The sequence below is a fragment of the Gavia stellata genome, chromosome 5 (genome assembly GCF_030936135.1).
Source record: "Gavia stellata isolate bGavSte3 chromosome 5, bGavSte3.hap2, whole genome shotgun sequence".
Taxonomy (NCBI): domain Eukaryota; kingdom Metazoa; phylum Chordata; class Aves; order Gaviiformes; family Gaviidae; genus Gavia; species Gavia stellata.
In genome coordinates this window covers 11,650,733-11,722,419 of record NC_082598.1, presented here as the reverse complement: position 1 = coordinate 11,722,419, position 71,687 = coordinate 11,650,733, and the positions used below count along the sequence as shown (strand labels likewise).

At 45.3% G+C, this 71,687-nt stretch overlaps 2 protein-coding genes across 2 annotated transcripts; both read right to left on the bottom strand.

Annotated features, from left to right (window-relative positions):
• Positions 1–39,648: 39,648 nt before the first annotated feature.
• LOC132317134 (homeobox protein HMX2-like) lies at positions 39,649–41,046 on the bottom strand. The gene is made up of 2 exons (XM_059818173.1): positions 40,845–41,046; positions 39,649–40,244 (listed from the first exon to the last, which is right to left on the bottom strand). Exons 1-2 carry the CDS (start codon positions 41,044–41,046, stop codon positions 39,649–39,651), a joined length of 798 nt encoding a protein of 265 aa, XP_059674156.1.
• Positions 41,047–49,481: 8,435 nt separating this feature from the next.
• LOC132317113 (homeobox protein HMX1) lies at positions 49,482–52,143 on the bottom strand. The gene is made up of 2 exons (XM_059818116.1): positions 51,816–52,143; positions 49,482–50,056 (listed from the first exon to the last, which is right to left on the bottom strand). Exons 1-2 carry the CDS (start codon positions 52,075–52,077, stop codon positions 49,482–49,484), a joined length of 837 nt encoding a protein of 278 aa, XP_059674099.1. The 5' UTR covers positions 52,078–52,143.
• Positions 52,144–71,687: the final 19,544 nt, after the last annotated feature.

The window sequence follows — 71,687 nt, the reverse complement described above, 5'->3', positions numbered from 1 at the left end:
TACTTTACCTTGCTCATGTACCAGGCAAAACTTCTTCCCTAATCCTAGTCCTGCCACAAGAGCCCCCCTCCTCAAGAGCCACAGACTGGCCACTGCTGGCCTGGCAGGATGAGACCCTGCTCTCAGCTCAAGCCTCTCTGCAGCTGAAAGAATAATATGTAACACAAAGAGGGTAAATATAGTACAAAGTTGTTGCTGTTGGTTTTGTTGCTTTTGTTGCTGTTGTTGTTGTTGTTATTATCATCATCATCATTATTTAAAGATGGATAAAGAATAAAATAAATTTATGAATTTCTTTTTCTATATTGAGCAAGAGTTTACGACAAACATTTTGCTTATGGCACGGCATCAAAATGGGCTGCACATATCACTTCAAAAGCTGATGATTTTTGTGTGACTATTAATGAGACCACTTAACAATCTGGGTATGTGTGTCTGTGAGAGGCTGTGGGCAAAAACCTGTTCTCAATCTACAAGCCAAAAAACAAACACTGAAGTTAAAACATGCCTAACACTTTTCTCTTTAAAATATGTATAAAACAATGCCATATTATCTGTGGAAGCAACTTTTTGAGATGAAACACTGTATACTAGATCCTCCAGTGGGGTAGATAAGCACAGCACCAGGGAAACAATCAGTTCACACAAATGAGTATCCATGGCCAAACAGAGGGTAGAGTAGTGTTGTTGGGATTTCTGAAGTCAAACTGGTTTTTAACAACAGAGCTGATCAAATAGTTCAGCATGGATCATGCTCATTACAAGCATTGGAGCACTATCCAAAATAACTTCTAAGATATTTACTAAAGAATTTCAGTGCAAAATCTGAACCCTAAAAATGTTATAGTTAGAAGTAAAGGTCTGATCCAGTTGCCCTACTTTTTCATCCTTTGGATCACTAAACTGCCCCATATATTCCAGTATTTATAGGCAGGATTTTCCAGGAGGGACATATTACTGTTTTACTGTTACATATTACTGTATTACTGTTACTGCTTCATGAATACATTGTAGAATAGGAAGATAATAAACAATAGAGCATTAAGCACTGCATCGCCTCAAATTAAGATTGCATTATTTGTACACTTTAGAGAAAGAATGTTTTCTATATTTCATTTTTCCCAGTCCACTCTCCCAGTTTAGTTTCTGGAAAATTGATAGCAAGTTTTCTCACATGTTCTCTCCTTGTTTATGAGGTCTCACATGATCTCTAAAGTTCATAAAACACCATGATTTGCCAACATTTTCATAAATTCCTGGCCACAGTCCAAACATAACCAATGAATAAATTGATCTGGAAGAAAAAAATAAAACAACTGAGCGAGGAAAAATGCTTGTCTTGTTTTTTTTTTAACTGTTCTTTTAAAAGTAAATCCTAGTTATGTTTTATTATTTGACTATAGCTATTTCTAAAGAAAAAACTAATTATCTATCATTCAGTGAACTCTCAGTCCTTTGTAAAGTCTTCTCAGGAGCTTTAGTGTATAAAATGACAAGAAAACTTTCCATTTCTGAATGATACTGCACACATTCCTGTAGTCAGTGTATTTCTCTTTATGTGAACACTGTGCAAGGATTCTTCGTTTTTTTATATAAAATATGTATCTCTAAAAATATTCTATAAATACTTATATCCATAGATGTAGATAAGTGTGTTGAAGGAAGGAGCTGGGAATACCACTTATTATTAATGTCACCTATTCCAAGACCTTGTTTTTATTTCCTTACAGCTAGAACATATTTCAATACCCAAAGCCAAGATTTTCCATGTCAGTTGTCATAAGAAGCCTGAAAATTTTAAGAAAAAAATTGAACCAAACCAGTTCAGATATCTCTGAAAAGGAAGCTAAGGGAAAATACCTATCAGTAAAATGAGCATTTGCCCTTCTTCAATAGATTTGAGTGACCTTTTCTTTGAAGAGGTCTAACACCTGGTTTGGAGCACGATAATGAGATTTGGAGGACGGCTGTATATGTGCTGAAGTTCTTTTTTTCCAAATATCAAAATTTGATCATGTTATCTTCCCTGGGAAGATTTAAAACCATTAAAATTAAAATAAATATTACACTAAAATAATACTCTAATGAGAGTGGTTCATGTACTCTTAGTGTAAAAAGAATACTAACCAAAAACATCCTGTATTATGGAGTTTCATCCCTGCTGCTAAAGGAAATTGCATAATACAGATAATAGATGCAAGAAGTTCCACACTGAAATGAATCAGACTCTTGGCTGCGGCTCTTCTACTGGAGGGTGCCCCTAGGACACACCCCTCCAGGCCTTAGAAAATGTCTCCTATTTCCAGTTTGAACTTACTAACAGTCATTTTATACCCATTTCTTCTTGTGCCAAGACTGTTCTTGAGTTGTTCCTCTGCCCCTCTTTGGCTGTGTTTGCTCAGAACAAGCACGTCCTCTCTCAACCTTTGTTTCATGATGAGAAATAAGCCAAACATCTCTCCCATGATCACCTTGGTAGCCCCTCTGTGAACATGATCCAGAGGAACAGAGGTAACTGCGCGCAATAAGCCAGATGAAGCATTCAAACAACTTTGTAGAAATGTAAAATTTCCTTGTTTCTGCTAGAAACACCTTTCCTGAGGCCACATTTGTCCTTTTCTTAGCCCATCATGTTGCTTGTTCATAGATGACTCTCTAACCAGCTAAAGTAGAAAAATTTTCCTCCACGTCTGCCATTTTCAGCTTGTAGGTGCCTGTCTGATAGAAAAATCGACTTCATAAACCCTTAAGACTACATAGTTTGTACTCTTATATTTCATCTCATTTTTATTCCTACAGTTCTTATTGTTATTCCATTCATCCTGTTCTCCTTCAGTTTTGATAAGAACTCCCAACTTTAGGTTAGATACAACTTTCATTTAGTATCTGCCAAGTTACTTAAACTGGTTTAATCAATTAAAAATCAAGAAGACCATTTTAAGATAATTCTTTGAGGAAGACTGTGGCCCAAACAGGGCTGTCTGTAATCAGCTTAGCACGTTTTTCCCAACTTACTTTTTTTTTCTCTAGTGCCATTTGCCTCCAATTTGCATAGTTTTGTGCATAAGCATTGTAACTAAATAAGGTCTACTGCATTAATCTTGTCTAAAAATGAAGTTGCCTGGTAATCTAGGCAACTAATCTTGTAAACTCCTGTTGTATTTAAATCACCTTCCATTTGGCTTCCCATTTCTGAAGTTCTTTAAAATGCCTTCCAAAATCTGTACGCTATTGAGATCACACAAAAATTGGCTTTTTTTACTTTATGTTTGTGCATTTCCAGTTATCCCATTTAATAGATTCACTTACTGTCCTTCTTACTGGACCTGTAATTTAATATTCCAGTCCCTTCTATATTCTGAAATGGAGACTGTTTCCTTCTATATGGGTATATTTACTGAGGTTTTTTTCATATATCAAATAAAATAATTTCCACATCTATTCCTCCATTCTAGTTATCCACTAACCTCTCCCTCATGCTCAGCATTATCTTTATTAAAATCTGAGAAAGACTATTAATCTAATTCTCAGAATGACTTTGGCAAAAATGTTACTGATGTCCATAAGAAAATCTGGACAAGAATAAGTTCAATTCTGAAAGAAGTCAATCATCTGACTTATTATTTTACATTGAAGCCATATAAAAATATTTAGTTTTTCAGAGCTTTCCAAGTGAAACTAGAGACTTTCATCTGAGGAACATATTTGAGAGATTTATTTGAGTCCAAAAGTCCAAAACAGAGCTTGAGAAACAACAGAGTAAGTTGAAAAGGAAGAGAACTAGCATCAGGTTGGTCTGGATGTCATCAGTTTTGATTTTGGCATTAAGTTTACTACCCGCATCCAAAACCATCAACATTTGAAAGTATTATTCAACCCAGATTGGTGAAGCGTCTGTTCCCTAGTAGGTGTAATTTCCATCACCTTCAGCCAAGATCCTCTTCATCTTTGATTGCCTAATCACCACTTCTGGTCTTGGACCAAAAGGCTTAAGCCACAGTCCTGTTGGTTCTCCAGATAACGGTGAATTGAGCATTCCCTTCACTTTGCGAATGGTACAGGTGCAGTTTCTTGCACCACCTTCAACACTACACTATAAGCTAACTGCTGGTATCACCAATGACTCTTAAATTACCCTTCATTTTGAGGTATCCAGTCTTTCTGTAACACTATACCAATTTAAGCAGAGCTAATACGAGCAGGTCTCTTCAGGAAGAAAACAATCCCTATCCACTACTCTGAATCACAGCTGAAGGACCTGGAGCTGGATCTGCGGGAAGACCCAGCAGTCCCAAGTGGATATAGGAAATGCTGACAAGAGACTTGAGCGTCTCTCCTACACTTAGGTGTCTATCTGTAGTCAGGGTTGAAAGCCATAGGAATCAGATCATAAACTCATCCTGATTAAAAATAATATTTATTTATGCACAAATATGCTGGCACTGAGAGCATGTACCCAAGGAATGGAATGGACCATTTTAAAAACTTACTAACCTAAATTTGCATTCCAGTGGCCATATGCCCATCCCGGGGCATGCTTAAATTTATCGGCATTTGCTAAATACAGCAAAGGCACAAGACCACTAGCTTTTAATTAATAAATTTACGGACGTTAAGATCTACAGAATACTTCACAAGCATGATCTACTGTTGCAGGTTATCTGAGTGAAGATTTTCCCCTTATTTAGCTTGTTATAACAGAGACTTTAACTCCTCAGTTTCTAAATCCCCTAGGAAAAAAACAATCAAATTCCTTGACTATCCGTATATGTCTGAGGGCCATGAAACACATGCCCTGTACCTCAGAGACCCAGGAGGAGACAGCCACTGCTACTGCAGGATGCAGCTGCACTGAGGCACTGCTGTGTCCCATGGCAGCCTCATCAGGGATACCAGTTATCCAAGAAAGTCATGCTAGCACTACCCACTGGTCATGCTGGGGCTGTGTGTGCACCAGCGGGGATGAAACTTCTACCTCCCCAGCCCTCATGGAGAGAAGTTTCCACAAAGATGTGAATACCTGGAGAGCGGAAGAAAACCCAGTGGCCTCCCAAGCTGATTTTGTCTGGGTCACATTATATATTCTGGCACAGAAGTTGTTGCAAACTGTTTGCACACCACATGCAGTTCGAGCCACATCCTGGTTGCCCTGATGTCATTTATCAGCAAAATTGTCAGTTATTACTTTTGTCAGCAATAACAACGTAAGACAGACAAGTCTTCAATAATACATAGCAATCATCCATAATTTAAATGAGGCCATCTACAAAATAATACTGCTAAGTCCTGTATACAGCTGAACTGACAAAGGAAGAGACCATAGTAATTCATTACAAATCTGCCAGGAATCCCTGGGTAAGTAACCGGCATGAACATCCACTAACATATCCAAAAAGCATGGCTGGCTGTAACCCATCCTTTTGTTTGGGAGGAGGAGAGTGGCTCGTGCTCTAGAACAGCCTTCACACCTTTGGAAAGCTATAAAGTTTCTCAGATTCTCAGCAATATATATGAAAGCAGAATTTGGCTTGCTAATATTGCCTTCAAGTCTAAGCCTGTAAGAACAGACACATTTAAATCATTGGAGAACTAAGTTGCAAGCTAAGAACACACTGGTTTTATATTTGTGACTGAAGCACACAAATATCTTCAGCGTACAAATCAAGACACAACTGAATAAAGAGACCACTGAGACCATTATGAAAGATCATGGGAAGAAATGGTCCCAGCATATCAGCCACCTAATCAATGGCAATGTTTTACCTTTACGCACCACTGAAAATAAATGTTTTAAGGAAGGTTGATATGGAGGACAGTAGCTGGGCACGTATGCTACAGAAGGACCCTGGAATCTAAAAGAGGTTCAATTTCACTGGTCTTTGCCGTCACGTCCTTTGCCATCAGAGTTGCAAAACTCTTTCAGGAAATTTGGAATATATGCCACAGAAGAAAGGAAACTGGGACTGGGGAAAGAGTTTGGAGATGAGAACATGTATTACAAATAGCCAGCTCGGACTAAAGGGCTTGAAGACCTTAACAGTGGGGATCCTGAAAGAATTATGTTTCCATAAAAATAATATACAACAGATTTAAGCTCTAACAACATATTTAGAAATATGGCGTACCTGTTCTGAGGAAGGGTATAAGCAGGTTATTCCTAGGTAACTTCCCACTTACTCAGTACCCTGCAGAGGATTCATTTGGTAAACACATCCTTCTAAGTATTACTTTCTGATTACAGTCTCACACACATGGAAGAAAAGAAGCAATTTCTAATTCTGAAAGTATTTGAAGTATCTGAAGTTTTTTTGTGAAGGTACAATAATAACAGTCCATAAGTAGCACATCGTCATTTGTGGCTAATCAGCAAATTCAACTGGCACATAAATTGACAAGAAATGTCATCAATGTAAATTAATGTTTTCAACCCATTAGAAAAGAGCACCAGCTTCATGTTACAACTGAAAGAATGGCTCAGTTTTGGAAAGTCATTCACTATCATGCTATAGACAATGACCCCTGTCAAAAGATTTAACAAAGTTCACAGGTCAATGCAGTGGGAGGATCTCTGCTGTCTTGACTCTTAGTAAGAGTCTAATCATGCAGAAAAAGTTTTAAGTGTTGATAATTTAGTGAATGAAATTCATGCCTTTTGACCCTGAATGAAGAGACAAGGGAGATTCATCTTGTCTTCAATTAAGTTTAAAGCTATTTTTAAACACCTTATCTGAGCCAAGCATCACAGGATCCCAGTATTTTTAATGCAGTTTTTAAGCTGTATCATAAATTACATCTGCAGATACTGGGTGTTGGGAAAACTTTTTCACGCAAGAGCCGTGGAATCCTGATCCTGCTGAAGTCAATGGGAGTTCTGCCATTTCTTCAACAAGGTCTGGATTTCAGCCATGTTGTTTAAAGTCTCTGAGCGCTGTCTTGGCTCCGCTACCCACATGCTGTTCCCAATGGGTTCACTGGCAGAAAAAAAATACTACGTAAATGCTGACTATTGCAGTTGAAGAAGGAACAAAATCACAATCTGAAGAATATGTCTGACTTCAGTTATGAAATTTCTAAGGTGCAGATATCATTTCATTAGGTTAAATTTATCAATAAATGGCACACAACACATCAGCACTGAAACCATTGTCAGCTTGTGGTAAGATGCTATGTGAGGGTTTGATAGCACCCTACATGTAAGGAGCCACATGGGTTAGAAGTGTGTCTGCATAGCAGAAAATTATAAAGCTAATTCACTCTGTAAACTGCATAGATCAGAATCAGACCCAAAAATTTCCACCTTAAAAATCTGGGATAAAGATACCCTAAACCCAGAGAGGGTCTATCTGAAATTTCAGTAGACTATATAGTTAATGTTGTCCATACACCTTCTTTTCTTTGCCTAGTGAGATGAAGGGGCTATGCTATGTGTATGCAAAGCCATAACCAAGACTTTTGCAGACTTCAGACCACTTTGCTCTATGGGTCAGTGCTGCGAGGAGCAGTGCTGTGTCCCTGAAGCACAGTAGCTCGGGCCATAGCAAGGGGGCAAGAGTAGAAGTGAATGATGTCCCCATCTTGCTGCCTTTGAACCTGCAAGCAAAAGGAGACAGCTAGTAGGCAACGGGGACCAGAATATCTCTCTAAGATTTTCCCTCTATCTTAGATAAACTTGGGCCAGCAAAAATTGCCTTTGTGACTGAGCTTGTTTGGCTCTTTGGGATGTTTTTATTCTACCAGCATTTCTGTGCTAACTGGTTTACTCCGCCACAGCTGCATCTGCAGAAAAGGCGCTCTGCCTGACCGGTGATTTTGTGTTCCTGCACAGCAAAGCATTCTTAGTGTAGTCAAAATCTTACTCACGTGCTCATTTTAAACACCTCTCCAAATTCAGTGGAACAATATATCTATGCAAAATTAAATACTTACGTCAAGTGTTTGCAGAAGCCTAAAGGTAGAAGAAAAGCTTATACTGGAAATAGCTGTGACATAAATTGTTTATGTTTTGCCTTTAGCTAGAGTGGGACATCTCTATTATCATTATTTTTTCATCTTAACATTATACCCCTGAAGACTTAGGGTAGCATACCTATTAATTATATTATTACACTACTCCATGGTTCTGAGCATGGCCCAGGTTTGCCCTGCTAGAAGTCACAGCCCTCCACCTACCATCAACTTTCCAGCCATCACATATAGCACGCCGGTGATCTGCCTGTCCTGCCCATTGTCACCCGCTGTGTCACCAGGCGCAGCGAGCCTCCTGCCTCCAGGCGTTGGAGAACAGCGAGGTCTAGCTCGTACTATTCTTTCCCCAAGACCAGCAAGCATCCCTGGGCCAAAGCCCGGCCACATGTTAGCTGTTAGCTGAAGCTGCTTATAAATAACATGTTAATAGCTGTAAAGTGTTTCCTGGGCTAAGTGTTCTGCTTTCTGCTTTGATAGGAGCATGTTTTTGTTTGGGGAGGGTTCCTCAAGTACATGTTGGGATCTACCAGCTGAGCCAAACTAAATCAAGCTCGTGACATGTGCGTGTGTGTGTGTATGCAGGAGGCAGCAGCAGTTTAAAGCCCCAATCTAGCACACCCTGCTCAGATCATTTTCCCCTTGAAGTCTGCCTCCTCTTTGTATCCTGTCCCCTTTATTTCTCACACGAGAAAAAATCTCTTCCTGCCTCAATTTCCTACAGGGGAAGTTAATTAGAAGTGGCTGTTGGTTCCCCCCAGAGTGTGTGTTACACGAAGGAAACTCTGAATGTGGTGTTAAAGACCAAAAAGTCCAGAATTTTGAAGGCTTTTTGATACCCCAGTTTTTAAGAGTACTAACACAGAAACATGCAATCTTGCCCCATAAAAATAGGGGGGGGGGGGGGGGGCTGCACTGGAAGGGTCGGTACTCTCAGCTCCCCAAAGCACATCTGCAGGTGGTACGGTGCACTCTGCTGCAGTGTTCGGAGTGCAGCTGGGGGAGCACAGCTGGGGTCTACGTCCTTCACCCCTTCCCCAAACGATGCCTCCAGCGCAGTGGGGCGAGGAGCTTGGAGCAGCATCCCTGGCTGTGAGGAAGTCATTGCCTTCAGGCAGCGTGGAGCTGAGCCAGGTGGCTGTACACACCAAATCAAAGGGCTCTGTGGGATCGTTTCCAAAACCATTTCCAGCATGGGCCTTTCTGAAAGTACAGACTGGGCCGCAGCAAACACTGCATGTAAGCATTAGGTCCTGAAAACTTACAGATGTGTGACTTCTTCAGCGAGGTTTCCCAGTGGGCTGCATCATTCTGGGCAGTGCAGTGCCTGTCAGGACGGTTACGCCTGTCCTGCTTTGGGAGGAAAGAATTTGGGTACTGCCGTTCCTCAGGGGCTTAAACAACCTGAGTGCAAAGCGCAGCCCGCAGGAAGCCATGGCCAGAGGACCGCCGCTCGATGTTCCTGCCGCACAGCCGGGAGCCAGTGCTGCTGTGGGGACACAGCTCTGGGAGGGCTCTTTTGGGCTGTGCGAGCGGAGCAGGGCACTGTGTCGTATGGAGCAGTGAGAACTCCCAGATTAAGAAGCTTAACGAGACAGCGCCTGCCTCCTAACCCCCGTGGGAAGTGCCCTGCCTACCCCACAGTCCCACGGGCAGACCGACCTGCCCCGCGCCCCGGGCTGCTCCGCTTTCGCACTGGCACCGCTGCCCTGGTAGCCATGCCGTGGCAGGGGCAGAGAAGCCAGCACCCCTGTGGTCTAAAGGCCCAGGGAAGGGAAGCCAGGCTCGTCTGCATGCTGGTGCAGCTCAGAAGTGAGTGACCAGCCACCCGTCACTTGCACTGGGGCGAACAGGAGCAGCATCCCTACACCACCTCTTCGTCGAGAATAACCTCTCTCGCTGGCGAGATGCGCCTCTTCCTGAATATATCAGGCTTCTAGCAAGGAGCTCCTCAGCAAAAATTGAGAAATATACCCTGGCCTTCAGGCTCTTCCTTGGGCTTTGTCATTAGCCAGTGACAAGCAACTCATTAAGAAATATTCTGTATTTTTTCTGTAGGTTCCTGTCTTGACACTTGTAAGATTACAGCATGTGACAGAGCGGATGGGCGTTAGCCTTTTCAGCCTGACAGCTACGCGTACAGATTGCTGCTTGAGCCACAGGGCATCTTCCGAAAGAAATCATCCTCGCAGAGCGTGATAGATGGACAGAAACTTGAAACATCTGCGAAGGCTATAAAAATCCCGTGTTAGGAGCCCATTCAGAGTGACAAAACACAGTGTCCATGAGACAGTGATCTATAGGGGCTGCCCTCTACATGCTGCTCTGCTGCGATGAGCGGGGGTTTAGCTGTCCCTCTCCACACTTACTTGTTTCTTTTCATTAGTATGACTGAGACAAACCGGAAACTACAAATGAAAGTTTATTCTGTCTTTTGCTGTAGCCCAGGCAAATTCAAAATGCCAACGGATTTCAGAGGAGGCTTTCCTTCTAGGGACTGGGCTTCTATATAATATATTTATTATTAAAAAAAAAATTGGTCACAGCTGTGGGAGCTTAATAGATGTCTGCCATGTAGATTTCTACTGCCCTTCCATATTTTTAGCGCTTTAAAATATGTTTGCCATCTGTTCCTGCCACAGCATTAAAAACAATCACAGTGACTCTTTACGCAGAGGCCTTAGGATGGAAGTTGAATGGAGCCCACTAGATCACAAGTGACATGATGCCAAGTACAGTGAATATAATGAGTGTGTGGCCAGATTTTTAAAGAGTGCTGTTTGTAACCCCCTTCCCTCGAGTGCTAAGGGTCATTTATATACATCTGTCAGTACAAAAAGTGCCTCTAAGAACCGGACTCAGAATGCAAATAGTTGAAGCAACTGGTGAAAAGGCCTGAAGTTCAATGCTGTGTTTTACCCTATTACACACATCTCAATTTCTCTACCAGTCAATAGGCGAAAAGGCAGAAAACAGATCAGAAACAGAGGACAGGTATTATGGCAATGTAGAAATGACCTTGTATCCTGAGAGGAATTTTACTTTCCCCCCAGCTCCGCAGAGGATAACGGCTGATAACTCGTTAGGTGTGCCAAACACACGGCACTGAGCTAATATTGATGAAGTGGCTTTCTGTTTCCTCCAAGTTAAATACCATGCTCCTGGCCAAAATATTTGTTATTACTCAAAGACGAGGTTCTGGATCTCCTTTGATTTTTAACATACAGGCAATCATCTGCTTCCATTTTTTAATTGTTCTCATTTCTCATTTTGTTGGAAAACTGGCTCTCAGATGGATCCTTAAAGATCCCTCAACGATGACAAACAAGTAACAGCAAAGTGAAAGCAGATGACCTCTTTCTGTTATCTAAACAGTATTAGGTGGTGGATGAATGCTATTTTCTTTGGGGGTTTTTTTGGTTTTTCTACTGCTAGGTGTAACTACATTTTCAGGTAAGTCAACAACATTGAACCAATTTGCTTAACACAGAGGTTACCTTTAGTCTTCACGCCCATTGTCTTCTCAGAGTTACGTATTAGCATTTCCATTAATTTTAACTGCCCATATTTTTAAACATCCGACACTCCCTCTTGTAGGCTGGATGATGAAGCACGCAATCATGCTGTTCAGTTCTGGGCACATTGCAAAGAATTTCTCCCTAATTTGACATTAATGTGAATGTAGAGTGATTATAATCACGGCACTGAAGTTTTGTTGTGGGAACTAGACAAAGATGAGAATCAGGCTCAGAATCAAGGTATTTCAAGCCAAATCTACGCTCCCCAGTTGGTTTTGCAGTTCCAAGAGGTGATAAGCTCTTAAAGGTTCTGGGACTGTGCTGCATTGGTCCTCACACCATGCACAAATGTTTTATACAAATGTACAGGAACCATGGGCAACAGAGATTTACTATTTGTCTGGCACTTTAATAGCTACTCACACTCTTCTCACACCACAGAAACATAGAAATATCGCATCTTACCATAACAATCTGTCTACCACAATAAATGAAGCACTGGTGGCCCAATTCCATCTCTCTTAAGACCAGTGTAAAATCCATTGTAAACAGGGCCATTAGGTTTTACCACTGAAGACCAGGAGACTTGGGTATGACTTCAAGGCCAAGATGCTCAGCTGATATCCCCAGAATTATAGAATATTAACTAGCTGTCCAGATTTTAATACAACTACATCGTTTTCAGCAGTATTTTTTTCCAGTCCTAATTCTCTCAGATGCTTTTTTGGACCACATCTATTACATTCACATAATACAAAATATATCTACTTCATTCATGATTTATTTGATGTTTTATCAATTGCTTTGATACACTATGGAAAATACTCCCAAGGCCAGTTCCCCATGTTTGAAGCCTTCCAAATGCCCATCCCATGTTTGGAGGTGTCTTGAACATGATTCCACATTTCAACCATCCCTTCCTGGACATTTAAACTACTCTGACAGTGCACTGGAAGCATACAGGCCATGGATATAATTTTAAAAGGCCTCTGGAAAGTTTCTTGATGAGAAACTCTTGATCTTTATTATCTCTTCAGATATGAGGTTTGACAAATGTAAAAGTACTGAGTAAATCTGCTGCTTAAAGCTGCAGACCAAGAAACACATTCATCCTCCAAAACTCCCTGGCACGGTGCAATATTGCATCACTCCTGACCACAGACTGCACTCTGTGCTATCACTGAGTCCTAACCACGCAGCGGTGAACAACTCATTCCACAGATAACTTTCCAATCTAATGCCTCTATTTTTTTTTAAAGTTGTTCACAAGCTATTTCCTAATTTGCATCTTCATAGTCCCATGTTTCACGTCTGCCAGAAGTTACAAAGCCCTTTAACGCACAGACTGAGACTGTAGAAGTTGGCAGATGAGCTTACAAGCCGTATCACTCACAGAACTGAGGTATCAGTTCTTACTCTTGCTCTGTGTCACTGCCCAGATCTTGCTCATCATAGATGACCCAACCAGTATGCCCTTCTTATGATAAAACTGAGCAATTCCGCGGCCATAAGTGAAAGACGTTCAGCAAAGCAGTGATGTTTGTGAGATGGCTTAGAGGTTATTTTTTTTGGAAGATAACTTTCCTAACATGTTCAATTCCTCCATTTTGCTGAATGAACCAGCCATTTCGTTTTAATGGTTTTTTAAGTGGTCTTTTCCTGGTGGTCAACAGAGGGGAAGTATGAGTCCAAGTAGTGTGCAATCATATCATTATTTCAGTACTCCCCTGTATATGGGAATTGTGGTTGTGCCAGACAGAAAACAAAATTCTTGCAGCCATATGCTAGACATGACATGTTTTGAACTGAGTGCTGGGCCTTTGGTACGAATACCTACGCTGATGGACAAGTTCTTTTCTCTGCACATTTTGTTTGCTCACATGGATTGCAAAGGTATCCTTCTGTAAGGTTTTTTTTTTCTCCCGGGTGCTTACTATCAACTTCTCCAGATTTTTTTGCTAGAAGTTCTACTCTAGTGCAAAACATCACTTAATAGAAATGTAGACTTCTTTATTCAGGAAAAAAGGGGAAAAAACCTGAAAACTGAAATAGAACCTAGTTTCACAGCTGTCTATGGTTTGTATGAATCCAAAAGACATTTGCCTGCAAAATATCACCACTGAATCCTCCCAATAAATTATATGTAACCTGATTTATTCTTTCAGTGTCAGGCAACTTGTTGAGTGCTATTTTTAGTTGAAGCTCTAGTCTGGAGTCTCATCTGTCCGGGAAGACTTTCACATTTCTGCAATGACTTAAGCCTTATTTAAATCAACGGTATGAAAATAGATGCTTGACTGTCGTTGGACACTCCTTGATAAATTTTATCTTTTTGCAAAGAATAATCTCTTGAAAACCATTCCTATGCAGTTTTGTTCTTTACAGAATGATGCAGCACACCTATGGGAAAAATCAATCTTTTCATTGGTATTTGAAGATCTGTTTCTTGGTTTTTTTGTTACTGTGTTAAAGGTTATTAAAATGCATACTGGTAGCAATGACTTATTGCTGTAAAGTCACCCATCCATCCCCTTTACAGAGCAGCAGTGAGAACAAAATCTGCTCTCTGTTATGCAGATAAGGTTTTTATCCAAACAGCTCACCCAGCTGAAGCATCTGGTTGCTGCCTGCACTGAATTTCATTTTACAGGCCAGGTGTCTGGTAATTAATAAATCAAATCTTCACTAAATCTTTCAGCTGATTTTTCATCTTTTTCTGAAAATTAAGCTGTTCAAGTCTAAAGTTCATTCAAGGCATTGAAATGGAGAACTTGCCATTTCTACTTCATACTCCAGTGGGTTTTTAATCAGCCATGAACGGCAGCGAGGAGGCAGTGCTAGAAGCAGACTTTGTGCACAACATCCGCTGCTCATTTTTGGATGAGGTCTTCTACAGATGCTCCAGAAGTGACTGCCCAGAGTTGCATTAGAGGCAGCAGATTTACAGGCATGGTTGTCATCTTACTTCTGCCGAAGACACCAAGAGAACAGACACCTTCCACTTCTGCTGTCACCACAGGGCAAGTTTTCATCTACTCCAGCTGCCTCAAAAAACCCCAACCTATTGCATGTATCAGCGTGTGAGTTCACGATCATCAAGGAGTTTTCTGAACTGTTCTCTCTTCCCTGCTTTATTCCCTGCCTCCACACCCCAGGTATAGAGTACTGCACCTTGTGATGTGCATGGAGGTACATGAGCAAGACAAGAGGAAGATGAATGAAAAAGCTGCTGCCCCAAAGTAAAGCTAGAGAGAGGGGTGTGGAAACCTGTAATCCTTTCACTGGTTTGGAATGGGAGGGTTGTTAATGGTCTGAATTGCATTGAGGACATCCACTTGTTCCTGTTACTATTGGGAATTGTTTATGTTTTCCCCTGTTTTTGCAAAGCACCTTTCACAGTGGCAGCTTCCAAGTCTTTGCTGGTTCAGGTGCTGCCTCACTCCCAAAGTCAATGATAGAAATCCTGCCTGTGATTACGCGGACGCATTCCCAGCCTTCGTGCTAGAGTGATATTTTGAAACTTTAAATAGGTCCTTATAGACCTAACAACTGTTTTCTCCTACTGTGGGTGATGGCCTTTTTTGGAACAGAAATATATCTATCCACAGGTCTAAACCTGAGTTCATGCTTAAATACTTTTCTGGGCCAGGTTCTGATTAACCCTTGCAGAAAATTCTGCTAAAAGGTAGCAGGCAGGAAAAATAAAATCCATTAATAACTTTTGATTAATTTTATAACTTTTTCTTTTTGAACAATTTCTACCAAAACCAGTGGGTTTCATCTTCTTAGGCTTAACCAGGAAAACAGTTTACATATTTAGCTGATATGCTTAAGTGCAAAATCCATGTCTGCTGAAAATACCCCATGTATCAGGTCTGCTTATCTGTAAAGTGTGGAGTTATTACCTTTTTCTTTACCTCTGACATATATTTCCATGGCCAGAACTCATCTAAATACTTGTCAGTTAGGGTGGCTTTCAGCACCTACTCATACCAAGATGCAAGCAGACAGGTCTGTGACCATGCTTCCAACTCTGAAGCAGGAGCTGAACAAGAGCAGAACAAAAATACGGTGCTTAACTGATAGAGATCTGCTCCGTAACAACACTCTACAGTGATGTGGAATGTACAGCTACCACTAATAATAGCAACCAAGCACAAACAGACTCGTCTGGGAGATGTGAGTAAAATCACAGGTTTAAACACCTTTCCTCCACTGGGGGGTTGGGACACTTAACAAATATAGCAATATATGAAATTGTGAGAAGAAAACTGCAATGTGTAACATGCGACACTATTTCAATCATCTTAAAGGAAGCTTGCTTAACGAAGCCTTTGAAAGCTACTGTGGAAGCAGGGGGGTGAGAAAAGAGCGCCTGGAGATTGCAGATGGGAAATCTGACGCTCAGGTTTAAAAGTGAACAGTGTCCGGTGTCTATAATAGCTACAAATGAAGGCAATCAATACTATGTACGAAATACCGCTGTAATGCTCTATAGTCTTAGATATCGCTAAATGAATACAGATGGCATGTCTTCATCTGAAGTACTTTGATCAGATGGAATATAACATAGATTTTTGTCCCTAACAAAGCTCGACTCAAAACAAGACACAAAATGGAATAGGCCAGAAGGTCATGTTAACCTTGTGGTTTTAGAGCAAAGTGCAGTGGGAGACAAAAATGGCCCAATGTTTAGAAGTTTTGCACATGGGTAGAGCCAGAAAGTCTGGCTGCTATCCGTTATCCTAGCATTAGCAGGCAAAGGAAGAAGCATTAATGGGGGTTTAAGGCAAAGATTGGTAACCTAATATTAGTGAACCAATACGTCTGTCACTTTTGTGTTCATTAGTTTGATCAAGCTGTCAAAACTTTAGGAGACTGAATGATGGAAATAAATCTAGCAATTCCTATTTAATAGCCAGCACTATTTCTGTCTGTGTACAGCCTGCTTCAGCATCCTCCACCGGTGTGGGACCATACTAGTGTGTCAGATGCTGCAGCATTTCATACACAGGCCATGACAGGCTGTTGAATGCTTTGAAGACAGCAGAAAAAGACTGATCGGTCGGTTATATGTTATGTAGAGAAAATATTAAGAATTCAGATATATCTTCTGAAAACATCAGTAAGTTTAATAGAAACATTTCCGTTCAATACAAACTACAGCAATAACGTCGCTGCTTCAATTTCATATCATTTTACAAACATCAGTGGATGCACTTTCCCAGCAGCCTTTCGGGATAAATCAGAGACATATTTATGGCTCTTTGACAAACAGAAGCAGAAGGATTCATTTTGCCAAAGACAGCAGCCTGCATTTGAGCTTATGGCACCCCTCATTTTTGTACCAATCAAGCAATGAAGTGCCTGGCAGAGCCAGCTGTCTGCTTGCAGGCACAAGGCTGAGGCTCTGGAGACTCCTCAGATCCTGGTGTTTGTTTCCAGATCAGGATACCCTACAAATGGAAATGATTCTTCCAAATGAGATGCCAGCCTTCACCAAAGGATGTCTGTACCATCACCTGCGGCCTTGATGCTCAGGTCTGCCATGTGTATTCCTGCCCTTAAGTGGGATCAAGGAAGGGATTTCTGTAGAAATACCATCATTACTCTCCTGTGAAAATCAGTCCCCTGCCCTCCACACCTTGATGACCTTTGAAAATACTTTTTCTATATTTTTTGTGAAAACCCATAGATGTCAATAAGCATTGCTGCTTCCACAGAGTGTCATTATCACTGCTATAATAAACGATCTTTATGGCCTCGAGCTAAATGTAATATTTCAAAGATAAAGAGCCCCGATCAATACTTTCATTATCTGCACTATAAATTATCCATTAATGGAAGCTCATTAGGAAAGGCACCGTCTTTTTCTCCCTGCACCTCCGAGTGTTGCTCTGGGCTCACAGCTGGTATTGCAGGCTGTAGGGCTTTATGGAGAATGTTTTCCTTAGGAATGGCCAGGAAGCCGGCTGGTTCAGGGCTTCGGAAAGCAAGAAGGGAAGAAAGCAAGGGAGCAGCCAGAGCTCTTTTCTTCTTTCCTTTAGGCACAGCAGGAAGATAAGAAATAGGTCATGGCAGACTACTCACCTGCTTTGCAAGCTTCTAGCGGGAGTGAAGCTGATTTGGACATTTCTCTTTGAAAAGGAGAGAGTGCACCGGGAGCACATTCTTCCTCCTAGTTCAGACATGAAGTACTTAACTCAGTTGCCTCCAAGAAGCAGAATTTTGAGCTTGAAATCCACAAAGTGGTCACCACAGCTAGATTAAAATACCAGAGGATATTTAATTCTGCTGATTTTACTGAATCCTTTCTCAGATCTCTGAGGTACCCACTAATTGCACCAGAAAAGCAAACAATAGCCAAAGTTGGTAGATTCGAGTATCAGATGACTTTTTATGCATGTTGAGCCAATTAATGTAAAAGGGGAAGTAGATTGCCTTAATCAGCTATTTTCCTAACATGAAGGACCCCAATATTTCATCCACATCAATAATTTAGCTGAATTTAAAAAAAAAAAGAAAAAAGTTTACATTAAAGTTTATTGGGATTAAACTAGTTTATTTAGAAAAGGAAGATAAATCCAGAATATAATGATGTTAGTTCAACCACAGTATTACAGGGAGCTTTTGCTTCCTGAAGTTCTCTTTGCTGGTACCTATAGGCGTATCAGTTTGAGAGTTCAAACCCTTCATAGCTCTGACACATTCAAGAAAACAGGAAACTAGAAAAACCATGTAACCATATAATTGGTTATTTTCTATTACCTTCATCTGTGCTTGGACTCAACCTGCCTGACCATGTACCAGCTAAATAGGAAAAAACATGTAAGAGGAAAAAGTAGCAGACAACATAAAGCTGGGGAAGCGACAGGAAAACTCGCTTCAGCAAGTTACGCTGCCTGGTTAAGACACAATGAGAAAATGTGGGAGCAAGTCTGCATTTTTTGCCATCCATGTGCTGCCCAGACAGTTTACAAATGTGCAAGTTCACAGTCTGTAAAAATGTTCCTAACAAGCATTTGTATTTGATTTGGGTTTTTTTCCAACTTGCTATCCGTATATGTGTCTTTTAACATATTCCTGATGAAGGAGGAACGGGAGAAAATAGCTGTAACACAGTATGAAAGGCCTCTCTAACCCCCAGAGCATCCCAAAGGATAGGTTTCTAGGACTGTTGAAAGGAGCAACACGGCAATGGACATTCCTCCGGAGCAGAGGCCCCTGGCCCCTTCAGAGCTGGCGCAGGCTCCAGGGATGGGGTCGTCTGAGCCTCCGGAAAGCACAAGCTCCAAAAGACTCAGAGAAGCACATCAAAGCTATTTATAACTGTTCAGCATTTGACTACAAGTTGGAGATGCAGCACGTATGTTTCAGCTGCTCTCCTTGGAGCAAGGGGTGCGAGAGACGTTCCCGCTGCCACCTCACGTTGGAGAGCTGCCCCAAGGACAGCCAAAACTGCAGCTGCGCAAGTCCCTGGACTCCGTTCTCCTTTACGCAAAAGAGAATTGCTGGGGGTGGGAGATCAACTTCTTATTGCAAAGCCAGGTTTTCTTTTACATAAATAAAATCCTGGGTTGCTTTTTTTTTTTCCTTATGATATTAATAAAGTGGTTTACTTTCTTAAACTGCTGCATCATCCAAGGCAACCCAGCCATTTCAAAAGTCTCCTGATTCTCAGCAAACCCTTCAGCCTAGACTTGATGCCAAATGGCCTGAGAATATCTAGAAGCAGATTTCCAAACTATGACATGACAAATCTGCAGTTTGTTTCATTTATATTTTCATAGCACTTACAGTTATGCTTTTTGTGCCAAGCAAAGAAAGAAACAAAGGTGCGGTGCCACAGAAGATTTTAATTTGCACATGGAAAATACAGCAGAGTCATCTTCTGAAACTGAGTTTCTAAGATAACAATTTCGTGGTTTATGTCAGTGACATACTAAACTTTGCGATCTCAGTTTTCTTGACTGAAGCAAGTATTTCTCAGAAAAAAAAGTGCTAAAATATTTTTTTTCTTTCTGCAGAAATCCAGGTTGAATGGAAAAATACTTTTCTTGAAGTCATTCACCCCAAACTTCCTCATTTTACTTGTATCAAAAATAAAAAGGAATTACAGATGCCTCTTCTCTTATTTATAGTGCAGAAAACTCACTTTTTTGAGGGAGAGTACAGAGAACAATAATTCAGTTTCAAACTCTTTAAAGTTTTCACCTAGAAATCACTGTGTCATTGAATAGAATCTATTTTGGTCTTCTTTTTTGAACTTTTTGACCTCACTTCCTAATTTCCAGGTTGCCCACGTGTGCTTCTGCCTTTTCATTCTCCCATGCAGCTCCATAACTGTGCACCATACCCTGAATCACTGTTTGTGTAGGTGGACATGGAGACACAGCTGAGCATTGGGGTAAACTGTTACCGCATCCTACACGTGCATGAGTGGTAATTCCTTCCAAAATAATCAAGACAATGTTGTGTGCTTCCAACAATCAGGCCAAATCTAAGACAAACCCTTGAAGCAAAAGGTAACATGACTGTTCTGTTGTGCATGGCCTCTCCATTTCTGTTTTACCAATTCCTTTTTAATAAACCTGTCAATATCAACGTATTTTAGACAGATAATTAATCTTCCTATAATTGTCAACTGGAAATTGCTTTGTTATCCCAAAACAGCGAATCTTACACTCAATACCTTAACCAAGATAAATACTTAGAATCATAGCACAGTTTGTTTTGGAAGGGACTTTTAAAGGTCATCTAGTCCAACCCCCCGCTTCTTGACCAATACTAACCCAATCCAAGACTGAAAGCTATTAAAATGCTTAAGAAACCAAGGGACATCTCAGACAGCTGCTGTCATTAAATTCAGGGACAAACAATCTGCAGTTGCTGAAAGCAACCAAAATATGCAACATTTGCTCTATTCTAGCTGTTCAAACTTGCCTTTTTGGTTTCTCTCTCTAACCTGTTTGTCATCATAGCCTCCAGCTTAAGTTTAGATCAAAGGCAATTTGAAGCAAACACGGTCACTTTGTGGTACATCTGTGCAATTAGAGTCCAGCCATAATGCGTATAAGGGATATTTCACACCAGATACTTGGACTGAAGTCAGGAAGGTAGGATGTGCAGAGGTCCAAACTCCTTAGAAAGCTTGTGCCCAGTGACCGAGGAGCGCTTCAGAGGACTGCCATGAGGTGCCTATTCACCCATGGACAGGCAGGAGAGGAGCTGAGCAATTCGTCCTCTTCCCCCACAGCAGGCAGCAAGTCAGCACTGAAGCCAGAACTTGCCTCCAGCCTCTCACCTCTGGAGCTCTCTGCCAGCTGCCAAGGTCACACCTTTCTTTCTGGTGACACAGAAAGTCTTCAGAGTATTCAGTGTTCATATTTACCACGGGTAAAGAAAAACAACTGGGAGGAAAACACCTCAGATTTTTTTCTTACATCCAAACTTGCTTTTTCATCCTCTGTCTATACCTCTGCTACACACTTGGTGACAACGAGTTGAATATGGACTTTACGGGAACATGAGGCAATGAGACCATAAATGCCCCTGGGGCAATTTGAGTAAGTCAGGTTAAGAGCTAAGGGTGCTCAACACCTTTGCAGGGGTCTCAGCATGCTGACAGATTTAGCCTTCTCATTTTTAATTTCCACCTTCAGCTATTTCAAACTATTCTTAGCAGCATCCATGCTTCACACCACAGCTTTACTATTATTCTGCAGCCTTGTTTCATATTCTGGGTATCTGTGTGCTGATCTGTTACCTTCCTTTCTGCTTGGTTTTATATTTCCTTTCCTTGGTGGTAGTATTTCATCATTTTTCTCCTATCATTTCCTTTGGTTCTGAATGGGCTTTAAGTTTACAGGGGTATCAGTATGATCAAAAGATTGGGGTCTAGCTACCATCTCTCCAGCAGCAGTGTTTCCTCTGCAGTTGACCACCTAAGCTGGATTTTCATTGCTCTCCTATGGCACTCCAGTCACTGCACTGAATTCACTCGCACTGTAGGAAATTCATATACGCTTACGTCCAGCTATTTCAGAATCAATCTATACCTTCAGATTTCATGAGCAGAGACACTCTGGGGAAACAAATGCTGAGACTCACCATGAGCGCTTGTGGGAGCCAAGTTTTCTATTTGTATTCATAAATCTTCACTGGCGTACTCAACCATGGGCTCAATATTACATTACTCACCTGAGCAATTACCACTGATCAGCATAGCTCCCATGGAGAATTACTGTGTGTGTGGGGGCTGAACACAACACATGAACTAAAAAACCCCAAACACTATTTATTTAGGTGGGAATAGCAGATTTCTTGCAATGAATATTGAAGAAATCATGGTCTCTTTCTAGACAGTCCTCTTAAAGGAAAAAGATGATAAACTCTCTTGAGTTATTTGTGAGTTGCTCTCTGTTACAGTTGGAAGTACATCAAGAGGACATTGTGGTAAAAGCACATTACATCTTCATTCCATAATTCAAACCTGCAGAAGCAGAGCCAGATGGGAAAATTTTTCTATCACGCACTGCTACATTGTATAAACTCAGTATTAATCACAATAGAAGGGGACACTATAAAAGGGAAAGTAGTAATGGCAGCTACAAGATGCCTCAACCCACAAGCCTTGTCTACTTTATTACTTCCTTAGCATAACACAGTAAGAAATATATGTTTCATTCAACTGCTGCTATTGCTATTATGGTCAGCATTACAGATGGGAGGTCTGTCATTGAGACAAGTTGATGAAGGTGGTAAAATAGCGGTCCTGGCTGACAAATGTGAGAAAAAACTGACCTCTTATTGAACAACTCTGCTAATAGCTTGACTCATCTATCCCCAGTAAAAAAACTAGCACCAGGAAAACCTGCTAGGTGGATAAGAACAAGACAATTTGAAACATAGACATTAACTTTTCTGTTATGAATAAACTATCTCATGTTCCTTCATGCTCTTTTCTTCTCCTTGACTCGAAGTGTGACATAGTGAGGGGCCAGAACAACGTCAGCTGAAATGTGCATTATGCAGAACATCACAGCCTCTCAGCCTTCTGGTGAATAATAAATCACAGCAAAAGGTAGATGAGAGAGGATGGGCAACCCAAATGAAGAGTATTCTGCTGCATTCATGAAAAGCAAAAAGCCACCTACAAATGACAAACAGAATGATGAGGGTGGGCTGGGGATTAAGGCACAGCTTGGCATTCACTGGGCTTGTTACAACTCTTAGTTTTGGCAGAAATTTACTTTGTTCCCCATTCCCCTACAGATTAAGGAAAACACACTATTTGTCTCACTTATTTAGATTGACAGTGATGAGCAGTAAAATCTGTTTTATACTGTGAGCACAAAGCCACACAATGGATCCCTTGGGCTGGCTAGTGCCTTTAGATATCCTATAATACAAATACATTGCTGCGCTTTAGGAAGAAAAAAAAAAAGGCAATCTTTTATATTCAGCTGTGGGGAAAAAAAAAAACCAAAGCGCAGCAACAGTAGCTGTTGTTTGAAACATCTTCCTGGAGAAATAACAGGCCTGCAACCATTTGGCTGTTATTTTTTCAGTTATTTTTAAGTGTTATTTTCATTGTACAAAGCACAAAATATTAAGATAGACAGAAGTGGTGCCTGCCACCAAGCTATCACTTCATTGACATAGCCACAGAAGACAAATTAACCAAACAAAACACACTTTATTGTAGTAGGTTGAGTTTTGAATTAATTTTCCAGTTGAAACACTTGTATGGAAGCAACTACTGGCTTGCCTCAGAGTGCACAGTCCAGTGCACATGGCGGGAGGGTGAGCTCCAGACAGGACTAACAGGGCTGCAGGGAATAGTCTGAGAGCAAAAGCAGGGAACCCTGTAAACTGTGCTCTGCTTCCAGCATCGGGACATGAAAGAACTTTTTCTAGGAAGCTTGACTGGGAGTCAATGTGGAGAGCATCTAATGGCTTTAAGACACGGGAAGAGCAGAGCAACACAAAAATGAACAGTAGTAGGTGGATAAATGTGTGAACCAGAGCAGATAGAAAAAGAAGGGGATACAAGCATCTAAGTCACAGCAAGATCTCTGTGCAACCTCTGGAGCATTGCGGATTTTCTAGATCCCATGTGAACTGAAATTTTCAGGATTTGTCTCATTAGCTACCACTGAGTTGTGACCATGAAAATAAGGCCAGAAATGGTTCCAAGACTGATCATACTATGCAAAGGAATATGACAAAATGGCACAAAAGGCTCTCGATGCCATGCAAAAATAAAGGGACTTCTAAAAGTTATCTTAATGGAAGCTGTTTAAGACTTGATCCGATCCTTTATGTGTTAAGAGGGAAAGAAAAAAAGTATACATACACTTTCTCTGATATCTTTAATGAAACATCAGGGCTTTAACTGGTGAATGGGCAACACTGATGTGGCATCACATTTCTCATTCAGCTTTAACATAAGACACATGCAAGTTATTTTTGTTTATACTGGGCTGGCGGATGCATCCATTTGAAAAAATATGCAATGGGAAGCTTGCTAGACAGTGACGCAACATGATGTGCAGCGCCAAAGCAAACTTTGTGTCTGTTTCTTTTCAGAATGACATTAAATGAATTGGAAATAAATCCACTGAAGTGACTAGAATTACACTCATCTAGAAACCAAGCTCCACTGTGACTCCCACAGTGTCTTCGCACCAGCAGGGATGGTAAGAGGTCCTTGTTCTGCAGGTCTCCTTTTTCCCTGTCCCCTTAGGAGTTTTGGGCAGTGCTATGCCACTAAGCATCACCGAAGTGTATTCTTCAAAGGGGATTTCATCTCCTCTCATGCCTTTGAACACCCTGAATTTCCTAGGAAGGACATGACAGAATTCATTACTCTCTTAGAATGGTTTTTACCCAAATCCATGTACAGTAAAACAACATAGAACATAGCCCACAAACTTTCCGAGTCTTATGCAAGAAACCTAAAGAAGTAAAGCACCTTTAGACTACTTGCTATGTCACAAACTTTCTCCCTTTAGCTATTCAAATTAGCAACTACCAACATCATGTGTGCATGAAGGACTCTCCAGCCGAGAGATGGAAATACCTCACACTGTAACGCACCCTCAACAAGGCTCTACATCAGCAAACTTCCCATCACCCAGGTCCTGGCTTTGCTCACCTAACAAGGCTGTACAGTCCTATGCTTCCTACCTAGGAAACTTCCCTACAGAGGCCCCTGTCAGCAAAGGACTTTATACTTCACTAAAAATCACACAACAGCCTTTTCCCCTCTCTAAATCTTGGAGCAAGTATTTTTAATAGATGGCTACTACAAGTGCTGCTCAGTCCCTGGAGAGGTGTTTTAAGATTATTTAGATGTATAATGAATTTGTAGGGGCTTTGCCTTTCTTGCAGACATTTAACAATTATGGTTGCTTCTTCTTTTGGGAAGCATGCATAGAGGATCCATATGAAGCTTTATCTTGTGCAGTTTGGGGCTTTTTTTTACTATTGCCAGTCGGAACACTGAGCCAGAGCTAAAGAAACTTGAACAGAGCTGAATATTTTTGTAGGATAATGGTTGGGTCAGTTCATGCATGCTATGAATCTCCTGGACGAATCTTCTGCAGGATCAAGCTCATTTATAAAATATTTAAAAAATCTTATTGTAGACTTTTTCCAAGCCAATTTCAGGCTGCGAATCTAAAAACACTTATTCATATATTTAACTTGATACACATGAGCAGTTCTATTGATTTCTCTTTATATTGAGTTCAGTGGAGCTACTCACATGTGTCAGGGTAAGCAAAAGCATAAGTGTTTGTGGGACAGTGATTTAATTGCTCTGATCTCAATTTTTTTTAGCTATTCTTTGTGAAGGATTGACTGCTAGAGGAAACCACCAAAGGAGAATACAAATTTTCCAGCTCTGGTATTTTCAAATTAAGTTTGCAAGTATCTCCTGGAAATATGCTTTAACCAGCCCAAGACAACTTAACTGAGAGGTAACTGGGTGAAATATAGCAGCCTGAAACAGGCAGAAAATCAGACTAACAGAGTACTCTTTTTCATCTTAAACATAATGATCCTCTGTAAAAAGTCTTCATCACTAAATATTTTTCTCTAGCATTGTTTTCAATCTTTATGTTTTTAGACCTATATGTGCACATATATGCAGTATATAGTGAAAAATATGATGTGATAACACACATATTTCTGTGTATTTGCTTTGGACTGAAGGCAAGAGACAGAATATTGTACATATTATAGAACAATCTCATAAAGATTTATGCCTTTGATTTTTCTTTCCTCTTTCAAAGCAGTTACATATTTGCTGCCCAGAAATATTGATAATCCACCACAAAGTTCTACCTTGCTCTCATTCCTTTTTAACATTTAAGACCGCTGTTGGCTTTTCCTCCCCCCTCAGTAGTTTGAACATTAAGAGGAAAGACCGAACACTGAATCTATTTCTCAGTGTACACCAGCCTACCCTCGTGCTGACCATGTTTAAGAAACTGCACTAGGAATTTTCTTTTTTCTGCTGAGAAGGAGAGGATGAAGGAGGAAAGAATGACCAATTATAAACTCTGTTGTCTTTAGATGAAAGAACCTTTTTGTGGTATTCTTCAATCTCTTGTTTGGGCTGTCAACAGCAATTTGATAAAGAATGTTCCTATGTCTGACCTGTTTTTTCAAGATAGTAACCTATATTGTGTATCATCTAAAGCCAGGGGATAATCATCCATTATACTCTCTACTGCTGTTCCTGCAAGCTGAGCATAGCCTTTAAAACCCAGATAAGTTGATTGATAGTTGTGTTGAGAAAGCTGCTACTAACGGTATTTTAGTTAAAGGGGGGAAAAATTAAAGTTTCTTTAATCTGATTCTCCCCCACCCCCAACACCACACTTCAGAGGCCAAAGCTCATGATAACTGTTTTGTGGTGAATGGTCAATTGTTACGAAATTCTAATTGGTTCTGGGTCAGTCCCTTTGAAATGGCTGCTGTGCTCTAGTAATTTTTTCAATTATTTCTTAACAACTGACAAAACTTTGGATCTTGTCAAAAATCGTTCAGATTTTTATAGTAGGTAAGAACATGGAACAAGATTAGCCTGGATTAAGAAAGATTCCTACATACATTATCACCAAGGTTATAATTATAGTTTAGCTCTCTTTTTTTCTTTGCTCTCAAAATAATGATTAACAAGCTCAGCAGGGTTTTCTTCCCTGTAAGTACTTACTGAATACTTTCATGAGGATAAATTGTAGAAACACATATGTGTATTCCTTGGTTGATTTATGAATAAATTGGGCAAATGCAAGGTTCAGCTAGGAATCTTATCAGACATATTTTCACAGAACTAGATTTTTGGACATAGACAAGTCCTGAGCACAATAGGACCCGTGTTAGTCAATCCTATGCCCTCACTGACATCAGTCAAGAAGTGACCAAGGACCAGTTGTCCAGCAGTGTTACTTAGAGAAGCCTCAAAACTAACTTCTTTTCTATTGAGTTCAGACTTCAAAGAGGTGGGCCATGTTGAAGGACAAAGTCAGACCACATCTTCTTCTTTCACCAGAAAGTCCCCAGACAATGAAATTACCTTTAAGGTCTTTTCTACAGCAAAAGTTAACTCTGAGTCTGGGGGCTGATTATATCAATTGTTTGCCTGGAAAACAAGCAGATAAGCATGAACAGTTGTCTGATTTTTCGGTGTTGGTCCTTCCTTCAGCAGAAATCTTAAAAATATACAGACAGAAATATCAAATCACAAGAGACATTAAATCAAGAGTTCATTAGTAAATCAGATTAGATTATAGACACCAAATTAACTATAACTGTTTTCACAAATTTTCTAAGCTATCAGTAAGTCTTAATCATTTACACAGGATCTAGTTCATAGCTCTGTCGTTTGCCCATGAAGCCTGAAGAAATGAAGTTTGGGTCCTCTGCAACTCTGGACTCTGCTGCAAATCCTTCTGCCATAACTCAGGAACAAACACATTGGCTTAACTAAAGTTATCACAGCTTTATATCCCTGCACCTCACCATAAGTGGTCATCCACTACACTGAGAAGAGATCATCTTTAATCCACTTCATGCATTTTCAGCCAGCTTGACCTGCTCTGCACTTTCTGGACAAAGGTCTCATTTTGATCACATTAATTTAAAATCAGAATCTCACCATTGGTAATATCCAATACATATATTATAATGTAAATTAAACACATTTTAATCTAACAAGAAACAAAGGTCACTGAAAATTCTGCAGACTGGTAACATTCACCGAATCCTTATTCTCCAAATGCTAGAACTATGCTGTTCCCTTCCCCTACTTTGGGTTCTGTTTCCATTCTTACACAGCCCATCAAAAATGTGAATTTCTGACGACTTCTTTTTCAGGGCTCAATTATTTCCTTGGTTCCTGGTGTAATCACTACTTTACTGTTGATAGTAACTTTTCGTGTCATTGTTACATCTTATTTTGCTTTATAGGCAGGTGATTCTGGAAGATTTTTTCCCAGAATGACTCCAACAGGAGTTTTCCATCTGGAGAGCTTGCAGAATCGAACCCTTAATTATGAAAGGAATCTGCTTTCCAGTGACAATATGTTGTCTTCTCAGGATCTACAAATTGAACTTAGATGGTACTCAATCTGATATTTATAGATTCCAAAACATTTTGAAACATGCTTCAGTCTCCTCCCCAGGACTGTGACAACTTCTGCTCCATTCAGTTTCTGTATTCCAAGTTCTCAAGAGTTTGCATTACCTCAACTGTTTATAAGAAACACAAGTGTGTGTTACTGCTTCAACAGGGTTGCATAAGTCATGGAGAAAGGGCATGATTTCTCACTCTTTTCAGGGAATGATAAAGAAATTATGGTGAAACACGCACACTGTTAGCAGAGTTGCAGTCACACTTCAGACTTTTATTTCATGCTCCAGAGAGCAGACGTGGAAGTCTGTCAAAGGGCACAAAGCTGGGCTATTCAGAGCTAATTCTTGCTGGTCATGTCAGACTCCATTTGTTACACTTGCACACATAATGTTGCACTCCTCCTCAACTTTTTGCTTGTGAACTAATCCATGGAGTACTTCCAAAGTATGATTAAAATCAATATTGATTTCACCATATTGTCATTGGAAATACTGCTTGAACAGTCTGTGTGTATCGACTCATGCAATAGAATGGGGCTGGGGGGTCTGGATTTGGTGGATATCCAGGTGCCTTCAGAGCACGAAGCATGACTTTGGGTGGGGTTGGTCTCTAACATGACAAGAAGCCAGCCTTAAATCCAAGAACCGAACACAGCTTTGAATGGTGAAATTAGTGAAAAATACTGAAAAGGGTCTGAATTTTGCTCCTTTCTAATCCTTATTGAATTTTTTAATCTGTTAATGAAATAATTTTACAGCCCCACAAATATTGTGATTTTAAAAATGTTCCTATTTCAAATAAAGCTGTCAGAAAATGGAAAAAAAATCACAAATATTTGAAAATCATTTTCTCTAGTTTGTCAATATTTCATTTCTACTTCAGACATCTGAAAATTTATTCAGTTGATCTGTAATTCCTTTTCCTCTTTTAGGAAAAAAAAAAAAAGCATTACTTCAAATCAGAACGTTAGCACTTGTCATTTTGAAAATGTTACATCTAAAGATTCTGATGATTTTGCAGTGTTTCCAGAATGCCCAAGAGCCACGTATTTCAGCCAAACGCTCCGTTCCCATGATGGGTTTCAGATGAATCACCATCTACAATTAAAGAAATATTTTGCTGAAAAATTTCTTACCAGATTGATGGCCAGTATTCCTGTCTGAGGGGAAATAATAAAATGAAAACATGAACTTTGAGATTCTAGTTATGATAGCCATTGAGATTGTCTTTCACCTCTGGGGATATCAAACTCCTGTAGGCCTGGGGTCTCCTCCTCACCCTGTCACAGATTACCTACAGAACCCTGAACAGCTTCGTTAGTTATTCCTCTCCTTTAATCGTCCTCTTTTCAGTTTTTTCATCCCTGGGTCAATATTACCTATCAAATGCATAGCAAGGCCAGATATATTATTTAGGGCCAAATTAGACCATTGAGCCACTAAAGTGCCCTCAGGTTCCGGCAGGGACAGTTACATCTGCTGGTCAGAAGCAACGGTGGTAGGAGGACACCAGCGCCAGCTCTGAAAACCTACAAGAGTGGTGAACAGGTTATACACTTTACATTTGATAGCCCATTTCTCCCACAGCTGTGATACAAGGAAATTGGCACAAATCTGAGTCCACACTGCACCTTTCCTAGAGATTAGACAGCCCTCGTGGTATGTATGTTCCTCTCACATTTAGCTTCCACCTTGTGCCCCAAGGAATTAAGCTACTTTTCCACTCATTCCCATCTGTTCACGCATAACAAAGATGCACAGGGAAAATGCTCATGAATGTGTTACATGCAGGTGTAATAGAGATTACATACATAACCACAGAAATCCTCACTGGTAGAAGGTATTTCTGTTTTGCTTATCTGTATTAGATGACATCCAGGCTCTCCCTAGCTGGACTCCATTCTCCAGCACACACATCTTGAGAAAGCTAGATTAGATTTCAAGTTACTTCGTGTTTACTCAGCAGAGGACCTCTAACCACACCATCAGCATCATTGCTGATGTGTGACGCACTTGTGTTTGTCAGCCTTAAGATCACAGCCAAGACAGGTCCCATTTTGCTATGCTAAATGCATAATAAGTTCTATTTCTTCTTTACCATTTTCCCTTGGACATAATATCTAGGGCAGTGGGGTCACTGGCAAATGCTTTTGAGAGAGCTCTTGCATACTTGAAAATAAGGGTAGGAGCCATAGATCTGCTTGTGTGAGCAAAATATGTGGTGTTGTTGAAATACCGTTGTTAGATTGCATAGTGGGTGCGAGATAGATATATTGACAGACAGACAGATAGGTGGATAGGTGAGTAGATAAAGGGATTCATTCTGTAAATAAAACTAAACAACATATTAAAACACTGACCCTGAACAAAAAAAATACAGAAAATTGTCATTGTATTGCAGTGTATTGTGTCACTGAAATATGAAGAAAAGGGGATATAGCAAACTTTTTTAAACTTTGTACATCATCAGCTTAGGTACTACTTCACTGTACTATGAGCATTTCTGACCTATGCATTTGGGGAGAAAACAAAGCAGAACACACGCAATAAAAACTTCAAGAAAGGGTAAAGAAAAGCCACATCAATGGCAGAAGGATTGGACAGCATCCCAGTTCATAAGGCTGGGGATGGAAGAGATTACACAAGTCCTGATGACACTGTAAACCTCTTCAAAGTGGAGGTTTCAAACAACGTGAAAGTGATCAAACCAAGGAATATAGCCTAAAACTATATGTCGTACGATCCAAGCCATTCATTGCAGGGCAGGAGGGAATCGTATCAGACAGAGCAGTTAAGTATTGGGAGCGAGGTAATGGAGGTAATTGAGGCACCATCACCAGAACTATTCAATAATAGATTAGATAAGCAGTAGAAATAATGTAGGGGAATATCCTGCATGACGCAGGGAGTTGAACTAAATCACCCAGGAGGAGAATAATTGCAGTTATAGATCTGTTCCACTGCCACTATAAAGCAGTGGTGGCAGGGGCAAGTATTAATTTTATTAAAAACTGAACTGGAATGTATGTACGCCCAAACATAGCCAAAAGCCATATATATTCTATTTAGGAATGAGACTCAACCCCATTTCACAGACCTATATATTATCGTGTTAATTTTAATTTTTGCAAAGTTAATGTTGTCTGACACCGGAAAAGGACTTCACCTGCAAAGTCTTCTGAAGATAAGTTCCCTGCTCCTTCATTTCATTCATATTGGGAGAGTGTTATGTTCAACTTGTGAATCTGACATTTCATTGTAGTTTTTTGCATGTTCATAAAAAAGACCTTGGAATAATCTGAGTATATAAAACAATCTGAGAATATAAACAGTGTATTCCTCCGGGCCTTGTAGCAGAAAGCAAAAACAGCAGTGGAAAATTAGCACACATAACCTTGCAGAAGATGTAAAAACTTCTCGTTTTCTTTAGCCATTTCTAAGAGCCTGATGTATGACACATGTCAGGTCTTGCCTCCAGTAAATTAAGCCGTGGTTTTCTTTCCATTTTTATTGAGAAGAGCACCCAGATTCTCTTTCAGAAAAGACGTGATCAAAAGAGACTCTTTCCAAGCCACTTGACTCACTTTGGTACCATGACCCCATGGCTTTGCTAGATGTGCTCCTCAGCTTCCAAGCAGATCTGTGAGGGTTAGAGTAACCTAATCAAGTCTGACAACAGTGCTTTGCCGAAACGTAGCTTCAGAGTGAAAAGCCATGCGTTTAAAAATGCATGCTTTTCAGAAGTTCCCAGAACCTCTCCCCAAATTGCCTTCACTTACAACGTTTCTTGGTGTTTGCTTACAGTAATCCCCAGCCAGACTTACGGTGGAAGGAGCTTTCAGTTCACCAAGTGCAGTCCCCTGCCATTACTGTCACCATCCTAAGTAGCCCCTTTCATAATATGAAGTCAGTGAATTCAACAGAAAACATGAGAATCCATTGATCCTGGCATCTGACCCAGGGCAAAAGATTATACAATAAACGGACAAGTAGACATATTAGGGACATTTCCCCATTGATTTAGGTCAGAGTCCAATGACATGGCAAAGGGGACTAATGTCCTAACTATATCAGCCATCTGCTATTTCTGATAGTCATGCTTATCGATTCTCTGTCTCTCCTGACACATGCAAATGCCTGAGAGATCAAGTTTCTGTTATTGGGAGATTTCATAAAAGGTGGGATTTTTCTTAATGACTGAGTTGCTAGTCTTAACACTTATTTTCAAACTATTTTACATTTCTAAATCAGAAATCTTCTTTTCAATACAATAATCATTCTTTCAGAATAAAATTCATCTAGTGAAATAACGCCATGGAAACATTAAGAAACAGTTGTTGCTTGTTAAGTTTTTAGTTCTGTGAGCTCGTTAATATGAAGATATAACTTTATTTTCCAGGTACAGTTTCACAGATTTCATGATGCAATCTGTAAGTTCACAATGCTAAGCATACTTCTTTTTTAATTTAGCTGCTATCTTTTAATCTATTTTGCCTGGATCCCAATTTTACAACTTTTACCACATAGTTATTAAAAGCTTGTTGACACAAGGATATCTAAACTAGTGCCATTCTCCTTATCCATTAAAAAGTCAGGTTTAGGAGTCTGGGGAAGCAGACACATATGTGAAGTAATTATCTAATAATGGAAATTGAAAGCAAATATTTAGTTACAAATCCACAAATTACAGGCTCTTTCAAAAACACATGCGCATCCTACCACATAACATTTCCTACAGAGTAATTAGAGCTCTTTGCATCTATAATTTCACATTAATAACTGTCTAAGCAAACATTGAAATTACACAGTAATATACCATAACAGCTCTAGATTACTTTGCTTGTGTTATACAAAAAGACAGAGTATGCATCAGAGAAGTTGTCTAACAATCCTACGTGTACAAAATGTTAGAAACAGCTATAAATAATTTTTTTTTAACAAATAAGCTTTTTTTATTGTCCTATTACTTACTAAAACACGTACAAACCTATCTGAAAATACCTGTGCAACAGTTATTTAGTCAGCTGATGATTCGGAATCAATGTACGGATATTATAAATCTCAGTCTGCATGGAAGAACATGGGGATGGATGTTCAGACCTTTATCTGTTCACACAAAGGATTCACTCCAACTCAGTAACAGACAGTGAAAGATTCAGTAGACATTGTAATCCTAAGGAAAGAATAAAAGACATTGGTCCATGGGTCCCAGCTATTTATTTGCAAAATAGATCTAAAATTGTCACTTATTTACAAAATGAGAAACAGGGAATATTATTGTTGTCAGGAGCAACTTAAGGAAGTGTATAATTCATAGTGACTATAGCCTGTACATGTGTATATTGATATACATCTCCTAGAGGTCTGGAACTCAGAGAACATTATGGTTAGCCAGTAGCCAAGTCTCCTTTCTGCTTTGAATATTGGTGTTACTTTAAAAAGACATAATAATTGCATATAGGGACTGTTTTTCAGTAAAATACTCCATTCATGATGCTTAGAAAGACCTAAAGTTCACACCAGTCTTTCCAGTTGTGCTGGGTGTGTGGGTAGCTTTGCTTTTCTCACTTTCTTCATTTTGTGGTCACAAATAAAACTTTGAAATGTTCCTAGAGAAAATCTACAGGCCGAGCAGTTCTTGTAGCTGCCCTATAACTGGCAGTTGAAAGAAATGGAGAACTGGATCGGGCAGATTTGAAGAGGAGAGCCAGGGTGAAAGCTGACTTCAGTCAAGTGCTGATCTTCATCAATTGCTAGGATGCTATCCCTACTTGAGAAGAGCCATGCTCGTTCAATAATTTAAATCCAAGATAGAAGAAGACCATGAAGAAGAACTTCCCCAGTTGTTCTCTCATATGGGTGCATACTTTATAAAGGTCATACTTCTGACCTCTGTAAGTCTGAGTATTAAAGTAATGAAAAAATCAAAACTGTGGGAAAGTATCTCTTGCTTAATAAGGTGTCGTTTCTTCCTGTGTAACAGTTCACAAACACCTGATGAAAAAGGTTTGAGCAAACTAGGGTTGTTTCTGCTCCAACCAGACCAACTCAGACATCGCTGTCCCAAAGGACATGCATGACTGAAGTAGACTATGGAGAACTGAAATCCAAACGTGGGTCTGTACAATGAGGTCTTTACTCAAAGCTCTGCCACTGCCTTTGTCCTCAAAGCCACGCATAGATTCTGGTCTGACACAAAACTCATTATTTGTATCTGATATATTGGGTTGCTGACTCCAGATACGGCTCCTGACCCTCTGACCACATACCTGCTTGTAAAAGCAGCCTCCATTGTCCACTAGGTCCTAAAAGGCTCACAGATGGGGAAAAAATTTGTGCAAAATAACCTGATTTTGATGACACAGCTGGAAATGTTGTGCTGTTTCACACCAGACATTCCTTTACATTTCCTTTTTCTTAGAATGTCTGCTGATGTTTTCTGGTCTCTGTTGGATTTTATATGAAGACCAGTACCCATGTAATTGACTTGTTGAGAGCAGAGAAGAGGCAGGTGTGATTCTCCCCTCTGTACACTAATCATATTGCAATCACCATTTCCCATGCCAGAACACAGTCTTTTCTAGAGTTAAATTATTCTCTGAAATAAAAGGCTTCCTGCTTTTAGGTGCAGAGCATTGCACAGGTACTGCAACACAAAACGGGACACAAGATGAATATTCCTGATATTATACTATTTGGTGGCCTTTATTTTTAGTACTTGACAGTTTCCAGGTTTTTATTTTAAGCAAATCATGTATGATCTTTACTTTAAAGTGACAGATGAACTGGTCAGCAATCACATCTCATGATGTAAGAGCATGTTCAACATCAGTGTCGAGGCGAATGTAGACGCATGGAGGAACAAGTTTCACCCTTTACCAAGCCTCTCCAGTAAATCCATCTCATTATTTTTATATGGTTATTATTTCACATCATAACTACAAGGATATTACTACTTCACATACTTTAAAAAGGAAAAGATCTTAAGGACTCAATCTGACAAACTCAGTTCTAAATCAGACATACTCTACAGGTCACATCCTTGCCTTCTAACCATGTGTTTGTAAGGGAAAGCAGAATCAGGCCCAGCCCAAGTTTAACCTGCAAAACGAGCCCACTGCATACATTCACATGAAGAGGCAGAGAAGAGACACTACTGGATTTTCAAGAAAAAAGTGCAGCTGGACCTCCACTGTACAGAAGATGCACAGAAAGCATTTTTACTATGTTTCACTCAAAACTGATTTTTTTTTGTTCGTGATGATTTTGGATGATCAATGTTGTGCCTTTTGTGTGATGCTGTAATGAATTTTTATCTTTCTTAAATTTGATTATCTAGCTTACGTTCAAATGAGTCTCCCCTGGGAGGTAAGGCTATGACTCTCCTTTCTCTTCCTAATTCCAGTGATGTAAATCTGTGGTGACTTCCTTGCAGAACATGAAAGAATACTACATTTTGGGGTAATGCTGCAAGCCTTTCACTAGGCTGATGAAGCCCTACTTCTGCTTATGAACATACAAAAGATGCAGTAAATTCAATCCTTTCTTTAAAAAAGGAAAAACAAGCCACCATTGTAGGTTAACCAAATAAAAAAGAAAAAAATAGCAAATCCAGGGCAGGGGAGAAGAAGCAGGAGAGTCTGCTGTACTCTAAATCAACCGCTGGCAAGGCCAAAGAGCTATGCTGAGTAACTTTTCTGTCTATAGGCTGTACCGTACCTTCCCACCCTTGTGGAGGTGAGCACCAGTCTGATTAGGGGCAGAAGTCTGAGTAGCAGGGGGATTGACAAGAAGGGCTGGCACAACATCCTGGTGCTGGTCCATAAAGATATCTATGTACACAGTGATTAGAGAACAGCAAAACAAAATAAAATGGTAGCAAGTGCCTGGTTCAGTGTCCTGATCAGGAGACTTCAGGGGGAAACCAGTCCCAGGGGAGTTTTGCCAAACCTTCCAACAGAGCAGACAAGTGAGAAGACTTACTCCCCAGCGCAAATAATTGGATCTTCTAATTCTCAGCATGCTTTTGAACAAGAAAAGTTGCCACATGCAGCGGTGTGAATGAGTTTGATCATCCTAATCCCAGGAAACTTTATGACATCACAGGTGAGATGAAAATCAGGTTTCCTGGAGCTGCTGCACTTAGAATGAGCCATGTGGGGCTTTTATGAAGAGATGGAGAAAAGAGAGATAGAGTGGCCTTTTTAAGACCTTGTATTGCATTGTTTTATAAGTAGTACAGTTTTGTATGTATCCAATGCTATCCAATGCATTTATGTATTTATCCAATGCATTTACATATGTATTCAACTGTTTTTCAAACATATTTTCCTGTTGAGAAAGGTTGTGTTTGATTATGATCTTTCTTTTGGAAGGTTCAGGGACCAGGTCTTAGCCATATCCTTCTTTTCTTACTCAGTTTATAGAGTATTCCGAGGCAGGCTGTCATTACACATGTACCGTGGGACAAGGGATCTCCCAGCACAGGTAGGGCCTCTAGCTATTCTAATGCAAAAAAAAAAAAAAAAAAAAAAAAAAAAGCCGCACTGTATATGAGCTTTTAATAGAGAATCCCTTCAATACGGTAGCACATTGTGTGTTCCATTTGCTTCTCACCCAGCTGCACTATCACTTTTCATTGTGTCAAACCTTAACAGCAATTTTTTAAATCTCAGTTCCAGCAACTAATCATTTCTAGCACTGTTTGGGTTTTGGGTTGTTGGGTTTTTTTTTCTTCTCAAACTATTTGCAAGCTCTTACAGAGGGGATTTTGTTCAGCTTTGTTGTGGTTTGTTTCTGTTTTTAAAGTATCCCATCAATAGGTTAGCCAGTACTAATCTCCTGCTGTAAGGTAGCTAATAGCAATCTCTTGAAGCAGTAAGGAGCAGTTTATAACTGCAAAAATGCAATTGTTTTAAGCTCTAAAAGAAATGTCAGTAATATTCAGTGCGATCAGCATTGACTGCTTGGCTGGGAATCCTGATACATCATGGACTTGGCTTTCTTCAGAGAAAACCGCCCGGCCGCTGGCCGTGTTGCACTGAATAGCAACAGTTTGGTTAATTTTTTTGGGCAGTGATCTCAATACCTGGAGTTATATCTTGATGGGGGATGAGTATTTCGGGATGGTTATTTACTTTCTCCAGCTACCCGGGTGTTTCAGGGATTCACCGATGGCAACATTAACTCTTAATGATCGTAGCTCTGGAGTTGGTCGGCAAAAAGTTGTGAAATCGGACTGTGCACCAGACCTAGGGCATACAGAAGATCTCTTGCTTTTGTTTTTATTGTAAAATAACTGGCTCCGTGTTTTAGGTCCGTATTTTCCTTCAGTTGGCTCTGTAACTCCAGAAACAATTGGGATGGCAAATTGATAAAACAGAGAGAGGAATAAGACTGAAAATTGTTTGATAAATGCGGTGAAAAGTAGCTTAATTGCCGAATAGCGACTTCTTACATAATTATCTTTCCCCACGGAGGCATCTGAGGCTGCAGTTAGGTGGAAGGGCAGTTTCTCTAAATGACTTTTAGTTCCATGTTAAAGAACTAAAGAAAGGGACCTTAGTGTATAGCTGCTGCATCCAATCAAACTTCCATTGCCAGGGATTTGGAAAAAGCCGGATCCGCCTCTATCGGTATTGATTAATCTCGTGGCAGTAATCAAGTAAGGGTGCATAGACATTGGAAATATTAGAAGTAACAACTAAAGGGACATTCCGATATAGATCATCAGTTATGAAAAAATAGGCAGGCGCGAACCGTATCACATCATCCTCGGAAATAAGGACGTCATCGCTTATATGTGTCTCCAGATGCTTTTAGCCACGGAGTAACTCGCGGACTCAGAAGGGCTTAATTTCTTTAACTATCATTATAAAGTCAGATCAGAAAAGAGGGGTCCGTCGTGTGGCCCAAACCGTTAATTCGTCGCCTGCCCCCTCCCGGGAGCGGCAGTTTGGGGGAACCGGAGCTGTGGAGTGCACCCGGCGGGTCCCCTCCAGCGTCCTCACTCCATTATACTATTCTTGCAATACCCTCGATAATTTTATTTTTTTTTTCCCAGAGCAAGGGCACCCTGTGAGACTCCTCCCGCTACTTGACACGAATTCGAGACCGAGTAAGAAGCGAGATGTCAAACAACGCTCCCAGATCATCGCAACCAGGAGACAACTTCAGGCAGCCGCGGCAGCCGCTTTCCAGCGCTCGGCCGGCGGAGGGGCTGCCTTGGCACCGGCCCCCGGCCGCCTGACCCCGCCGGCAGCCCCTGCAGCAGCACTTGCCCGGCCGGGGAGTAAATCACAGCAGCGCCTTTGAGCCGCGGGGCTCCCGCTTGCCCCGGGCTCTCCTCCCCGGGCTGGCCCACGCATCTGCGCGGAGGTTCGCTGCACGTCTGTATTGATTGCCCACGGAAAGGCGAATGAACACCAGTGGGCAAAGGAAAGAAAAAACGTCCTTATCTAGCCGAAACACCTATCGCTTTTTTTGCCGCTGGGAAACTCGACAAGTTGCCCGTTTTCCCACGCACGGGTGAATTTCGTAATGCCACGACTGTGGTTTTAACCTTTATTTTTAAAATAAAAACCACCGATGCACTCTAGGCAATATCTTTCGTTTGATACTGCCTAGTAGTCACTGTATTGAAAAGGCATGCATTTCAGCTTTCTGAAAAGTTTTATTTCCAACCTTTGAATATAAAGCGTGTGAACTTGGAAACCAAAGGACGACAAATGCGTTTGGAAATCCATGGAAAAAAATAACATTTCTTTACTCTAGGGTAGCAGATAAAATTGTCCCACGAGATTTCGGGGGGCGGGGTTAGCACAAGAAGTGTGAGAGACAGCTTCTCTGATTCTGCAAAAACATCAGACGAGCCAGAGTTTGAGAACCAGTTAGCACAGAAAGTGTGAGAGCGCGCTTGGAATTTTTCGAGAGGGGAAAAAAATTCAGAGAAGCCACAGTTTAAGAACCAGATCTGAGGAAAGGTGTCTACATTTTGATAATGTCAAAGACGGGGAGAAATTAATCTGAGGGACACTGGAGGTGGGGAGTTTGAGATAGAGAAGCACACCGCGGCCTTCGCTTTTAGCAAGCTGTATTAAAAGTGACTCGGTTCACCGTACAGCCACAGCCACGGCCACGGCGCTGGGGCAGACGCGAGGACACAGTCCCCGTGGGCTGAGGCAGAGCATCGGCTCCCCTGAAATACGAGCACGGGATAATTTGGGAGAAAGGGAGGCAGAACACATCCCGGTTTCTTTGGTGGCTCCGCGTTACCTCCTCCGTCCTGACCACAGAAAAAGCGCTGCAAGAGCGAGGGCGGGCTGGCAGCCCCCTTCGACGCTTTAACAACGTGTCGGCGGCCCACGGACACGGGTGGGGGGAGCCCGGGCGGCCCCTCCGTGGGCCGGGGGGCGGCTGCCGCCGGCTGTGGCGAAGGCGGACACCCCACCGACACGGCGGGGCCATAAATAACGCCGGGGCGGCCCCCGGCAAGAGGAAGGTCGGGGGCCGGGGGGAGAGGCTATACGTCCCCGTCCACCAGGCTGAAGTGTTTGCCCGGCCCGGGGAGGCAGAGGTAGGGGATGGCGCTGCCCGGGTAGAGCAGGGGGAAGGGCAGCGGCAGCAAGCAGCGGCTGAGCACGGTGCTGTCCTTGTAAAGGGCCGGGAAGGAGAGAGCCGCGGAGGCGGCGGTGGGCGGCGGCTCCCCGGAGGGCTCCGCCGGCCCCGGGCCCGGGCCCTCGGGCTCGGCCGACATCTGTCTCTTGAGCTTGTTGCGGCGGTTCTGGAACCAGATCTTCACCTGGGTCTCGGTGAGGTGCAGCGCGGCGGCCAGCCCGGCCCGCTCGGCGCTGCTCAGGTAGCGCTTCACGTCGAAGGTGGACTCCAGCTGGAAGACCTGGCTCTTGGAGAAGATGGTCCGCGTCTTCTTCCTGCCGCCCGCCGCCGGCGACCTGCCGCTCTCCCCGCCGCAGCCCCCGGCCTCCCGCTGCGGCGGCTGCCGGGGGCCGCGCAGCCCCTCCGCGGGGAGCGGGGAGCCCACACCGCTGCCGCCACCCTCGGCCTCCGGGCGGAGGCCTCGGCTCGTCCCCTCCGCCCGGAGCCGGCGGGGCTCGCTGCCTGCAACGGCAAAGCACAGCATCAGCGCCCCGCCGCCGCCCGCGCCCCCGCCCCGCATGCACGCACGGCCCGGCTGAGCGCTAGGGAGCGGGGCCGAGGCCGGGGGGGGGGGGGATAGGATGGGGAGGGGGTTGCCGAGAGCTGGCCGCGGCCCCCCACACCCTCCAGAAGGGAGAAGGGTGAAGAGCTTCCAGTAAGGATCTAAGGAAATCTCTCTGCCGGCTGTATGACAGAGCAGTCAGGGGCTCCTGGACACGGGACAAACAGCCAAGGAGGCCGGGAGGGGGGTAAAACACCCTGGACAAGCCCCTGGAAGCAGGTTGGTGCGTGTGCGTGTGCCGGTGGCATCTCCTCCCCTCCGTCCGCGGAGCCTCGGGTCCTCCTCCAGCTGCGTGGGCGCCGCGGCTGCGTGTGCGTGGCTGTAAGTGGGTCTGTCTGCGTGTGCGTGTGCGCGGTCCCGGCCCGGCGGCGCTGGGGAGGCCCGGGGCAGCCCCCCGCCGGGGGCCGGGCTGCGGGCTGGGCCGGGGCCGCCGCCTTGGGTGGGGGCTGGGGTGCGACCCGACGTGCGAGGCAGCCTGAGGCGGGCTGCCGGCTCCGTACCCGAGTTGCTGGAGCCTTTACTGGGGTCTTGCTCCGCAGGCCCCTCTTCCTCCTCCTCCTCCTCCGGCAGCGCGCAGCGGGCTCTGCCCTGCTCCCGGGCCGGGCGGCGGGGGCCGGGCTGCAGGATGCTGTCGATGCTGAAGGCCGGCGGCGCGGCCGGGGCCGGCGGTGGGGCTCGGCCGCCGCCCCCGAGCTGCACCATGGCGCGCCGAGCCGAGCCGAGCCGAGCCGAGCCGAGCCGAGCCGAGCCGAGCCGAGCCGCGCCGCGCCGCGGGACTGGCTGCGGCGGGAGGGCGGCAGCGGCAGCCGGGGCGGAGGGAAGGTGGGTCGGGGGGGAGGGAGGAGGGGTCGGGGCGGCGGAGGGAGGGGATGGAGCTAGAGGGAGCCAAAGGACTGAGGACGGGGGGAGCGGTGCAGGGGAGGGAGAGAGGGAGGGGAGGTGGCAGGGAAGAGGGGGAACGAAGAAGGAAAAGGAGCAGGAGCTGGAGGGAACGGGGAGGAAGGGATGGGGGGGCAGGCCGAGGTGCCCCTTTCCTCGCTGCCGGTGAGGTGCGCCCCGAAAGGGCGCCCTGGGCAGCCGGGGCAGGACGGGGCTGGCTGCCCTCCTGCCCAGGCCCTGCACTGCTGGGGGGGGAGGCAGAGCCAGGCCCAGGAGAGCCCATGGGAAAGGCGAAGAGGAGGTGGGATGGCAGGCGGGAGATCTCTGGGGTGAAGGAGAAGGACGGAGGGAGGGGATTGGAAATGAGAGCAGGGGAATGGGGTGGAGTGCGACAAGGAAAGGCCGTGATGGCAGTGAGAGAGGGCAGGAGGGAAAGGGGAAGCTGGGAGCCGGCGAAACCTTTCCGCGTGTTTGTACAGCTCCTGGCACGACCCCAGACAGGCTGCTGAGGGCATTTGCGGCAGATTATCGATGCCGTTGTAAGGGGATGGGGGGCGCTGGGAAGACTAAGTCATACAGCCCGAGTCCCTTCCATGTGGTCCTTCCACCTCAGACCCTCAGGCCGAGTATGCAGAGTTCCCCCGGGGAGAAAGGGAGCCCCTTTCCTCCCAAGGAGCCCCGTGGTGTCAGGCCACCCCGAAATCCACCCCCCGCGGGTCTGCAGAGCTCTTACGTCGTTTTCAAGAGCTGAAAGTTGTATGAGATCCTGCACTTGGTACGGGAATGGCGAGAAAGTGCTGGCCGGCGTGCGCGTGTGTGGGTACGTCCAAGGTGTGCCTGGCGGAGGGTGGAGAAGCGCTCGCCTGTGCTGTGGGAGATGCTGGGGGACTTGGGGAAGGATCGGTGTGTTTCTGAATTATCTGGAGAACTTTTGCTCCCCACCACCTACCAGCACTGCAACGTTTTAAAAACCGTTTGCCCTACTCAAGGCAGAGCGTCCAGCTACCTCAGAGCCGCCGTCAGTTGTGGATCTCAGGGACCCTCTCCTTCCCTGCGCCCCTGTGTAAAGCCAGAGAAATGTTTCCAGCCGGCTTTTAAGAGGCCTTTTAGTCCGAATCTCAAGGTTTCCACCACGCTTGCTGAGGGCAAGCGAGAAGCCCTTGAAAAAGAGTTGACAATAGAAGTGCTGACAGGCTTTTAAATATTGCGATGCCAGAGATGCTAAAATCAGGGCATCTTAAGACTTCAGACTGCGTTAATCTTTAACGCACTGGTTCTTGGGAGAGCGATTTTCAGCTCTTTTTCATGAACATTTGTTTCACTTTATAAATGCACTCAGATTTTAATGCAGCCGACTGCTGGAGAGCTATACATTTTCCACCAGGCGAAGAAAAATAATATATATGTATATATTCGTCTTCCATCAACACGATTATTGGCCAAATGCCCAATTCGTTGCATTTGTCTTGCAATCTCCTGCACAAGCTGGTGCTTCTGGTGGAGCGAAATGTCCCATTAAAAGAGAACGATAGGGTGAGAGAAGGGACAGGGTACAGTGGTACAAAATGCGAAGAAGCAGCTGAAAAGATAAATTAAGAAATTCCGTGTGAGCTGGTAAAACTTGGAGCATGGGGGACTCGGATGCCAGGTCGGCCCTGCGCTCCTGTCCCGGCCTGCCTTCCCGCTGCCTGCGAGTGAGGCGCGTCCCAGGTGCTCACATCTGTTCTTGCTGCAAACCGTTTCCCTTTTAGTCCCGCAAAAATCCATCTTAAAAAGCAAATGCATTGACTCAGTGTGTTTTCCTAGAAGGCATTTTCTTGGAAGAAAAAGGAAAACTTGAAGAAGGCAGAAAATAAGGTGGAAATTGAAGAAGGAGACGTAAGTTTTATCTCCTCATTTTTTTCACCGCAGCCCCCTCCACTCCCCGAGCAGTGCAAGACCAGCCCTAGGAGACCCGGCTCGGTAACACCCCTCCGGGAAAGGTCTGTCCTCCTTTCCCAGCCCCATTTGGCCGCTTTACACAAACGACTTTTTTTTTTTTTCCGTTGACAAACTCTGTGCAGTGAGGGAGCACACACTACAGCTGAGGCGGGCTGGAAGCAATTCACTGGCAGCAAGAGGATGGGGGCCTCTGGGGTCCCCCCAGAGTCCTGCAAGACACATCCACACCGGGCTCCTCATGCCCTCTGCTAGGGTCTGCCTTATCTTGAGGGGGAGTAAAGACTTGGCTGGGCATGCCAACAGGTAGAGCCGTATCCTGCAAATCCCAGACAACCGCCTGCAAAGCGCATCCCCACGGAGGGAGCGCTCTGCAGCGGGGCTGCCGCGGCGGAGGGCGGCGGAGCCCCCCGGGCCCGCTCCAGGCCCCCAGCAAACGCCTCCGAGCCCCGGGCCGCCCGCACTTGGCCCCGAGCTGCTGGCGGGGAGCGATGTCCGACGGGGCGGCGGGGCGAGAGACCTTGCCAAAAGTCAGAGGCTTTTCTGAGTGACTGGTTCCCGGGCCGTGGGGAGCGCAGCCCCGGGCAGAGGCTCGGCTGAGAGCGGCCGCGGGGAGGGGGCGGCTTTGGCCGCAGTCTCTGCTTTCTGCGGGGATCAGCTCCCCGGGGCTGAGCCAGCAAAGGCGGTCTCGCTGCCCAAGGGGGGTCCAGCGCGGCTCGTCCCCCTCAGCACTGCTCCGCACAATCGCGGTTCACTCCCCAGGCTCCGAAAGGCCGTCGCACAAGGTGCTTAATCACTCCGTTTAAAAGCAACAATTTCCCTTACAATAGGTAGAGATATTCCGACACTCGTACTTCGTAATCCCACGCTTCATTTCTATTTTCTCTGGGAGGAATCTTGTCGCCTGGGCCGTGCCGTGCCAGGGAGGCCGGTACCGCACGGCGGCAGCGCAAGAAGAGCGAACCTTTTTCTTTGAATAATAGATTCCTGTGTTAGAAGCTAACAACGTGCTGAATGGAAACGTTTTACCTGGGAAAGCATTTTACCAGAAATCACCCGACACACGTATCTTTATTTCCATTTTAGCTCAGAGCACGGAAGGTCTCCTGCTCTGAGTCTAAATCTGATGGAAATGAAACCTGATTGGATTCTAGAGAAACGCCGGAGTCCGGTTTTGCTTGGCTTACGGGTTCGGGCTTGGTACTCGAGGGTAAAATAGGCCCTCCCTGGTTTTCACTTCCCCCTTGCAAATGAGACCCTGACGATCGCGGTCGCAGCGGCACCTTGCAGCGGTCTGAAGCCGCCCCGCCGCTCTCCCGGGACACAGCCCGGGCGAGCGGGTCCAAGCGCTGTTTGAAAAGTCCATCTAAGTAACCAGGCGGCTTTAGCTACCGTAGCGCCGCAGGTCCCTAAAATAAACGCGGTTTTGCGGTTCAGCAGTAGCTCGGTGTAAGTTGCCGCCGGTGGTTGCGGTCTCCCGCTGCCCGACGGAGCCCCGGGCGCAGGCAGCGGTTCGGGGCGGCGGGGACATCCCCCGCCTGCGCCGGGCATCATCTCGGGCAGGGAGGGAGGGGAGAGAAAACGGTTTCACTAGCTGGAAAGCAACTTTCCCCGGGGTCCCACAGGAAGGCAGCCATAAGTGTCACACATGAACAGGCTTTTCGGGGGAGTTGGGCGCGCTAAGCCCACTCCTTCCTCCCGGGACACAGGCGGATCTGGCTCTGCTGTGACCCCGAGACGGAGCACCCCTTTTCGAAACCTTTCGTTTCCCTCTGGGGTCTGTTCAAAGTCCTCAGCTAAATCCCCTTCCTGCAACCTCTGCACTTTGATACGAGAGGCGTGCGATAGAATCCTAGAGGGGATTCCCGAATAAAGCGAGTAATTCTCGGCTGTTCAGTAAACTGGCATTGCTAAAGAGAAAAGGAGAGGAGAGGAGAGGAGAGGAGAGGAGAGGAGAGGAGAGGAGAGGAGAGGAGAGGAGAGGAGAGGAGAGGAGAGGAGAGGAGAGGAGAGGAGAGGAGAGGAGAGGAGAGGAGAGGAGAAAGGAAAAGAAAGGAAAAGAGAAGAGAAGGTAAGAGAAGAGAAGAAAAGAGAAGAAAAGAAAGGAGAAGAGAAGAGAAGAGAAGAGAAGAGAAGAGAAGAGAAGAGAAGAGAAGAGAGGAGAAGAAAGGAGAAGAAAAGAGAAGAAAAGAGAAAAGAGAAGAAAAGAGAAGAAAAGAGAAGAAAAGAGAAGAGAAGAGAAGAGAAGAGAAGAGAAGAGAAGAAAAGAAAAGAAAAGAAAAGAAAAGAAAAGAAAAGAAAAGAAAAGAAAAGAAAAGAAAAGAAAAGAAAAGAAAAGAAAAGAAAAGAAAAGAAAAGAAAAGAAAAGAAAAGAAAAGAAAAGAAAAGAAAAGAAAAGAAAAGAAAAGAAAAGAAAAGAAAGCCTTAAATTTTAGGCGCATGTCTAGATTTTCATGAATATCTTTTTTAATGGACATTCGTGTACCTCACTACATAGAAATTAAAACGTAGGATCCGTAAGAAGAGTTGAGAAACTCAGGACAGTTAAATGAAGCATTAAGAAATCTGCCGTAAAGTTATATTCATCGGGAATGGGACGGGAAATGTACGAAAACTGCCTGGATCTAATTTGAGGCTGAGAGCACTAAACGCTGCGAGGCCGCCGAAGCCCGGGGCGAGTCTCCCTTCGATCGACGGCGAGAGCGGGGCGCGCCCCCCGCCCGGCTGGCATGTTCTCAGGGCAGAGACAGACTGTTCCAACATAATGCAGCATACAAGAAAAAAAAAATACCGATGCAAATATATTGTCCAACAGTGGAGCCAGCGCGCACCTATGAGATTTATCAAGTATTGATTTGCATGAATATTTTAGACCCGTGCCTACGAGAAAAGTTATAGACCATCTTAAGCCGGTGAGCAATGCACCATTTGCAAAGTAGCCATTTAACAAGCTGCTTTTCAGCATATCGATCATTTCCATTTAAAGTGTAATTAATAATAACATCTTATGGCGGCTACAGCAGGAATTTATTTCAGACGGTCAGTTCGGATAATATCTTGATTTTCGTTTGGTTTGCTTAAAAAAAATAAATCTTTTCACTAATTATTTTTATTAGCGTCCAATAAACACAAGTTATCTTTGTGAGTAGTCTGGCAAGGTTTTCCTTCGCCTCGCCTCTGGAGTGCCATCTAGCTAAGCTGTTGTAGCAACATTCATTAAATAAATGTCAACAGACAAGGATTTATGCTGCATAATAATATTACAGCTGTAGTATAACTGGATTTATTTTAAAGCTATTCTGAGGTTGCTTTGATCTATAAAGCAGCAACGTATATCTCTATATGTCGCGAACAGCCTTGGCGAAACTACTTTGAGCTTTGCAGTCCGCCAACATTTTTCTTATAGCACAAGAAGCACAAAGCGTGACTCTTACCTCTTTGATTTGTTTAATAAAAATGCACACAGGGAAGAAAACTGCGAGGAATTCGCTGTCCTGATTTGAGGGGTGGGCTTGGGGTTTTGGGTTTTTTTCTGCCTGTTTTGAAATCGTCAATACAGACACATCAGGGACTAAGTCTTCTGCTAGCTGTTTCTCTGCATCCTGCCGAAATTTCTTGCCACCAGGTACAGTGAAAAGCGTCATTAAAAAAGCTACGAGGTAAAGAAACCTGAGGTGTTTATGTTCCTACTTTCAGCACATACTTTTAATAAGCCACTATAAAGCACTTTCTCCATGTACAGAATAAGGCATAAGTAAGCATTTTTTCTTAGATGAATTCACGTCTTGCACCTTTTTAATATTTTACTATGGTCATAAGTTACAAATACAGTGTATGAAAAAAAATCTGTTTATTGATATAATCAGCACGTCTTTAAAAAACAAACAAACTAATGTCAAAACACATTTTAAAAATCCGATCGATCATTTAGCCCTGCCAGTTCCTTAACTTCAAGAAAAGAATATTTAGTAGAATCAGAAGTATAATAATCTCATATGTTACTCCAAAGAAAAGGCATGTGGAGAGTGGCAGGCGTGTTAAGTTTCGCGTTGGATTACAATCTACTCTGATATGACTGTAGTGAGTCAGGATTTTACTCCAGTAAGCAACACTGGGAGATCTGGGGAGCTGGACATCACGGGGGAGACGGTCTGGCCGCTTTCTTCCAGGGGTAGCCAGGCTCTGAACGGTATCAAATCAAGTGTTTGCGCCCCGAGGAAGAAACATCGCCCCCAGTCACCTCCCCTGCGCATGGAAAGGCTGAAGTCCACCCCGGCCCCGCTCCCCCCGCGGCCGGCGGGTCCCGTCCGGGGACCGGCACCCCCAACCCCGCCGCTTCCCAGTCCTTCTTACACTGCTCGGGGACCAGGCTTTAGAAGTTTTCGCCCCAAATTCGCGTGTTTGACAGATATGCAAAGAAAACAGCTGGCGAAGATCTCCCGGAGTGAGACGAGGGATTTCAGAGCAGTTAAAAAAAAAAAAAAAAAAAAAAAGCAAACAGCTTCCAGAAACGGTGCTCAAAGTCGAAACGAGCATCCCGGCAAGTTAGCACTTTTCTCAGGAACCCGGAATAGATATATATTTATTTCATTCTCGAGTGGTTTTGAGGCTTTCAGCGTCCTGACTTCGACTGCGCAGGCTGATGCCCAGAGCCGTGTTTCAGGCCAAAAAAAAAAAAAAAAAAAAAAAAAAAAAAAAAAAAAAGCCAAAAGCGGTGGAGAGGTTATAACCCGCCCCTGCCCCTTCCTCTCGGGTTTCCTATCAAAGCTGAAGCTCCGCCGCAGCTCGACGATCGATTTCATGACAAGAAACCGTGAGATTGCTCCAAATACAATGCAAAGCGTAGGAAATAGTAAAAGTTAGATCGCTCTTCCTTCACTGGGGACAGGTCGGCATGCGCATACCCCAACAGATCCAGGACCCGGCTCTCCCCGCGGGGACACCGAGTGCTCCGAGCTGGTCGGTTCAATTACATCTGATTATGCCCTAAAACGTACGATCAAAGCTTGACCTTCCACCAGGGCTGAGTTTTATAAGGTCATTTCCTCCTTAATATTCGGAAAATGAAATTCAAACCTTTCGAAACTCATTTTAGCAGTAGGTAGAGAGGGGGAAACAGAACAGTTGTTAAAGGAAAGAAATAGCTTAGCATGCATAATACTTCATATAATATCACATTACAGGTTAGCTTGCATAACTAGCTATACAGCTCCCCAGTCTGTCCCCAGCTGATTATTTTTCTTTCCTTCCTTTTTAATTGCCAGTGCGAACTATTAATCGATTACACAAAGCGATCCGGTAAGAGACTGAGAAGCCGAGCTGCTTTTTCCTCGGCCTCCTCAGGAGACCGAAATAAGTGGCAAACGCACTGGTAAAATACAGTATGTTGCATTATATATATATATTTAGCTGTGTATTCTAGCCCATAGTTTGTCAGGGAAACAAAACGAAAACAAAGAAACCAAATCCTCACAGCTCGGACTTGAGCGGGGCGAATTCATTCCAACAATTTGCCTTCAAGTTGTTTCAAATCAAAAAGCCTGCACCGAGAAGGACCAGGGGCATCAGCACATGCTTGGGTATCGATCGTATGAAAATGAGAGTAACGGGGGGGGGGGGAAGAACCTGTACGAATTAAGTGGCTGAAACAAAGGGCCCCGGAGAAGCTGCTGGAGGCGGCGATCTGCAGGGCCGCCCGCTCTGCACGGACAGCAGCCGGGGCAGCGGGGAAAATGAAAGGTTTCCCCGGCAGGAGCGCTTGGCCCGGGGCCGCGGAGGACCCGGGGAAGGTCCCTTGGCCGCGGCGGGGGCCCCGAGGCTTCGCCGTCCGTGGGGCGGGGGCGGCGGGGCCGGGACGCCTCCCCGGCCCCGGCGGTTCCGTACATTCGTCTCACGCTCGGCAGCTCTGCGGGGCGGGGAAGGGGTCTGGGGGGGGGCTGCTGCCCCCCGGAAAGCGCCGGTCTGTGCCACCCCGGGGCCGGGGCGGCGGTGAGGGCTTCGCCGCTGCCGCGGGGCTGCATTTTCTTTGGATGCGCGGCGGGGGGAGCCCCGCCGACCCGCTCCCGGCTCATGGCTGGGGTCCTCGTAGTCCTTTCGGTTCCCGCCGGCTGCCGCGCGTCGCTCTGAGTTAACCCCAAAAGCAAGTTTATTGCACGTTTAAAAAAAAAAAACAAAAAAAAAAAAAAAAAAAGGAAAAGAGTCAAACCCCAGAAAATCGAGAAACGTGTAAGCTGGAAATAAAAAGTCCGGGGAGGAAGGGGGGTGGAGCTGGAAGCCGGGGGAGGGGGCGAGGGGGCCGCGGTCCCGGCACAGGTGGGCGCTCAGACGAGTCCTGTCATCTGCGACCGTAGGAAAGGGAGCGAGGCGGCGGGGAAGGTGCCCAGGGGGTAGCTGACGCCGCTGGAGAAGCCCACCAAGGGGGGCGACATGTGGGGCAGGCTGAAGCCCAAGGCGCTGGCCGGCGAGTTCTCGTGGTACAAAATGGGGACCCGCACTATCCTTTGGGCGGCGTGGGAGAGGTTGGCCGCCTCCAGGTCGGCGGCCAGCTGCCGCTTCCACTTGTTGCGGCGGTTCTGGAACCAGATCTTCACCTGGGTCTCGGTGAGGTGCAGCGAGGCGGCCAGCCCGGCCCGCTCCGAGCTGCTCAGGTAGCGCTTCACGTCGAAGGTGGACTCCAGCTGGAAGACCTGGCTGCGGCTGAACACCGTGCGCGTCTTCTTCTTGCGGCCGGCGGCGCGTTGCTCCGGCTCTCCCGGCTCCTCGCCGCGCTCCTCCTCCTCCTCGCGGCCGCCCGGCCCCGGCCGCCCGCCCGCCGGGCCCCGCGCCGCCGCCCGCCCGCCGCCGCCCGCCCGCTCCGCCGGCTCCTCGGGCAGCTCGGGCGAGTCCCGGTCGCTGGCTGCGGAGAGAGGCAGAGGGCTGGGAGGTGGGGCGGCCCCGGGGAGCGGGGGGAGCCGAGCATCGCCCAGCCGCCCGCTGACCCAGAGGGAGCGCCTGCCCCTCGCCCCGCTCAGCGGGAGAGGGAATAACGCGCCTGCGGAGAGAGCAAGGCCGGGGGGCCGGGGCCGCCCGACGGGCGAGGAGCCCGGGCAAAGGCTCCTGCCGCTGCCCTGTCCCTGGTGATAAGCTCCCAAGTATTCGTGGGTACATACGCACGCGCGCACGCATACTCATATAGAAACAGGGAAAATCTCCTTCATGTATATATGCGTATACTCATCGACGTACATACTCATGTATGTGCGTACGTGTATACGAATCTAAGTGTACGCATGTACCTAAACGCACACATATATGTGTATATAACATGCCTATACTTTCAGATGTATGTTTTGTACACATCAATACAAGTGTACGTGTATACGTATACACACACGTATGTACGCGTAGAAGCATGTCTATACTTTTTATATATGTACGTACACATACGAACAAGTGTGAACTCTTATTTATACACACACGCATATATTTACACACATATGTATGCACAAATATATTTACACACATATATACACATATATACTTACAAGTACCTATGTAAGTATATTGCTGTGTGTAAGAGGGGTAAGTATAGTAGTGCGTGTGTGTATATAAAGGGCGTTCAGAAGGAAATATTTTCGCTTCACGTTACTCTGAACTTGATAAACCAAACGGATCGGGTCAGCTACTCTAATACCGGGACGCTGCCTCCCAGCATGTCTCCGTGGAGTTTCCAACATTGTGCTTTCCATTCGCAATTTTAAAGGGAAAAAAATATTTCCTACTCTTTACAGAACAGAGGGGAAAATAAAAGAAAAAAAAAAGCGAGAAAAACAAGGCAGTTGTTTCGGGAGTCTTTTTGCGTTTCTAGATGTACTTTTGAGAGAAATTAAAAATATTAATAAACCCATCACTGTAAAAAGGGACTCTTTGGATTACAAATCACGCCTCTTTTCCTTATGGAGGAATCGTGCGAACTCTACAGGCTCGTACAGAATCAAAGAGCTGCGCCGAGGGATAATATTTTTTCTATCAGGATAAAAATAACCACTGATCGCAGCCCATAAACTTTTTCAGATGTTAATTTCTGCCCCTGAACCCAGGCTTTTCCTCCAGCGCCCTTTCCAGCGGGGTGCCAGCCGTGACAGGCCGCTGCCTGCCGCTGCCGCGCTGCGCGGAGCCGGGCTGCGGGCGGAGGGAGGGCAGCGGGGCCGGCCCTGCGGGAAGGGGCGGCCGGGGCGCGGGGGCCCGAGCCCCGCTGCTCCCCCGGCTTTCCAGACTCTCGGCCGCGCTGCTGGGGACGGTGCTCCCAGCTCTGCGGCTTGCTGGGGCGTCAAAAAAAGCCTCTTGAAAAAGGAGAAGAAAAAGGGATGGGGGGGGTGGGGGTGGGAAAGGGAAAGAAAAGAATCCCCGAGCAAGCCAACAACCCCTGTTTACATTTTGGGCGGCGGGGCGGAGGCTCCAGGTGCCTGACACATAGTGAGTGTTTCCGGAGATTTGCCCTGGGCGGCTGAAAACGGGGAGGCAGGTCGAGGGCTGCGGAGGGTACCCTGCGCGTCCCCCTCCGCGCCTGCTCCCAGGGGCCGCGGCGGCACCGGACCCCCCCCCGGGGGGAGCAGAGACACCCCCCCCCCAGCCCCAGCCGGGCCCGGCGATGAAGGGTAGGGAAAGGGACTTACTGTCGGGGCTGGCGCAGCCCAGGAAAGCGGCGTGCGCTCGGCGGTACCAGCCGACGGCGGCGTCGCGGAGGGGGCAGCCCGGGGCGCCGAGGCGCAGCGGAGAGCGCGGCCCGCAGCGCGGACCCCCGCGGCCGCCGCCGCCCGCCGCCGCCCGCCGCGCCCCGCCGCCCGCCGTGCCCTCGGTGCCCAGCAGGTCCTCGATGAAGAAGGACGAGACGCGGGCGGAGGTGGAGCCGGCGTTTTCCGTGGCTTCGTCCGGCATCGTCGGGGAGAGCTGCGGGAGGGGGGTCCCGGCTCCGCCGGCGGCTGGCTCCTCGGCTCCCCGCTGCCCCGCGGCCGCCTCCTGCCTCTGCCTAGCCCCGTGGATGCTCTCCTGGTATAAAAGGTTTTTTTTCCGGAGTAATCATTTCAGATCGCGGTTTGCCATCATTTCCTGCAAGCTAGGAGGGGAGGGGGGAGGGGGAGGAGGGGAAGGGAACGGGGAAGGAAAAAAAAAAAAAAAAGCAACCCGACAACCCATCGGAGGCGCCAGATTCTGCGCGAAAACGATAATAACGAAATAAAAATGTCATGCGAGTTAAACGCTGGACACGAGCGGGGGAATCCTGCGATTGGAGGAGCGCCGCGGCAAATGGGATTTCCGCAGGGGAAGCGCAGGGCGCGGAGCGCGGCGGGGCCGGGCGCTGCCGGTGCCTGGGCGTGCGTGTGCGTGTGTGTGTGCCGTGCGGGGCGTGTGTGCGTGTGCGTGCACCGCCCCGGGGCTGCCACTCACGAGCTCCTTATTTAGGTCAATTAGGGAGCAAATCCCGGCGCGGGGGGAGCGGCAGCGCCGGCCCCGGCACACGGGCAGCAGCCGGGGGGGGGCTTGGCCGCCCCACGTCCCGGCCCTCCCATTGGCTGCAGCGGGCTCAGCGGGCAGCCCAGCCAGCCAACCCGCGCCGCGGACATCGCGGTGATATTAATATCATTAATAATAATCAGCCCCCTCCCACCCCCCCGCCGAGCGCTTTCATGTCTGTGGCGGCGGCGATGGACGGAGGAGATGCGCCCTCCGCCGCCCGGAGAGCTCGCACCGGCCCCGCGGGCCCGGCGGCCACGGCCGCGGGCTGCCGGCGGAGCGGTGAGGTTGCCCCCCGCCCCGACCCCCGGGTTGGGGCACTTGAACCCGGGGGGGGGGGGGGCGGCGGAGGGACATCGGCCCCCGTGTGCAGGTGGAGGGACGGAGGCCCGGTTGGTGGCGTTTAACCTTTTCCTTTATATATATATATGCATATACATTTTTATATATGTGCATATTATGTCTGTATAGTTTATTTAGAAAGACAGACAGCCCCCGCTCATGGAAGACGGGGCCGTCCACGCCGCCCCGTCTCCCGCCGCCCCGGGCGGGGAGGCAGCGGCGATGCGCCGCCCGCTCCAGCACCCAGCCCGTGGCTCCTGGTGTTACCCCTTGGCAGCCCGACTTTTTTTGCTATTATTCCTATTGTAATTCCACTTCGTGGAAAACCGCAAAGCCACCCTCCGCCTGTCCCCTTTTCCCGAGCCTTCCGGATCCGCCCGCCTCTGGACGGGGACCCCCAGCAACCCCACAAAACTCCCCCCCGCTGCAGGGCGCTGGGGCAGGAGAGTGATCCTCTGCCTTTTCCCTTGGGACCAGACGGGCCAGGTTCGTAGAAGGACGAGTGGATCCAGAGTGCCCGTCGGAGACCGGCGGAGGCTGGGGTGAGTACAGAGATGCCCTTGCGATGTTCACCTGCAGGCCGGCTCTCTCCTCCTGCTCTGCTCTGCCTCCTCTGTCGGGATATTCCTACTTGTTCCCCTTCGCGGTACTCCTGGACAAGCGTCCCTTTCCCAAGCCCCGCCTCCCTCTCCCGCTTTTGAACGGGGGCACCGGTTTCTGCCCGGCGGGAGTGTCCGGCGGGGCCGGGGCGCAGCCGGTGCGGAGGCGGCCTCCTCGGCACGGAGCGGTCCCGCTCCCTTTCCCGGGGTGGCGGTGGGGACCTTTGAGGTCAGGATCTGTTTCAGGAAAGGAAAAAAAAAAAAAAAAAAAAAAAGGAAAGGAAAAAAATGCCAGAGCTCTGAAATGGACTCTGGAAAAGCAGGAATATACAAGGACACGTTCGGCTTTCTCTCCTACCTGGGCAGAGACCGAGAGCAGCCTGGTGAACTGTAAACCGGGCGAAAGCGCATTCGTCACTAGTTGCACAGAAGTGATGTTAGCGAACATTGCTCTTATGCAATCTGCGCATCTTGGTGCCTGTTGCTGGATAGGAAACACGAGTTTGACCGGTATGTCTTAACCATCCATAAACCGTCAGCTCTTTGACTGGCAGACTCAGAAAACGTATGTGTGCTTTCCGGAATAAAGAGAAAAATGTGGACCCTGGTTACTTCTATAAATTTTATACACAATGTGCAAACGATATGCATGTATCCCGTACCCATATTTTATAAAATGTTCCTGCAGTGTGGTCATGCAACTTATGTGATATTATTTGCTTTCCACTTAGAAATAGTATAACAAAATCCGTAAGAGTAAATTTGCTCTTGCTTTTTTTTTCCTCCGTATTTCTGTAGCATAACGTTTGACTGTTTGGTGTGCAATAATGCTGAACTGTGCTTGTGAAAAGTCATGTATCCTCAGACATATTCCTGAAACACAAAATCGGGATGTGTATAATTCTGTACCTGCAAATACAACACTTGTACATACATGTCCCTGTGTATGGGGTATTTTTTTAAGCCTGTAGTTATGTTTACATACCTTTTACATTGCTATAGTGACATGACTACTTACACTTTGTGCTTAATATTCTTTGTGCTTATTATGATGATGAGGAGAAAAAGGGCGTGTGTTCGCTGGATGTCTCCCTGCAGCCACCCAGCAGGGCTCAGCGTAGGGAGCAGAAAAAGCAACCAGTGAGGGCATTTTCGTAATTTCATGTCAGAAAGACATCCCGGGCCCCTGTCCTATCTCCTGTCGGTGTCACTTGCCCGGCGGTAACGCGGGGCCGGGGGTCCCCCTTGTGCCGAGGGCATTGCCATCACCCCGGGCTAACCCCCACGTCGGGCAAGGGCCGTGCCGGCGCGGTTCCCGGGCCGGCTCCGGCGGGGCTGAGGGTGGCCGCGGCGAGGCAGGACCTCTCCTTCCCCCACCGCCTTCTCTCTCACAGCCGTCTCTTTGCGGCACGGTAAAGCTTTATTTTTGGCAGGCAGCTGGGTGGAGAGGCTTTCCCCGGGCAGCGCGCTCCTGCCTGCCTCCGGCGGGTCGGAAGGGATTTCCCCGTGGTTTCGGCAGGGGTGACTTTGAGACCAGATTTAGACTATAGGTGGTGGGCCCCTTATTATTTCCACTCTGGCTCTGTTTCTCTCCCAGGTACATGTTTTTCTCCGAGGTTTTGGAGACCTGCAGCTCCGGGAGGTGCGGGACGGCTGCCCGTGGGGTCTCTCCTGCTGAGCAGTCCTGGCTCCCAGCCCGTGCCGATCACTGGCGTGGGATGCCCGTGGGATATTCCCCCCCCCCCCCCCCCCTCCCGCCGTCACCATCTCCGACGGCCCCTGAGCCTTTGGCAGGGTTTGCTCGACGTGGGTGCAAAGCACGGCCGGCTGCCACGCAGGGGACAGGGAGGAGTGGGGGCTTGGGGCCTGGCTCCGGAGGGAATCAGCAGATGGAGGGCCGAAATGTGTATGTGAGTGTGACAAGTGCCTCCAGTGAGCCACGGCCATGCCGGGCCGGCCGCTCCCGCCGCTGCCCTGACGCCTCCCGCACGAAGTGGAGCGGGCCGGCCTGCAATGTGAATGCAATTACCCTGCCGGTGTTTGATGTCTCCCCTTGCTCTCCCCCCGCCAGCACCGCCTCGATGTGTCGTAAAATAGAAATGAAATGAAAGACAGGCTTTAGCGCTCGCTACCTAACCTCTGCTCCTCTCTGCTTTTAAGGGCCCGCGGTACGTTTGGAGCCCGGATCTTTGCAGGAGGCGTTTAGCCCTCAGCGCCGCGGGCAGAGGTGGCTTTGCGGGCAGGGGAACCATCCCTCCCTTCTCCATGCTCAACAGACCCCTCGGTTCCTGTCACCCTCCTGACAGATCAGACGGCAGCGCTGCGGGTAAGGAAATTCACAGCCAACATCTGCCTCTGGTTGATATATTGAGATATATAAATATGTATGTATGTGTATACTTATAAATAAAAATAGTTTTTCAGCCAGGTTCGGTTTAGCTATAAAAATAAAACAAATAAAGACCGTATTCGCATCTTCAGTAAACTGTCGGGAGCCACCAAAACGCAAAAGCAGATACAACGACGCAAAAGCAGCGTTTTTCGCGTCCAACGCTCCTTTAGAGGACCAGAGGTGGTGGTGGGATGATTTGGATACCTTCCTTAAAAAAACGTAAAAGATCAAACAGAAGATGGTTGTACTGCCTCTGTGTAACATCTTCCTCTTCCTCCTCCCCCCCCCCGGGGACTGCTGGGGGAAGGGGGTCCGCTCAGCTCTCGGAGGAGCCGCCCAAACCTCTCCCGCCGGGGCCCCTCCCGCCCCTGCGTGGAGTTCGCCAGGTCTCTGCTCCCGCTCCGCCGCCCTCTGGAGCTCGCGGATGCGGGGCAGGACCCGGGGGAGGGGGGTCACGTCCCGCTGGGCCTTGCTGGGACAAGCGGAGGGGGCGTTTCAGAGGGGGGTCCCGGCCAGCTTCCCCCCCTCACACCCCCCCCGCCCGGGGGAGGGTCCTGTGCGCATCTCACAGGGATACCCCATTTCTCGTGGCCTTTCGAGTACGGAACCCGCAAAGGACAAGGACAACATGGCAGTGGGAACCTCTTTTTTCCTGCAGGTAGAAAACCCTAAAACCCTTCAAATGTGGGTTAAATATCACTTAAGTGCAGCAGCTCTTTGTGGAATTCCTTTCTGAATTTGCAGTAAATTTTAAGGGGTCCCCGAAGATGGGGAAGCAGAGAAACTGATAGTTATGGTTTGGGGTTTTTTTTCCAGTAAATGATCTCTATAAACCCAACCCTACTGAATTCCTCACCACCAGTGACACTGGCAGAGAACTTTTCCCCTTTCAAGGACGCTGCACAACCCATGCTGATTCCCATGGATGTATTCATTATTCACAGATAGTCACTAAGTGCTTTGCATGGAAACCTCCAGCCCGTAGCATGTCCTGAGTGTCCGTGATGCCTATTTATTGCTCGTTAGAGATGTCATACAATTGGGAGCATGAATTGCATCGCTTAAGTGCTGTTTCTTTGCTGAGTGAGGGGTATTTTAACCCAGGAAAAATTATCAAACTGGGGAATATCCTTGGGTACGTGAATATAGTAATGAAGAAAAGACTTCGAGAATGATTTTGGGGAATATCTATTCCAATGCGTTAAAATTCCAGAGCCCTTTCAGAAATATTTGTTAATTGTCTAACTGGAGATGGTGAGAGAGGGAGAAAATGGATCATCAGCAAATTATGTGATATCTTCAAAAAAGGTACTCCCTACTGAAAAGAGCTAACAATTATAATACAGTCCTGTTTTAAAGTGCCTTTTCCAGACAGGTCTTTGGCATTTATTTCCTTACACAATTTTAACATGACTTTTTTTTTTTGTATGTACAGTGAGAGAATGCATGGTTTTATTGGTACTGGTTAGGGTCAGCCACAGGAGAATTACGGAGGTCATGTGAAATAGGTGCCAATAAAGCTTTTATTATTGTTATACAGACAAAAGAGCATTATGGAAAAAGATCCTTACCAGACCTAACCATGGATATTTTGTTCTGTTAACAATCAAGTTGGAAAATACAAAGACACAGTAGAAAAAAGTGACTTTTCAGAGCTATTGAACATTATTAACCTATTATCCGTAAGACTTTTGGAATTATTTTCCCTTAGAAAATGAAGGTGTCCTGAAATGAAACACTGTACACAACTCTCGATTTTGCCTAAACCAAAAGATTTAAGGAAAAAAAGATTTTGCACTATCACAACAGATTATAACTGTTTAAAGTTTGAAATAACATTTAACATTTGATTTTTGTGTTATGCAATATAAGAAAATCAAACTATTTTTTAATTAACAAAGTAGACTTTATCTCTGGTTTGTATGTACCTACAGTTTGAATCTGATGATTTTCTGCCAGAGTTTGAAGTTGAGGATTCTGAAGTAAAACTTTATTAAAATGCTGTTCTCCTTCTCTCATCCAGTCTTGAATTATTTTAGTGGAGTATTAAAGCATTGTCAAGGACTGTAATGAACTTCCCCATGTGTTGATACATTGGAGTCTTAGATCAAACTTCAAAAACAGTTGGAGCTTAGTGAATTGAGTAAAAACTCATACCTTCTTAAATCTGATTGACTCAGGAGTTTTAGATTAATTCCAGGACAGAGCCAAATTCAATCAAAGAAAGTATTAAGAACTTACAGTACAAAACATCCTTTGTATTTTTACAGTTGTGTAAAAGGAAAATTGATGCATAGATCAAAGTTAACCCCCAAATAAGATTAACATTGGGGTAAAAATTATACTAGCTTTTGCATGCACTTTGATAGTCAAATGATTCAAACTGTGTGTATTCTAAGGGAAAGATTTAAGAAAACTTGTGAAAATTACATGGAGCTTGATTATATTAAAAAACCCCTATATTTGTGAGTTATATTAATAAGAAACAAGTGAGCTCTGCACAGATAGAAACCAGAAAGCATCTCTTTTCCACTGACTTGTAATTCATTTATCATAAAAGAGGACAACATATCAAGCTTTAAAACTGCCATTGGATCAAGGAAACTATTTTTCATTGTCATGTGAAAATTATACTTTTGCAAATCATATTTGAGTGAGGCATATAGATTTCCCCCAAAAAACCCTCTATCACCAATGATATATATACAAATGTAAAACCAGGAATTTTTGAGTCAGTTCAGAAATAATCTTTATAGAAATCAATGAGTAGTTAGAGTTTATGTGAGTCATTAAAATCTGGGGATGAATGTAAATGTCAAATGGCTCTGTAATGTATTATAAATAGTTTTGCAATGTTCCAGCATATGTGGAGATACGTATCTGGAGATATATACAGTTACATACATACATGTTTATTATGGTATACAAAAATTACATTTTCACATAGCATGAAAGTAGTGTTGAAATGCCTTTAGAAAGGACTGGACCTAGTCAAAATTAATATTGTAATGAACTCAGATCCTAATGTAAATCCATGGAAACCCCAAAAGCATTCACTTTCTTGTTCTGAATTATTTTGTTATCAAGTCTGATTAGTCTTAGAAAACCCTAAAGCAGTAGGAAGGCTGGGTCAAACACTGAGTGAACTCAGCGGTAAAGCTCTGTTTGCTTTCTCTCGGCAAGCGGCACTGAGATGTGCTATCTTCCCCGGGATCTCAGTGGGGCTCGGCAGGAAACCCAGCCATATCAGCTCCTTCTCGTAAGATTCCCCTTTGACTTCACAAACTCCTTGAGTTCTGTTAGGACGGCGCGAGCCAGTTCCCACAGTAATTCCTCATGAAACCTGAACACCGCGGCCCACATTCTGCCCTTGCGAGGACATGAGAAGTCAGCCTAGACATTTACACAGGCCTCTGGCTATGAATATTAAAATCTATACTGCAGTTACGTGAAATTGGAGCAATAAGTGGACTTGCTGCAGGAAAGTTTCCATATCACACTTTGCAAATCCATGTCTTACCCAGAGGGAGCTGAAGTCTTGATTTAAATGGAGACAGTACTGGAGAGATGGGCGAGGAGAGCTGAAGGTGCACCTTTGCTGCGCATCACAGGGGTATGTCCTGCTGACTAATTAGGAAAAGGTACCCATGACCCTTTTATGTCCTTCTCTCATGCAAAATTCTCCTCCCACATCTACTGGGGGGGGATAATCAAACTAAGTGGAGACATCTACATCTAACCTTTTCATCCTATGCTGCTCTTCAAGAGAAAGCATATCTAGCCAGCATTGTCCATGCATTCAGGGGGGAACTGTCATATAAAAAAAAGTCAGATGAATCACTTCCCATGTCATCTTCCAACGGTCTGGTCTTGGAGGGGCTTTCTTGCTGCTTCATGACAATACATGCCATGGTGCAGATGGGTGAAGGGCAGACCTGCAGAGAAGATGCAATTAACTGAATTTTATAAGGGGAAGGCACTCAGTGGGAGATGGGACTGCTCTCTTTGGTGAGCACACTGTAATAGTGTGGCCTCGCCATTCCAGGTCACAGATGACTTGGTCTTCCCTTGTCCTGCTCAAATGTTCCGTATGCCTTGGCTTTCTTGGTTGAGTGTGTGTGGACAAGCTAAAAAGGATCATGACACAGGCTTAGGCAAATGCATGTCCGTAGTCTTCACTGTAAACTTAGTCCCTGGCAGATTTTGGCCTGTCAGTCCCCTTCCAGACCATGACAGGGCATTTATAGCATAATAAAGTCCATGGACTGCTCCTGGCAGGTTTCAGACCACCCTGTTTTGGAGTGGGAGAGCGTGTAGTCTGCGGAGCCAAGCCATGCCATGCCACTTGCTCTTAGGACTAGAGGACAGGGTCAGCTTCAGGCCGACCTGAAGCACGCAAAATTGTGTCATACATCTGGCAAGGGACAGCGGTTTCCTCAGACAGTAGGAAGAAAAGGTGCCCTGTCATCATGGTGTGCAGTTAATGGTAGTTTGGGTAGGTGATGTGTGTTTTGCAAAGGGGAGTACCTCTTACCTACACGTCCTCCTCTCCCCAGCCAGCATCCTTGTAAGAGCCTGGCAAACACCAGCCCTTTAGCAATATTTATAGCTATATCTCTACCTGATGAGCCACTCTCTAAAAGTAGGCTAACTCAAAACATACCCCATCACTGCTTGGAAATGCAGATGTGAAGGGATATCTGGTTCTAATATACAGATCACCTTATGGTGTGGCAGGTTTCAGTTTCCACAATAGAGAGTGCATTTGTGCTAAGAGTGATTTAAGCCATTTGGGACCTTCAAAAGCAGAAACTCTTCATGAACCTTATTGAAAATGACTACTCTTGGTGAAAAAAAAAAAGGAAGAGAAACTAGAGGGGTGATTCAAGATCACACACATCTAAAGAGTGGAAAGGAAGCCTTTTCCAAAATGTTGCTCTTTCTCACAGAAAACGTGTAAGTTGAGTGTGAGACAAGCATCTCCATTCCCTTGTTGAGCTATGAAGTTGTGCTAATGCTGGTGGAACTGACACCTAATTATGAAAAGCCACCAGGTTTAGTTCAAAACACTCTGTTTATTAAATATTAGCAGTATTGGCCATAATATTTTCTATTGCATTTTCCTTTTTGCATTTCTCCTTTTGCTGAGGGAGGCAATGAGGAGGACAACAAAGCAGGCTTTTCCTTTCAGATACACCTGGTGGATTTGAGCTCTGGTATTTCTCTTTCCCTCACTGCACGGAAATCCCTTAGGAAGAGCAAAATATCAGCATAAAGATCGGCTGTGCAGATTGGAAAGAAGGATTTTGCCTTTGGGTCCAAAAGCTGGAATGCTTTCTGCAGATCATAGACTCCATAAAACATATGTACTTAATAAATAAACAAACAAGGCTTGTGCTTGAATGGGGCTGCTGTACAGTAAAGGAGAACAACATTTGGCAAGTTGGGGTTGGGGTGTTGACACTTACATCCCTTTTATCCCGAAGCCACTTTTTGCAAATATCTACTTTTCTTCTTCACACCAACTGTGTCGTTGAGGTGCGCGAGAGGAATCTTTCAGAAGCTTACTCCAGGTGATCCGAAATGGTGCTTCCTCACAGAACTGACTGTCCCCATACAGGAATTGGAGGGAATATGTCTACCTTGTCAAAGAGGTAAACCAGATGAGCTAAGAAGGCTTTCCTTCATTCACATCTACTGTCTCACTGGCTGCACAGGTTGGCAGGGAAAACAAGGGAGGGGAAGTAGCTGGAACCACGCCCGCATTCCGGGCTTTTGGCACCTCTCTACAGCAGGAGCTCGGGGTCTCTTTGTATCCCTCTGCTCCGGAGCTGTCAGCAGGTAACACACTCTGTCGTATATCTCAGAGCTGCTGAAACACTGTGTGCTCTGTCTCCACCTTTGGCGGAGCTTGCCTGACCCTGCCTTGCTCCTTGCTTAGGGTGAGGTGGTTTCAACCCCCTTGGCACCCCAACGGGTCATCCAGGCTTGGCCAGGCCTAAGAAGCTGTCCTCTTACATTTAGCAAAAGAGAAACATGTCCAGCATCTGCTTGCAATTGCTCTCTAAGATGCCGAGCATAGCCTTTGCTTTCGCGTGTCTCCTGAACGTTTGACAGTCAGGATATTCAGACTGAGCGAGATCTTATCACTGTTTTTTGGTTGTCAGACCAAAGGCCCGAACACCGCCAGGTCTCCACAGGGTTCAGGCGGGATGGAGGACGCGTGCCTCAAACAAGGTGGCTGTCCACAGCAGCAACCACATGTTTCCAGCGTGCCATGATCCCCACTTGGGGCAGGGGCCAGCCCGAAGTCAGATGTCAAGCCTGACAGATTTGTCTTCACTTTTTCTGTGCGGAGGGGCGAAAGGGGCACCTGCAGAGGGTGACCCATCTCCCCTCTCCACGCACCCCTACTTGGCAGGGATGAACGCTACCGCAAGTGCTGCCGAAGGTCACCGTAGAGGACAACAACATTAAACCAAACACCTAACTTCTAGCTGTTTGACGCTGATTGAAATGAAGCCTACCTTTATTTCTTCATTTTCTGGCTGCTTCTAGCTTGTCTAGTTGGAATAGTCCTTTTGCCTTTCTCCATTTGTGCCTTTTAGTGTCAAGAACAGCAGAAGCAGGCTAAGGACCTGACTCATCACTTCATCTTCTGCTTATCCTTAAAAATGTACGCACATAGCCTCAAAACTATGCCACACAAAGGTGCGTGGCAGCCATTCCCTTACATAAAATGGCAAGTTTTGTGTTACATGGTGCAGTGAAGTCGAAGTCAAGTTCAGTTGAGGATAAAAACCACAGTGTTTGCTTAAATTTGTTGTTATTTTAGTCCACAGGGATAAAAACAATTGATTCATCTGGAACTCTTCATTTCCAGCATAATTTTAATTGTTTATTAAGCACAACAATTATATTATTCTGAATTAACTATGTTTGGTTATGCGTATCTTAACCTTGCGGTCAATTCAGGAAAAAAACCAAAGAAGTGACAATGAAATATTTCCTTGGACTTTGTGATGGTCGGTGATGTCTTGTGGGCACCACTGGGATCCACAGTGGATTAAAACAAGACCTAGATTCTGAGTCAGAAGCAGGAAGCATCTTTTTGTCTGATGTTGGGTTGTTGCTTTCTGTCCTGTGCTGACATTCCAAGTGTTCCTACAAACAGGGTTTCCCCTTTGATATATCTGCTAAGGCCAGTTTAAAAAAATCTGAACTCCACTGAGATTTGGCTCAAAAAAAGCTACCTTATCCTTACAAGGTACAAATTTAAGTGTGGATTATCCTTGAGAAACATGAGTCTGGGAAATCTGAATGTCAACTTTCCATAAGGACCAAATCTACAGTTTGCATGAGGCATGGGAAGGATTAATCAGGATTTCAGCAGTACTTCCATCTTGCCGATCCTAAGTAACCCTCAGTGTTATTTAGAGAGCTTCGGGAGCCTTGTTGAGACTTAATGAGGACCTATAGATTCTTTAGATTCAATTTAAATTTAGATTAATATTGCAGATTAGATACTACTACCAATTTTGCAAGCACTAATAAATCCTAAAGGTATTATCTGTACATAGTCAGAAATTAAGCAGGGTACATAGACACAGGCTATGTAAAATTCTACTGTAATCAGCATGTTTAAGAAAAGAAGTACAAAAATGCTAAGGCTGTCTTTCACAGAGTCTGAATCTAGGGAAATTATTAGCTGGTATGTGAGTTTATACGGCTTTCATTTAGCAAGGGTAGTTTGGATCTGGATGAGATCTCAGGAAAGTAATCCAAAATCTGTGCCTTTCCCTGAGTTGTGAATTTTCTGAGTAATTGTCTGGATCTGACCTATTTCAAGACAGTGATTTTTGAGGATAGGTCACATGGCCTTTGTTCTGGACTTGACTTATTTCTATTCTGCAGTCTTATCTGATGTTTCTCCCAGGTGCACATTTAGCCAGACTTCCTTGGTATGAAACAATACACCTGTGAAGCAATGCACGGGAAAATATTTTTGCCAGCAGGAATCAGCATTTTGCATCTTTTCCTTGTGTAAATAAAGTCAACAAAAAAAGTGTCTGATGACTCTGCACTTCCTTTGAAAGAGATTAAAACCTTTCTCTTCCTTTTTTCCCCCCTTCAGTTTTGTCTTCTTCTACTGGATTGCTCTATCAGGGTGTTTTAATCTGCTTTCAAAATGTGTGCCTGTATTTACCTGCATGGAAGAAAATGCAAATATTACTGTAAGGGAACATAAGTGAAAATAAGATGACTTAGAAGAACATCTTTGTTAACCCTCACCCATAGATATGATGTGTAGATGTGTTTTAATTGCTTAAATGTAAGGGCAGACAGCTACCGCGCTGGGTCACTGTAAATGAGGAACCAGTCAGCCTTATCGCAGGGCCACCTCGAGGCCGAATCCCTGCCAGGATCAAGCACAGACCTCTGCAAAGCGCTTTCAACCCGGACCGAGGGTTGCGTTTTTCTCTTTTCCCTTACTAAATGTTGAGTCAAAGTGAAACACAGGTGAGGTCTGTGGTGTTGAACAACGGCTCCAAAACAGTCCTGGTACTTCAGAACCCGTCGGGATGTTCACAGATGTTGCGAGAGCATAGTGCATGTAATCATTCTCAAACAAAAATGATTGCTGTGGTCTAGATGGATTAAGATTTTTCCTAGCAGTTCTGTATTGCACAATCCAAATGCATAATAAACTTAGATCTGTACTTTTGCCAAGTTGCAATTTATAAATAAAAGGGTTCAGAGCAAGCCAATTTTCCTATTTAGCTTTAATAGCTAATACTCTGAAAACCTCAAGGCTAATTAAACTGTTCATTATCCTGCTGCATTTAATTATTCAGATATTGATCTAACATCTTAACACACAAGACAAAACAGTGACATATTTTATATTTGGAAATGGAAGAAATAGGAAGCAGACCTGGTTTAAAAATGATTTAGCAGTTAATAACTGAACTCAAAGAACAGTGTTTCCAAGTGTTGATTTTTTCATGAGCCACACAGTCTTTCTGTCTATTAAAAAAAGAAGAAAAAAGAAAAATGAAAAAAGACAAAAAGTAAAAAAAGCCCTACAGAATTTTCTATAAAGCCTGCCTCAAATTTCACATTTAGTTGAAAAAATCCTACATAGTACATTGCCAAAACCATGTGTCTGTAGAAAGATGAAGAAAAGAAGTCATTTGGCTAGGAAAGTCAGAGGAATCCTGTGTTCAAGTTTTGACCCTGCCTGAGACAACCTCTGACCTTGGACTAATAAATATTTAGCCTGCCTTGTTCCACCACTGCCTGAAAACGGAGCCTCTTAAGTTTCCTTCTTTTACTGTTGTCTTAATTTAGGTCACCATCTTTCTGAGATGGTCTTACTGGGTGCTTAGCCTTGGGTCTAAAATAGAAACCCCACCACAACACAGAGCAAACCACTCCATATGGACAACCCAGCAATAAGGTTCTTCCGAAAGAATGAGTTTGTATTCCTCCTTAGGTTTTTCTTTTTTTCCCCTTTTAATGCCTTGGAAACATCATCACATTCTTGGGAAGCATTCTCATCACTTCTTTGGACAACCTATTTTCTCTCTCCCAACCAGAATCTGTGAGGCCTTTGGAGAATGAGAAACACAGATGTTTTGGGTCTGCCAGCATCACTTCCATTTTTATTACTACACAAAGCAGAAGAACAGAACCTGGGTTATTTGGAATGGCAATCATCTATAATTTAGCCATTTGCAGCTAGCCTAGACACCCTAAACTGCACAGAAACATCTGAACCTAGCACACAGTCTGTCTCATCCACAGGACACATTTGTCAGATGCACTGTGCCCCAAAAGTGCCTACTACCCTCCACTGACTGTAAGGAGATTCCATGGTGACTGGCTGAGGTACACATGTCCAGAACATAGTTAGGTTGCTTAAATGTGGCTACTTAGTGCCCTTGGATATTCCCAAAGACATCCAAGGTATTTACATAGGACTTCAAATATGACACAGGACCTCTGTGAGACTCAGGCAGTGCCAGAGCAGGACCTTTGAATGCTGTGTGGCTCAAACGACTCCAGACACATTGCTTTGGCAACTGATTCCCACCTGCAAAGACAATGAGACAAATGCGATCATTAATGTCTGTATTTTGATCAGAGGACACACTGAAAAGCAAAGTGATTCATCAAATCATAGGCAACTATTCACTCTGGATTTGATTCTGCCCGCTGGATGAAAGCGCTGTGGCCAGAAGCTCCCTGGGTTGAGGGCTACATGCTCCTGCTACGGATCAAGAAAGCAAACAACCATCATAAAGCAGTTCAGTTGCATCAGCTGTCTATTGACAGTCCCTCTAGTGATGCTTAGAAGGTCACCTTGAACTTGATTTGGGGAAAAAGTAAGAAAGATAATGAAATTACTGTAAGACGATGAGCTGCACAGACAGCCTCCTATGCAAAATTCTCAGGTGCTCCTGACTCCTCTGAAGTGGAGCCTTCACTGCAAGACTAATGTGGATTGCTGACCCTGCTCTGAGGACTTCTTCACACAGGGCAGCACAGAGCAGGGACTTTGATGGGAGAGGCAAAGCCAAAGTTGTTACAGTGAGGGAGCACAGGAGATGGCTACAGGCTGTAGGAAGGGCTTCCTGTGCCTTAATCTGTGCCAAGGTTGCACTCCCATTCAAGACTGTGACCCTACAAGCTGTTAAGGTCCTATGGCTGGTCATTAGATAGCGCCAGGATAGTGTTTTTCTCGGGAGGAAGTAAACTTAAAGTTCTAAAAAGCAACATATATTTCAGTACAATGGCTCAGCAGGGGGTTGACTTCAAGCCTGCCATTTGGGAGACATCCGCTTTATGCAAAATGCAGAGTGCTTTGCTTTGTATCAGGAGCAAACATTGCTTTCCCCTTAATTGGATCTAGCACAAGTTATAGGTACAATATATATACAGGAAAGACACAAAATAGCATATGGCATATGGTCATTATTGCACAATTCACTGGCTGGTAACTCGGTATGCTGTGTCTCCAATTTAAAGTAACTGACACCAGATAATACAGTTGGGATTAATCCAAGCCTTACGAAGTGTTCCAAAAACTCAAAGCTAATTACTACGCTTGAGATTCCCAGATTGGCATATGGTGTTAAAAAGCATTGTGCAATTTAGGAGAAAACATAAATTCTGCAAGAACTGTATTTTGCCAGAAAGCTAGCTTTCCCCTCAGATTATTTACTGCTCATTGCAGGGAAGTGTCTTACATATGCCAGTGCATTTCTTTTTGAATCTACTAGTCCAGTTCCTGGTGCCCTTTTAAAAAATTACCTTATTAAAACCATCAGAAGAAAATCTGGTTCCCAGTCTGGCCAAGAGAGTAGAATTGACTGTCATAAACTATAGCAGATCACTTTGCATTCACATTAAAATCAAGCTTAATAACATTAAAGCTTGTACATAGTGGGAAATTCCACTTTAAATTCCTTCACCATCTGTTGAATAAAAGTCAGTCCTGAGTATTTCCCTTCGACTTCTCTTTTCCTTAGGGCGTTCGGTGCACAGATGCAAGTTGAGAAAGGCTGTACTCGGGGTGGGGCGTGGGGGGTGAGCAGCAGGACTGCAGCCAGGCTGAAGTGGGAGAGCGAGATCCGCTGATAGGCGTGGGGGACTGAAATTTCACCTTCCCAGAAATTGTTTTATCACAGTGAAATTTTTCTAAAATTAAGTTGCTCGTTAAGCCTTTTCTCAATGCATCGCCGCTGTTTAGATTTTGCAGTCGCTGCTGGAGCAATCTGCTGTTACACAACTTTGGGTGAGCAAATTTTTTTCATAATGCAAGACTTCACTGCAGTTGTCCGAGACCTTACTTCTGCCTTCTAAACAGCACCATCTTCAGGCACATTTTAAAACCTGTCAACTACCTAGCAGGGACCTAGCCGTTCCTCACATCGGGAATGCTCTTTTTCCGGTGCTGAAATTGCAGTTCTCCTGGTTTTTCCCTGGGCACTGTCTTTAAGTCTTAACACTGGTCAAAATCAGGCTATCAACTCAAAATGCGGCAACCAACCTCCTCCCAGTTGCACCCTTCGTGTCTGTATGATCGAATCTTTCCTCAGAAGGACTCAAATTTTCTTTAAACAGTTTCACCATTATACCTGTTTCATACTGTCTGTTTCAATTATTTCTGCGGGTTTTTTTTTCAATGTCCTCGATAGAAGGACTTTATTTTCATTAGTAGGTTCAAACAGCGTATTTCAAGTCCCTGTTTTTTAACCTTGCAAGAGGCAAAGAGATTTCTAGATCAATTATATTTCATTATCACTTGACTCGAATGTATGTTTTTAACACAAGCAAAATCTTGTTAAGTCAAAAAAAAAAAATACATGAGTTATTAGGCTTTAGCAGTTGTCCTTGTTTCATAGGTAAATCAAACAAATCTGCGCTTGGTGAGTGTTAAAATCACAAGAAAATGCAACGAGAAATACTCAGTACACTTTATAATGTTATCGTAACCACCTCCTGCTATTTCCCCCAACGAAATGTCATTTGCGTTGTCTGTTTATTCCTCAATTGATTTTTTTTCCCTATAGTCCATAGGCAAATCAACAGGAAAGACCTGCCCAGCAGATCTGTGTTCAGTTACTGTGCAGTTTTCTGGGAGGTGAGGTGGAGACAGGCAGAGCCCCGTCCCTTATATCGCCCACCGCCCACCCAGGGTCTCTGTGCAGGGCGGGTTGTAAAGCGACTTTAAGTTCTTTATGGGGATGTTTCGCCTCTAAGAAACACATTAACTCTTTCTGCCCTTTGTTTGCCAGGTAAGAAATGGGGAAAAGATGCAGTTCCTCTTTCGTGCCCTCTCCTTGCAAAAAGGATGATGCTTAACTTTAGGGAGGGTCTCCACATCCAGCGTTTCCTCCTCCACCAAGCTTCCCCCGAATCCATGGGATCCCTTCAGCTGTGGGAAGTGTACCTTGCATCACCGACGGGAAAGCACACGTTCTCCCGCCTTTGCATCATTAGACAGACCAACAACGTGGTGACACCTGAGGTTTTCGTTAGTCTTTATTTAGGAAAGAAAAATGCTTCGGTACTAAAACTGCCGGTTTGCCAGTTTTCAGTACATAGAGTTTTACAGCAGGAAGATAATTTAGTCGAAGAGTTCTCATCAAAATTATGATTAACCCCTGCACGGCGTCCGTAAGAAGTATTGCAGTAGGCAGCACGTTACAGGTTTCAGCGTGCATTTTAACGCGTGCACTTGTTGGACACAGCCGCAGCGTGACACGGTCGCCAAGTGAAAGAGAGAGCACAGGCGGTCGGGGAGGCCTGCCCTGGGGTCCCGGTGCCCGGGGGGGACGGCAGGTCCCGGACGGGGTCCCCCGGTCGTGTGTGTGTGGGGGGTGTGTGGAAATCCAAGCGTGTAGCGCTTCAGACACTGCGTTTCACTCGAGGAAAAGGGGTTACTCCTCGCCCCTGCTTTGCCTCCTCCTGCCCGCAGAGCCGCCCCCGGGGGACGCGAGCCGAGACGGGGCGCACGGGGCGCGGGCGGGGGGCGCCGCTCCTCCCCGGGGTCAGGGGGTGAGACGGGGAAGCGTCTCGGCCCCGGGGAGCCCCGGGCAGCCCCGGGCCGTGGGGCCGGCCGAGGCTGGGCGAGCCGCCCCCGAGAAGGCGGCGCAGGGCCGGGCCGGGCGGTACCGCCGTGTCTCGCCCCCCCGGCCCCTGGGTGCGCGGCGGCGGGGAGAGGGGGGCGCGTGGGGGTGAATCCTGGCGTCAAGACGGTCCCCCGCCCCGGATAGGAACTGGGCTGTTCATAATGAAGGGGCTTTTTGATGTCTTGCGGTCGACGACAAGTATCTTCCGACTCCCCTGCCCCAAACTTTCCTGTGCCCTATTTCTGGGCGAGAGATCGCCTTTGTGTGTTAATTTAAGGAGAGGGAAGAGGCTGCGGTACCGGTCGGGAGGGGAGGGGAAGGGGAGGGTGGGAAAGCACCGAGGCACGCTGGAGGGGCCGGCCGGGGGCAGAGGGGCAGCACAGAGCCCCCCACGACCCCACGATTGCAGGCTGATGCTCAGCCCGGCCCCAAACCCTCCCCGGCCACTTCTGGGGAAGGGGAACGCCGCCCGTGCCTGCCTCCGCCCCGCCGGTCAGGCCGGGCTCTCACGGGAGCGCAGGTCCCGCAGCTCCTGCAATATCGTCTGCAGGCCCGGGGCCAGCTCCCGGCCCTGCCAGGGGGCCCCACGGCTGCGTCTCCAGGTGTCGTGTCCTTCCCCCCGAGGGGAGCTGCCGTCGGGTGGGAGCGCAGGAGAGATCCCGAAGCCCTCCCCGACAGTCCGGACCCATGAAGCGCCTGCAGCTGCCCTCGCCCCTCCAGCGGCACCGGCGACACGGGGTGCTGCGCCCGGCGCCCATTTCCACTCCTGAGAATAATCAGGGGCAGAGGGAAGGATTTTATTTTACTTTACTTTATTTTATTTTATTTTATTTTATTTTATTTTATTTTATTTTATTTTATTTTATTTTATTTTATTTTATTTTATTATTTTATTATTTTTTGAGAGAATCCCATTTTTCAAGTTCATTCCGTTTTGTCAGACCCTCTCGGCCCTGGAGCCCCAGGGTTCACAGTCTGCCTTAGGAAGAAGTAATGAGGCGATTGCACCCCTCCCGACGCCTTTTGGGGTCCCCACCACTCTCCCAGCGCGGAGCCGGGACAAGCAGCCCCCGGGCAGTCCCGTTGGCAAAGCGGGACCAGCGCAGCCCGGCGCAGCCAAGGTCTCCAGCGGAGAGGCAGGGAGGGCTGGGAGACAGGGCAGTAATCTTCTGCCCCCCCAAATCAGCTTCTTTGCCCAGCTGGGAGGTGACTTCGTTCAGCCCCCCCCGGCCGGGCCGCCCCTCCGCAGCACTCCCGCCCCAGGGACAGCCTTCCCGGCGGTGGCCGCGTCCCAGCCCGGGGTGCGGTACCCGACCCGCGGCTTCTGGGTGAAAAGTAACCGAGTCCCGACCAGCCGGGGGGTGTTTATTCGATCGCTTCCTTTCGCCCCCGAATAAAATGAGGCTAATCCCGTGAATTTTGAAGGCGAACGGAGAGCAGAGCACGATGCAGGGCGAGGGGATCCTCACAGAGCCCTCCCGAAGGAGGATCTTCCCCGTAATTTTACTTCAAGAATCTGTCTTTTCCGTCCTTTGGCTTTATGCCAAAGCAGGGCGCTTTTTGGTCTTTCTGTTTGCGGTTTTGTTTGCTGTTTTTTTTTAAATTTATTTTTAGAAGTCTTGCTGTCTTTATTGGCTGTTTGGAAAATGGAAAAAGAAAAAGAGAACATTTCCAGAGTATTTGGTTTCGTTCAAATAAAGATCTTATACTATTTTTTCTTTTGGCTAGCACTCCGAACAGAGTAGTCTTAAATTAATACACAAAAAATAGGTGACTATCAAAGGTGAAAGATGCATTCCCAGCTACACAGGTGTCATGAAGGAAGCCCCTGAGTCCTGGCATTCCCTAATACTTTCCAGGTTTGACTTTACGGAGGCAAAGGTCTTTCTTTTAAAATAAGTTTTGATGCTTCTCCAGTGTGCACATCCGCAGTCATTTCATTGCTCTGGAGCCCTGCTCAGATCCATCACATATGAAACTTCTACCTTCATTTTTTTTGTGAAAATCAATAGCAGAACAAGTATTTTTCTCTGGGAAAAATCCCACAGAGATAAGTCCTGC

Coding starts and splice junctions, on each gene's coding strand:
- LOC132317134 (XM_059818173.1), bottom strand. CDS start 41,046: ATGGTGCAGCTCGGGGGCGGCGGCCGAGCCCCACCGCCGGCCCCGGCC. Junction 40,245..40,844: donor TAAAGGCTCCAGCAACTCGG/GTACGGAGCCGG, acceptor TTGCCGTTGCAG/GCAGCGAGCCCCGCCGGCTC.
- LOC132317113 (XM_059818116.1), bottom strand. CDS start 52,077: ATGCCGGACGAAGCCACGGAAAACGCCGGCTCCACCTCCGCCCGCGTC. Junction 50,057..51,815: donor GGGCTGCGCCAGCCCCGACA/GTAAGTCCCTTT, acceptor CTCTCTCCGCAG/CCAGCGACCGGGACTCGCCC.